This window comes from Microtus pennsylvanicus, chromosome 11 (genome assembly GCF_037038515.1).
Source record: "Microtus pennsylvanicus isolate mMicPen1 chromosome 11, mMicPen1.hap1, whole genome shotgun sequence".
NCBI lineage: Eukaryota > Metazoa > Chordata > Mammalia > Rodentia > Cricetidae > Microtus > Microtus pennsylvanicus.
In genome coordinates this window covers 31,646,487-31,718,270 of record NC_134589.1, presented here as the reverse complement: position 1 = coordinate 31,718,270, position 71,784 = coordinate 31,646,487, and the positions used below count along the sequence as shown (strand labels likewise).

Here is a 71,784-nt window from a genome sequence, read left to right as displayed (position 1 = left end):
TGTGGCCACGTCTTAAGAAACATAACCAGAGGAAGACTTCCATGTCCTGCACAGAGTGTGTGCTAGTATTCAGACATCTGTACTGGCCTGACCTCGGGGAATACATCCTCAGCTGTAGCCACTAGGAGCAACTCCTGTGTATGTTCACTATGTTCCCTTTTGAAAGGGCCCTGCCCACCTCCCAGTGCGCTCTCTCTCTCTCTCTCTTTCTCTCTCTCTCTCTCTCTCTCTCTCTCTCTCTTTCTCTCCTCTCCTCTTCTCTTTTCTTCTGCTACTCATGTCCCCAGAGGCAATCTCCCCTCTCCCCTTTTCTCATTCACTTTCCCCCAATTTAAAAAAAAACCCTCCACCTGAGCTCTGTCGCATGGCATCCTTCTCTCTCAACTTTTTCCAAATTACAACAGTATTGCTGTGTTGCATTAATTTACAATAACATTTAAAGACTTTGTTTTAATGATTGATTTTTTATTAAAAATTTTAATTTATTTTACATACCAACCACAGTTTTCCCTCCTTCCTCCCTTTCCATTCCCCCCCTCCCTCTTGCCCCCCATCCACTCCTCCTCTTTCTCCATTCAGAAAGGGTAAAGCCTCCCATGGGAGTCAAAGAAGTGTGCCCTATCAAGTTGAGGCAGGACGAAGCACTTCCCCCTGCATGATGACTGAATTTTTAAATATGAAATCTTATCTACAAGTGAACTATGGACTTTGGGGGCTCTTTGGCAGAACACATTGCATATTACTGTGGTATAATGAAGACAATGCTTAATTTGCATTGGCCTGGCTGAAATTCAAATTCAGTTCTACCATGCTCTGGCTATAGAATAACTTTGGGGAGTGACATCTCTTCTAAAGCTACATTTCTTTGTACAACAAGGGAGAAGTAGTGCTCTTACCTCAAAATTCTTGAGAGCTATAAAATGATATGTATTAATACACTCACTCTTGGTGCACTCCATTTTGCCTCTGTGAAGTTCATTCCCCGTGAAGGCTGACACTAGCATCTTCACTAACCACTTGTTCGCTAGTTTAGGCAACTGTGTTGGGCATGTGCTATGTTTCAACACTAAACAAGCAAATTTACCAATGAGGTCTAGAAATCATATGCCTGAGCATCAGACAATGGCCAAAAACTACAGTGGAGAATTGGGAAATCAGCTCCAGGAAGACAATGATAAGCTTCAACTGGTGAAGAGTGGAAAGAGGATTTGAAATACATGGAGAAAAGAGAGAGGGACCAAAGAGGGTAATCTCACAGCGTTACACACCAGAGCAAGGTTGGAATCTGAAGGGCCTAGAGATGGGTGAGATGATGTGAAAGGGGATCTTAGACGTCCCAGACATGCTTCCTTCCCAGAGTCAAAACATAGAATAGAAGCATGGGAAGACATCAAACCTAGGATATTGGAGAGCAAGAGTAAGAGATGGGTTTATGTTTTTTAGATTTGTTACATTGGGCATTTGGAGACAGAAGCATCCACATCCTTGAAATAAAGCCACTGAGAAATTAAGAACAAAGATCCAGCAAGAAGACATAGATAGATATGCCTTCAAATGTCATTTGTTTTAAATGAAGATGTTAGTAACATTAGCATGAAGAAGACTAGTTGAATTGTAACCAATCTATTTGAGTGATTAATCTTAGACAGGGATGAGAATCGCACTGTATTGGTGCCAAAAGATGCCTTTGAGGTCATCTGATACTCTCATGTCATAAAGCAAAAGACTGAGTTCCAGGAGAATGACCCTTAGTCATTCATCTATTCCAACATCTATGCATCACCCATGCTAAGTGCCTGCTGGTTGTCGGCAGGAAGAGGAAAATGGAAGGTTCTGGATTGCACAGTTCTTATCATCTAGTAGAAAACAGCACAAAAGGTTTGATGGTATGGCATGACAGAATAGGACTTCATGAGTAGAAGCTGGCAGAAGGAATTCAAGGAGACTTGGGAAGAAGCTGCAGCACTGAATTGGTTTCCGAAGGATTCATAGCAGCTGTTTACCTGTAATCTTAGCCCTTGGGAGAAGGTAGGAGGCTCAGGAGCTGAAAGTCACCCTCGGCTGCATATTAAGTTTGAGGGGAGCCTGGACTCATGAGACCTTTATTCAGACCTCTTTTTGCACAAACAAAAAATAAAAGGATGCTCAATGTTTTTTTGCAAAAATACAAACAGGGAGATAGCACCATAGGAAGTAAAATCAGGGCACTCGGATAATACTAACACACTGAAGACAGGAACTGGACATGGAGCATTGCTGGCTTATAGCGATGGCATCCCACCTGGATAGATATGCATAGCACTTCTCTGATGTCAATCCCATACCCAAGGAAAAAGGAGCCTTAGGGACAGTGAGGAGATTCACATCTGTGACACTACACTTACTAAACATCAATATCCAGAAATACAAAACAGGTTTGAGTTTCTAAGATGTTTACCTTTCAGTGAGTAGAGGTAAAGTTTGGGCACCATCATGGACACTTGGGGCTGAGGTAGAGGTTAGCCTGGACTTGCATAGCAAGACCTTGTTTCAATAAAATGGAACAAAAAGAACAAGTGAAGAGAAGAGCATTAATTCCTTTCTTAAGATTTTAAGGGGAAGAACTATAATTTATATAGAAGGTAGGTAAGTGGGAGAAAGTGGTAAAATGAGGCTGTGTTCATCAAAAAGATGCAAAATGGTTAAGTTCATAATTTATTTAATGCAAATAATAAATGGGGATGTAAATGTGATTACCCCCCAATTTAAGGATAAGAAAATTAAGATTTGATCATACTCTGTGGCTTTTCTGGAAACCCAAAATCCATAGGCTCCAGGATCAGAGTCAAAACCCTGGTTCCAATGTCTCTTCAAGAAAGTCATAGTTTCTCATAGAAACCCTGGAAAGAGACTGGGAAGTTCTTAGAAAGCAAAGGGAGCAATACCAAGTGTTTCAATGAGGAGGGTAGGGCACTTATTTCCGTTCATGAAGACTAAATAAAATAGAGTTTGTGGAGGAGAGAGAAATTCCAGCCAATATTTTCTTATGATAAATTTAAAATGTATGGAAAGTTAAAAGGACTGCATAGTGAGCACCCAGATACCCCGTGACCTAGATTCTACAGTCAAATTTTGCTGTAGCTGCTGATGAAGTCTGACACTTTTTTGTGTTGTTGTTGTTTTATTTTTCAAGAAAGGGAGACGTGAGATTCCCCTCTGTACGCTGTGATTACCAATGATTAATAAAGAAACTGCTTTATACCTATGTCAGGGCTGAACAGAGGTAGGTGGGGAAAACTAAACTGAATACTGGGGGGAAGAAGGCGGAGTCAGAGAGACGCCATGTAGCTGCCACCAGGAACAGACATCCTGGAATCTTGCCAGTAAGCCACAGCCACATGGCAATACACAGATTAATAGAAATGGGTTAAATTAAGGTGTAAGAGTTAGCCAATAAGAAGCTAGAACTAATGGGCCAAGCAGTGATTTAATTAATACAGTTTTTGTGTGTCTCCCACTACAACAGGGTTTCTCTGTAGCTTTGGAACCTTAGAACTAGCTCTTGTAGACCAGGCTGGCCTTGAACTCACAGAGATCTGCCTGCCTCTGCCTCCCGAGTGCTGGGATTAAAGGTGTGTGCCACCACCACCCAGCAAGTCTGACACATTTTACAATTTTTGTATGATCACTAGTAATTACAACTAAGTCTATATAGATAATGATTAAAATTCAAGTACTATATCATTAGCTATAAGAGGTCAAGGATAATCTTGTGTGTGTCTACGTAGCCAATGACCAGTTTAGGTACTGAGACAGTTGGCTCCTTAGACATCTTTGGTGAACACGTGACTGATAAGCCCAGTAAGGACAACTTGATTCAGCTAATGGAGCTAATTTGCTTTTTGACATATTAGTAATAGAAGAGAAACCTTGTGGTGGGTGGAAGGAACCAGAGTCTGTGAGGACCTCGAGTCTCAGAAGGTTGTGGGAGGGGGAAGGACAAGAGTAGCTGAAGGTGGTCTTACCTGGAAATCCTGACGAACACCATAAAAGAGTGTGAGGGCTCAACACCTACCTGGTAAAAGTCCACTGTGATTTAGCGTAAAATCTTCTGTTCCAGCCAACACTCTCTTACATAAGTAGAGGCTATGAGAGCTTGGGGCTTAGCAGTTTATAGATTTAAATTTGTAGAAATTTGTGGAGAGAGAGTTGGTTATTATAAGATAATAGTATGCATGATTAATTTAAAAACATAAAAGTCCCAATTTGCATTAACAGGAAAAATAGATTACAAAAATGATAATTGTGTTGTACTGTGAGTTCTCTGAAAGCTGGAGAAATTATTTTAATATAATATATTATGTATATAATAGTATTTAGGATATATAAATTATAAATATGTCTATATATTATAGATATATAGAAAGAGACTGAATAAACAGGGGATTCTGGAAGAAAGGCTGGAGTTTCAACTGATGAGGGCCTAGAAAATTATTGTAAGGGGCTGGAGAGCTTTATCCATGGAAGCCATGTAAAGATGGAAGGAGAGAACCAGCTTCACCAAGCTGCAGTATGGCTTCCACAGACACAGCTTGGCACGGTCATGCCTCTGTCATAGATATCATGTGCAAACAAACACACATAATTAAAGAAACTTACCTTAAGGTCATTAGAGGAATGGGAAGCGTCTAGACTAAGGAGAGTGTGGTAATGATCTTCAACTAAAGGGACGGTAGGAAAGAAAGTAGAAATAATGGTCCTAAATTGGTAGTTAGGCTGACTTATAGCTATATGGGCATTTAATATATGAATATGCACTCTCAATTTGCATATTCAAATATCAAATATTACTATATACATAAATGCATGTTTAACAAATGGGAACTTAGACACAACACTTAGGGCACCACTGTGACTCGTTAATGGATAGAAAACGGGTGAGATAAAGTTGCTGGGACATTGGTGACAAGCACAGGTGAAAATGACAGGAGAAACAAGGATCATGGTTGCTCAAAACTGGACATAAACGCCTCTTACAACTCTGGTGAGAGGAGATGGTAGACAGTCCAACTAATGGCCTCACTTTATACACATGCAAATACATACACACATATCCACATATACTTCCACACACACAGACATCTGTCGTGAGGTGAGGACAGGGAATGTGGGACTTTGGTGACATGTAGAGCTGATGATGCTGTGAGTCTTGCCACTCCCATCAGATGAGGCATGAGTGCACCTCCACTGCACCCCATACATGGCTCACTGGGGCCCTCTGGCGGGTCATCTCACAGGGGCAAAGCAAAGCGCCATTCAGAAGGATCTGCTAAGTCACTCAGGACCTTGTTGGTAGAGTCGGTTCCTGCCAGACCACACAACCGACATCTCAGCTCCTAGGTGGCTATTGGCCAGAAGCCACCCTCCATTCCTTGTTGGCCTCACCGCAGGCCAGCACACAAATGGCCTCTGTATCATCAGATAAAGAAAGAAATGACAGAGGAAGAGCGTGGACAGGAGCGGGAGAGCCAGTGTTCAAGGACTGATTGGAGCTGATCCACCCATTACTCTTGTGCTGTTCTCCTCTTGAGAAGCAAGTCCGCAGATCCAGCCCACACACGGAGAAGGGCACTACACGAGTGGGTGACTGCCAGGAGGACAGCCTACCAGAGCCAAGAGAAAACGCTGCCTGCCCTGGGCACTGCACCAGAGCTGGGGAAGGGCAACCCGCAGGGTTGGAGTGATTGATGAGAAGATCATGATGTGTTTGGAGAACAGAGAGAAAGCTAGAGAAATGCAAAAAAAAAAAAAAAAAAAAAAACCGATGGGGAGGCATAGTTTTAAGATTGGGGCTATAATCTTAGGTAACATGGCACTTTTAGGGCAGGTATTTCAGAGATGATGAACACAATCCCTTGAGTTGAATGAAGCTGAAAAAGGAAAACTCATCTTTTAAAAAAGACTGTGTACATGTGTGAAGGGGTGTGGGGGCATGGGTGTGTGTGCTTGCGGGTGTGGGTGTGCACGCACACAGGTGTCTGCAAAGACCAAAAGAGGATATTGGATACCCCTGGAACTGGAGTTACAGGTAATTGTGAGCATCCAGTAGGTGCTGGGAACTGAACTCAGATCCTCTACAAGAGCTACAAATACTTTAAATTTCTGAGCGATATCTCCAGCTCCAAACTCATATCTCCTTTATGAAATCATGGAGGTGGTTCATACGCTGTTTGCTTACTTGGTTTTATTTTCATGGCATTCTAGGAGGAAGCTGGGAAACCATTGCCAATTGTCCTCCACAGCATTTCTCCCCCTGAATCTTAAACTCCCTAAGCTCGTGGTCTATAAGGAGATGATTTCAAGTCATGCAATTGGAGGGGCGGAGGTCCTGTATGCTGCTGTTTAGGAAGGGAGTGTTAATTGTTTGTTTTTGAGACAGGGACTCAGTCTCATGGGGCCTCTTGAACTTCTGATCCTCTGTCTCAACTCTCTGAGTGCTGGGATTATACGCATGCACCACCACACTGAGTTTATGGTTCTGGGCAGGAACTCAAAGCTTCTTGTAGACTCAGCAAGCTCACCACCTACCAAGCTACACCCCCAGATCTACTTAATCTTATTGTCGCTGTTCACTGCTGTCAGCTGAGCCATCCCACTTCAATATCAAACAAGGTCAGGGCAAACAACAAGTAGGGATGGGCAGCTGTGTGGTTGATTCTGATCCTAGCTGTGTGTGGTGTGGCCGGCGGGGAAGGTCTCCCATAGCCTGTATCCTTTCAGAAAGTCAGAGAAAGGCTTGTTGACTTCCTGAGGGAGAAGGAACACGCTTAAATTGCTGATTCCTTCTCCCTGTTATCTGGGTCAGTTAATCCCAGCATACAGCTGCCAGCTAAGCTCCTCCCTGGCCAAGCTGTTCTGCTTTGAAATTCTCCCCCAGGCCACCTCGCCCAATGATGTCAGACCGGGGAGAGCCGCGCCAGCCCCCACCCCCACCCCCACACGAGATGATGTACGAGGGGAAATGCACACTGTCTTTGCTCAGGAAACATCTGTTTGGTCCAGCAGTCCTCAGGCAGGTCACGCCGCTTTATAAGTTAATGGAACAGAATCAGATGGGAAGGTGGGGAGAGCTTCGGAGATGATCCAACCTCCCCATCCAGAGTCACAAAGGCAAATGCAACGTGAGGAAATGGCCTCCCGAGCAGACGCTCTCCAGGGACCCGGCACTGTTGCGCCCTGTAGTCACATTTCCTAGCTTGTAATGGAAAGCGAATGCTGTTTACAAGAGCTTAAAGTAGCTGAAATGGGAGCGTGAGCCAAGCTGTGTCGTGGAGGGTAAGCTCTTCTTGGAGGCTTTCAGCGGGCCTGTAATCATTCGATACCTGGCCTGAAATATAGACTCCTAACGAATGTTATTCAGGCTCCCTCGGAAAATGAAACACCACATTCATCGGGAGGCAGAATCCGTGACCACTGAAACACAGGTCTGGGCCCTCCAAAGCTGCTTGACACTGGATGGCTTGTAGGGAGCTTTCAGTACCATTTTCTTATTACTTGGATTCCAGCAACTGTTGCTCAGCCAACGAGCTGCTCGAGAGGAACTGAATACAACAGATCCGATAAGATGGGCGCTGAGATGTGCCGTCCTCCTCACCTTCTTCCGGCTGGGGCCAGGAAAGAGTGCTTCTCTTCGCATTCAGGTTACTGCAAGTAGCAAGGCTTTCTCTTTCTTTCTTTCTTTCTTTTTTTTTAAATTTATTTATTTATTAAGGATTTCTGCCTCCTCCCCACAACCGCCTCCCATTTCCCTCCCCCTCCCCCGATCAAGTCCCTCTCCCTCATCTGCTTGAAGAGCAATCAGGGTTCCCTGACCTGTGGGAAGCCCAAGGACCGCCCACCTCTATCCAAGGTGAATCCAAAGACAAACACATAGGCATCCTCATGAATATTAACCTTCATCAGGCGATGAAAGGAGACAGAGACAGAGACCCACATTGGAGCACCGGACAGAAATCTCAAGGTCCAAATCAGGAGCAGAAGGAGACGAAGCACGAGCAAGGAACTCAGGACCGCGAGGGGTGCACCCACACACTGAGACAATGGGGATGTTCTATCGGGAACTCACCAAGGCCAGCTGGCCTGGGTCTGAAAAAGCATGGGATAAATCCGGACTCGCTGAACATAGCGGACAATGAGGAATGCTGAGAACTCAAGAACAATCGCAGTGGGTTTTTGATCCTACTGCACGTACTGCCTTTGGGGGAGCCTAGGCAGTTTGGATGCTCACCTTTCTCTTTCTTCTATGTGTTCTATGCCTCCCTTCTCTCAGGTCAACCATTCTTGCTGGTATAGATCTCCTAAAGGCGATGAATTCGAATGAAAAGGCACATAACAGTGATGAGGAATGGAAGAGAAAAAGCCTTGAAACACTAAATGACTCATAGTAAAAGTTTAAAAATTCTGAAAATTATGCCTGACCTGGTGGCACCGCACCTCAAATCCTAACTATTTGGTGTCGATGCAGATGAGGTAGAAGCGGGGACCACAATGATAGTTTGCCATGCTTGATCTTCTACTCCCAACTTTGACTCATCATTTCTCAGACGCAATGAAGTGGGGGACAAGTGAGGCCTCACCGTTGAGGAGAGGTACTGCATTCTTGGCAGTGGCCAGCACTTGGTCCCATGCCCACACCTTCACTGTCTTCTGCTAGAACTCCTTCCTTAGGGATGCTGTGGGATAAGCAGCAGTGAGTGGCAAGCTTGCCTTAACTTTCCTTTTATAGCGCGATGAGCCTATGCCTCCCCATCATTGCGCAGATGTTCTGTGTCTCTGTAGACTATGAGTTTCCCAATTGAAGAAGCCATTCCATCATGGATGCTACCTGACCACGCTCTGTCACTGGGCTATTGCTTACCAGAAGAAATGGTGCGCCTGACTGGTCCCCATTTCTTACAGTAAGTGATGGGGGCTGGTCACGTGCACCAATGCATGCACTCACAGAGACACGTTGTAGACTTCCCCCTGTTGGCTGCTGTGTCTGAACACAGTTAGTGGTGCTATTCCGGGAGGCTATGAAACATTTAGGAGGTGGAGCCTTCTTGGAGGAAGCATGTGACTCAAGGTGAGCTTCAAAGTCTTATAGGCTGTCCCCTACCCTCTTCCCTCTGCCTCCTGTGTGCAGATGAAACACGATCACCCTGCTTCCTGGCTGCCCTACCTTCCCTGTTGTCATGATGGACTGTGCCCTTCGGAAACTGCAAGTTAACTGATAATTTATGTAAAGCCCTCCATATGAGACCCAGTCAAGCAATATAGTTCTGTTTTCTCAAAGAAAAAAAAATATTCCTTCCAACAGTGACAGAGTATTTTGAGGAAGGAGCTACTTGCTTTTTAGTATCTCGCACTTTTTCCTTCCCACTTCTGGACTGTGCAATGGTTTTGCTCTGACTGGCTGCGTGGCATGATAGCATACAGCATGGGCGGGAGAGTCAAGACGTACACGGATGCCTGCCTTTGCCTTCTTTTATTTTTCCAGGTGAACAGCAGAGCTATGCTCTGCTGAAAAGATCCATCACAGCATGGACCAGTCTGCGCACAGAGTAAGAAGGCTTTGAGAACCTTGGGGGATCTCCTACGGTCACATGGAAGGAATCCCACGGTTACAGTTGTCAAGGGGCCATGGGGAAGATGGGAGGTATTAGGAATGAATAAAAATTTTCAGGTCACTCCTCCAGCTACAATCCTTCAGATCTCCACGGTGGCTTGGATATCAAATCCTGATTCCTTGTGTGACTCTCAGGCTCTCCCCTGGCGTGCATGTTACTTCAGGGATGTGGAGCCCCAGCTCCCAGCCATACTAGTCCTGTGGATTCCTCTTCATCTAGAATGGTTTTTCTTTCTCTACCTTCTCTCAGACAATTCCAAGATAGTTTCCTTTGTCCCTCCACCACACCTAGTGTCCTGTGTGAAAGCAGCCTCTCTATCCCCATTCTTCAGCAGCTTGTTCACTGTGTCTTCCTCAGCCCACCACAGGCTCCTTGAGGGCAGAGGACAGGTCCCCAGTCCAACTCATTCATTCCAGGAACTATCCTGCCTGCAGTCGGCCCTGATGACACCAGCGTTTGGAGAAAGACCTACACAGTGACTCAATGTCTCCATGCTCTTGCAGATAGCTCTTGGAACTGACTGGGTGGTGGCTTCCTGATTTGCCTCTTCTGAATCCTCATGGGAAACAAGAGGTGCTAAGGGCAGGCATTGTGGATGTGGGTCCTGAGGGAGAAAAACCTCAACCAGAAAGCGAGGCTGGGGCTCTCGCTGTGAAACATTTGGGAGGGAAATGACCCCTCCAGGATGTCAATGCCAAGGTGATCTTTCAGTTTGGATTGTTATAGAGTGGGGACGATTTGCCTGTGGAAAGAATTTAGCAACACAGTAGCATACCTTTTGTCATTGGCTTCTCTGTGGAATCCTGGGTAAGCTGGGATGCACCTCGTCCAGACTATCATTTCCAAACATCACATATGGCTGAGCAGCAAAACCACCCCAGGGCAGGACTAAGGCACTTTCGGGGAAGGACCAGTGGGAACCTAGGGAATCTAGAATCTCCCCAAACACTGATTAGGAGAGTCAATTGAACGGAATCAATGGAGATGAACCCTTCTGTCAAGATAGTCTTCTGAATTTACATCATTTGTTCAACCTGTCCCTAAATCATTTGTTCACCAGTTTCCATTTGAATACCTCTGGAGTTCTTTCCTGAGGCCAGTAACCAGTGGACACTAACTATTTCTATCCAAACAATTACTGGGCGAGGTAGGCATGTGAAAAACAAGCCCAGCAATGTAGAGGAATGGGGACATGTTTACCACTCTAAAACCCTGACTGTCACACTCAGCCTCCACGGAAAGACAGACGGTGAACTAACTACCAACCACTCCCATGAAGACCAATCGCACTTCCTTCTTTCACTACAGTGGAAGAGGTTCAGAGTTTCCCCACACGTCATGTTGTAATTTTATGTCCTATAGGATTGCCCTCTACTCCAACTAAGCCAAAAGCCATTTGTAACTACATGAATTGATTCAAATTCAAAGATTATTTCTTATCTTGTGAGTGCAGGTGCCCGTGGAAGTTGGAGGCACTGGCTCTCCTGGAGTTTGTGAGCCACTGAATGTGGGTGCTAGCTACCAGCCTCGGGTACTCTGCAAGAGTAGTATTTGTCCTTAACCACTGAGCCATTGTTCCCACCCCAAATTCACCATTTATGGAAGCGCCTTTCCTAAAATTTGGTATTATGACAGGAGGTGCAGAGATGCATGGCTGTAATCCCAGGGCCTGGGAAACTGAGGCAGGAGGATTTTGAGTTTGATGTGCGGTCTGCAAAGAGACTCTGTCCAAAAAAAAAAGACAAACAATACAATCATTTGGTATTCTTAGCATCCAAAAATAAAATGGTTTCATAAAGCTGGAGAGACAGCTCAGCAGTTAAAGCATTGCTGTTCTTCCAGAGGATCTGGATTTGATGCCCAGCACCCACATGACAACTCACAACCATCTGTAACTCCAGTCCCAAGACATCAATGGCCTCTTCTGGCTTCTATGAGCACTGGATACTTAAGTGATGCACAGACAAGCATGCAAAGAAAACAGTAATATACATTTTAAAAACTCTTCAAGAAAAGAAATGCTGCCAGGGGATGGTGGTGTACACCTTTAATCCAGAACTCAGGAGGCAGATCTCTATAAGTTAGAAATGGCTTAAGTGACACCATTTCATGTCAATCCTCTGTTCAAAAACTGTGACCTAATAGTCATGCTTATATTTTAAAGGCTCGTTGTCAGGGATCAACTTAGACTGACAAGACAATTAGATGTCCCATTCCTAAAATTAAATACCAGTCACTTATTAATAATGACATTGCAATGGCCATTTTATAAAGCATTCACTTACTCGAATAGCCTTATATCCAGGATCAATAGGCATATGTCATAGAGTTTAAATTACAGGAAAATGCTATTCATTGAGAAAGAGTCTGCCTTCACCAGATTCTTTCCTTCCTTCCTTCCTTCCTTCCTTCCTTCCTTCCTTCCTTCCTTCCTTCCTTCCTTCCTTCTTCTTTCCTTCATGTTTGTAGTGAACCTATATATTGCTTTTGCTAGCAACCCTACCATCAGATTTAGATAAACTGAAAAGTAGAGTTGAATTTTAAACTTAACTGAAGCACCTGAACTGGTTCCTCCCAGAAGTCAAATATATGTGGTCTTGAATGTAAGTGAGCTATAAATTCTCTCTTCCTAAAGATTTTAATTTAATGGGTGTTTTGCCAGCCCATGTGCATGGTGTGCCTGCAGTGCCTGTGGACACCAGAAGAGGGAGTCAGAGCCCCTAGAACGTAAGTTGCAGATGTTGCGCTCCCTTGTGTGTGGTGGGAACCTAAACCTGATCCAGGGTCCTCTGAAAGGGCAGCAGGTATTGTAAATAGCTGAGTCAATCTCTCCAGCCTCAAATTTTCATTCTTTCTCTTTTGAAGTCTATGAGCTGAGCCAGGTGTCAGTGCAAACAAAAGAGTCCTAACTAATTCATTCTTCCCAAAAGAAAGAGGTAAGAAGGAAACAGCACACATGAGAAGCATAAGTCACCGTGGGTTTATTCTTAGGACACGCCTTCCTTCCCAGCGAGGACCGCCACCTTAACAACCCCCTCTCTTCTGGCTTTGCATCCTGAGTTTCCGTATCTGTTCATTGAGGTTTGCACGGAGCGGAGCGATGGGACCTTTTCCCTGAGATCACCAAGACTGTGTCTTGGCCACAGAATATATTTTCCTACAAGAATTCGGAATAAAACTAGGGCTCCGAGAGTCCTTGTTCTGAAGAGGTAGAATTCCAAAGTAAAGGCAAAGGGCACACAAAATCACTACTTAAGTTTTGCCTGGCTGTAAACTAGTCTTGTCCCTTCAACATCTCTAAACGTTCCAGAGGGGAAGATCACCTACCACTTAGGAGGACACAATCCTAGTGCTGTGCCCAGGCTAGCTTTGAACTTGAAGCCTGGGGCTCGCAGGAAATGCACAGCTAGAGAGGTATAGGCAGCATTTTCCTAGTGGCTTTTAGGAAAGGAAAAATCCAGAAGTGGGCAGTTAGGGAAATGAGGTCATGTCAGCATGTGCTCAGTCAGGCCTGGGACGCTCATGATGGCCTGATATCACAGCAGCCACCGACAGCACAAGTAGAAACACCTGTCTGTTATCTCAAATCTAGGCCTATCCAAGTCAACAAAGCATAAAGAGAACGGACATCACTGTGTCTCCAATGTTGGGACATGGAAGGTCAAACATAGACCAAAGGTCACCTCCAGCAGCCACTCTTGGGTTTCAAGACAGAGTATTGAAGAGAGCCTGCTTGCCAGGAAGGGTCACTCTTAGGTTTTGCCATCCTTCCTCCTCTCATTCATTCCCCTGAGATGGTACAACAAAATGCTCCTCGTCCCTGCTGAGGATTTCCCTAACTAAAGATACCCACGCAGAGGCCTCCCGCTAAACAGCAGAAGAAGGTAGTCGGCCCTGCAAAGGACTAGTGGGGAAGAAGGCGGCAAAGGAGCCAGGCAGCAGGCAAGCATGCTTGGGGATACATGTAGACCTCTAAAGACGGAAAGAGCGGAGGGAAGGCGGAGCATCCGTTGAAGCACATCCAGAGATGGATGCTGGGGTCCCATTCTTCTTCTTAGGTTTTCTTGGGGTAATTCTGACAAGCTTTCACCATGTCTTTCAAAAAGTTTGGAACTCCATTCTGCAAAGAAAAAAATATATGTTTCTATGTATTCTCTGGAATGCAGCAACAGATAACAGTGATAGCTTTAGGGGTAATAAAAGAAAATGAGGCCCCTAATCCAATTTCTACATGATACATTCAGAAAATGACACAAGGCAAGACCCAGACAGACTGGTGCTTCAAAGACAGGGCCTTTAGTTTGACTTTTGCTCACAAAAGCTACAGAGCCCTTCTTGAAATATTTATTAAAAAGAAAGGAAAAGGGACTAGTGAGATGGCTCAGGGCCTAAAAGCACATACTTTTCCTGTAAGGGATGTGAGTTCAGTTCCCAGTATCCATGTCATTGGCTCACAGTCACCCATAACTCCATCCTCAGGGGCTCCAATACCTCTTCTGAACTCTGCAGGCACCTGCAGGTACCTACGCAGGCACATCCACCCCCCCCCCCCCCCCGCCATAAATAAAAAAGAAAAGAAAAACAAAACCAAACTAAAACAAAACAAAAGACGGGATCTGGGATGAGGTTGCTGGATTCTTCCTTAACGAAGGGCTTGCCTTACTGAATTAGGAAGTGGTGCTTGGGGTTAGAGGGTGGGATTCCCAGCTGTTTAGTGTCAAGCGCTGTGCAAGACTTTCCATAACTGTCTCACTGCCTACTCCATGCAGTAGGCAATATTCATCCTCTTTTTTTTAAGATTTAAAAAAAAAAGGGAAGAAAGACAAGGCTTCCCTAGCAAAGCCCGGATTCAGAATCACATCTGATGCCTAGAGGCGTTCTTTCTTTCCCTTGAGTCTCCTCAGTGCACTCCAGGACCTGTGCAGAGCCTGCTGAACAGTAACTGTGATGCAGGAATAGGAGTGGCAATCTCCAGTGATCTGGGCCACTAGCACACTTCTCTGGCCTTTGAAAAGAAAAGGAGCAAGGACAACAGAACTCGGGACTTCCTTTGCACTGTCTCTAAGCAAAGTCTTACCCTCCTTAAGCAGTACCGAAAGCACCATCGTCCCGACAAGGAGCAGACTTTTGTCTGGAAGTTCCAGAGAGTGATCTTGGAGGGTCTGGGGCCACCAGCAGGGAAGGGCTGGCATTCCAGTCTAACAGATTCTTTGTCCTTTGTCATGGCCTCCAACCTAGGTGTTGCCTACTGCAACTCTAGCCAAGTCACTCAACCAAGCTCTTCATAAAAGAGTCTCATTACCCTGGGACAATGTGTCTCTTCAACACAACCCACAGGCTAAGTCAACATTTGTCAAATGTACATACCCTGCCCCTCACCCCCTTCCCCCCCCATCCCCGCCTGCCTCCTGGGATCTCACCTTGGCTGCCCAGTTAATGAGCCAGGACGGAATTTGGCCACCCGGGTTATCAAAGTAGTACATGAAAACTAAAAGGGGAAAAGAACAGACAATTCAGAAGGGCTGGGGGTGAGGACTGGGAAAAACGCAGTAGCGAAGCCCTGCTGACCTTCTCTCTTCAGATTCGGGCCCAGAGAGCACAGCGGAAGGGAGCACATGATCCCAGTGAACTGCTCCGACCCGCCTTGTGCCTACTGACCAAGAAGCATTGTTGAAAATACAGCCAGGGGGACAACTGGCTGCGACTGCTTAGATGCCCGACAAACGCTGGACACTTGGATGCCATCTCTTATTTCATTATCCAAACAGCCCCCAAGGAGCTGACAATTAACCCAGCTCCTGCGTGAGGAAACACAGACTCAGGACAGACCTAACAAGCACCAGAGTTTACAGCTCAGATATTTGCCTGACACAGGCCACACTCATGGCAGTACGGTGGAAGGTGGATAGATGCCCATGCTTTCCTTTTGGGAGACTGGAACTCAATGTTCTGGAGTCTCTGGCCTTATGCTGAGCACAGCCATATCTTCCAATGAACACCTGCCGATCCACTGGCCCTCTCCAGGCCCAGGCCCTACAGCTACAGGACAAACCTGAAGTAACTCTTTTGAAACCCTAGGGTCTCCTCTCAGTGTTCTGATTTCACCTGGTCAATAAAGAAGGCATGAGTGGCATGTAGGACTGGAGAGCTGGCTCACCACTTGACAGCTCTTCTTCCTCTCACAGAGGATCCTGGGTCAATTTCCAGCACCCACATGATGGCTTACAATCATGTGTCAGTCCCGGGGGATCTGATGCCTTCTTCTGACCTCCACGGATGCTAGGCATGAAACACGCTCAGGCAAAACACTCATACGTGTGAAATAATAAGCCAAATAAATCTAAATAAATAAACAAATAAAAAAATGCATGCACTGGGTCAGATTGAAACACCCGTGTCAAGCCCTAGCCAATTGGGGTGTGAATTAAGACTCTCCCCAGGTGCTGACCTCCAGTCTACTTTGTTCCCAGGCCATGGTTACCCCCAATAAACAAGCTTTTGTACCTAACCTGTCTCCTACCTGCCCATCCTTCAAGTGGTCCTGGCTAGCTGCTCACCCGCACCCCACACTTTACCTCTGCTCCCCTTCTTGCCATCGCTCTCAATCGCCAGGCTCTGCTTGTACTGCTTCACTCGGATCACCCCAGACTTCTCCGGAAACTGAGGCGTCGAGATGCTCTGGGCCAGGATCACGTAGATCTTCCTCCCGTCCACATCCAGGTCTCGCCGCTGGCGGGTGTAGACGTACTGCATAGCCAGTCAAGGCACAGCACCAGTATGGGGAAAGCAGCCCACGGTGGCGGCGATGGAAAGCCACTCTGTGCCTTGCGCCCAGCATCTGCTTCCTTCTCCTGAGACCTCGCTCACTGCCTCCTTCCTCTGCAAAGCTGAACTTTACATCCATCCATAGTTCTCACTGCGAGAGCACTATCACCTACCTGTGGGTGATCCCTTGAGCTCTCCGTTATGCAAAGATCACATTCCTCCTTTCTCTAAGAAGGCACAAAGAGAGCATTGTTCACGTAACTGTAATCATGGGGAAGCTAACCAAATGCTCCCAGACTCCGTTTATCCATCTAGGAAAAGGAAGCGCTATTGGTCCTCAGGCAGGAACGTTGGGAGCATTAGAGAAATCCAAGCACAGAAATAGCACTGGATAGAAATCGTATCAATCCTGGCTTTGTCCTCATCCACTGCTGTAATCACAGACCTCTAGGCATTGAAGGTGCCCGTGTCACAGCTAAAACCATGGGAAGTCACATGGTTACCTCAAGTTTTAGTAGGCAGATGTTGTGTTTGGGTAACACTGGTTCACCGAGAACAGCCAAGTTTCTTCACCTCTAGGAGCATGCACAGAACACTCCCAAGGTCGACAGCACCCTTCTATAACACAATGGTATCTTTAAACTCCGGTGCGTGTGCATCCTGTCTTTATTTTTAAGGTAGCGTACGGAATGGAGTCTTCATCCACACATATCATCCTTTTCCACCCCCACTGCCCTCAGATAGCGTGTTGTCAGGAACTTGTAATACTCGTCACAGAAACCAGTAATCAATATGCTAAGAAAAACTCCTACTGTTTAGTCGACTGCTTTACTTTATTACAAAGAAATGGAAAGGAAAGGCACCCAGTGTCAAAAAACAGTAGTCAAGAGAACCACGCTGGAGAGAGAAAGCTAGAAACAGAGAGAGTGAGGGGGTGCGGCCTCTCTCAACCAATCTGCCATCCCACTTTTGTGGGCCCCGCCTCCTCCTCGAAGGGTCTGGACCAACACTCTCCATAAACTGTTCCTCCTGGATCCAATTCCAGGGCTCATCAATTTCCATCTTTGGACATTTTCTTTAGAAAGGGTTAGGTACCTTCCAGGGACCCTATGTGTGGTTACCATTCTATGGAAATCACACTCTGACGTCTCTAAAAGTCACACAAGCAGCTGCAACATTAGCAGCAGATGCTTCCACAAGAATCCAAGACAGCGTTGTCCACAGCAGCCTTGACATTAGTGGACCCCAGTGTGAGGTTGGTGCCTGGGAACCACAGGATCCTGAGACAGCCGAAGAACAAAGTGCTGAGCAGAAAGGATACATCTCTGTTGGACAACGGGAAAGGGTATTTCACCTCCCAGTAGGCCACCGTCTGTCTATCACACTCCTTTTCGTAGAGCTCTGAAGGAGGGCACAGGAAGTCAGTGCATCTGGAAAATTCTGTGGCTCACTGTGTGCTAAGACTCTAACTCACCAGACGTAGAACTGGTTTTAGTTTTGTTTTAGAAACAAAAGTATATTTACTATCACTGAAAGCTTGCTGCTCAGGCATGCTCTAGAGGACTGAGGAACATGGAAAACCTAAATAAGCCCGACGCTTGTCCGTTGTACCAACAGCATGCTGGGATAGAATGCAAAGAACTGGGTATCAAGGAATAATCAGTGGCTTTAAAGCAGGTAAACCACCAGATGTCAGTAGAGCACCAGGAGTTTTGCTTTTGAACCCCCCAACACACACCCACACCCACACCCACACACACACACTCACTCACTCACACACACAATCAAGGTTTGCTTCCCTACAGTTAGCCAGAGACCAAGGAAGTCACGGGGTCTTGTATGTTTAGGTTCACGGCATTTGGGAAAGAAAGGGCTGATAGACGGCTGTGTCCTTAAACAGCCAGAAAGTGGCTGAACCCTGGGTTTCTTGTTTCTTTCCTTTCTCTACAACAGCCACGGCTTCAGTAACTAAATTCCTTAATGCCTGTGCTCTTGTGTCAGGATGTGCAGACTGCAGCTCTTGGAGGAGATAGCAAAGGGACTGGAGAGCACACATAGGCAGAGGGTTGTGTGGTGGGCTCTCATCTAACCGTCCAGAGAAGGATCAAGGCATCCTTGCAGGAGATGCATGGTGATCGAGGGGACAATTAGCATTTAAAAGACTATTGGTTGAGGAGCTTTGTGGCCCCTCAGCGTCATAGGACACTGAAGACAGTCAAGAAGGGAAAAGATGAGTAGTCTGTTGCCTCTACCTGTTCAGTATTCTCTCTCTCTCTCTCTCTCTCTCTCTCTCTCTCTCTCTCTCTCTCTCTCTCTCACACACACACACACACACACACACCACACACACCTGCCTGCCCATTTCTACTATGAGGTTTAAGTAGGTAAACTGTCGATCTCAGGGCTAGGCAAAGGAGCAAGCCACAACCAGGATGATCAGGTGACCAGGGCTTCAGTTTATTTCCACAGTAACTTTAGGCTCAGTGAGAGTCACACGGCTCTCGGGTACTCCTAAAACCCAGGGGCAGAGAAGCAAGGAGTTTCAGATGGTTCTAGCAAAGCTAACAGTAAGCCACTGTACCAGAAACCACAGTGCGAAGAGCTGATGGAATGAAACTGAAAAGGCTCTGCAGCTACTTTTCGGTTTAAAGTTGGGTGTGTGAGCTGACACGCGCAAAGGGGATTGTGGACTGTTGGCTTCCTCACACTGTTCTCTTCCAGCTGGAACCCACATGAGCATCTATGATAAAGTCCCTATCACATGACAGCATATGGCTGCTGGGGAGAGGGAGACAGTGGCAGTCTGCTCGCTCTGAGAGACAAGTGCCCTGATGTCCCCTAATGACGAAAGCCCTAAGAAAACATGAAGGTGCCGGATAGCACGATGAGCATTCACAGACTAAGCGGTCACTCTGAGATAAACTGTGGAGACCGAGTCCTGGGACTCCGGCTGACTTTGTTAAGAAGATGTGACTCTCTTCCCTAGAGTTCCGTGCATGGTCAGAGTCTGAGCCTGTATTGTCTGGAGGACACTTTCACAAGGAACAGAAATCTGCCTGAGCAGTAGGTCATCACAGGGGAACAGTCTAGAGACAAAGAAACACCCTGATGGGACTGTTGAAGGGCTCAAAGTGGCATTCCTAGAACCTAGAAACTCCTGGATCTTTCCCCGCCATGAACAATATATTCTTCTATTTAAAATACGGAGCTGGGCTGCTTCTTTGGTACCTGCAGAAGTCTTGACTTAAGACTCCACTTGCCCTTGGCTGACTACAAGTTTCTTCCCCAGAGTCTGAGATAGCAGAGGACACTCCCCTTCTAAGATGCAGGAGGTTCCCTGTTTAATGCCTTCCAACTCTATGTAGGCTGTGGATTCTCTCCCTGCCACAGGTCATGAAGCCTTCTCAGCATGGATGGGCGGGCCATCTCCATCCAACACCACCAACTGCCGGTGGCTTCTGAGCAGGCTGCTTTGTGCATTCCCACCCTAGTGTCCCCGAGTCACTCGGGCTCCCACTCCCTCACCTCCTCACACGTGTGTACCCTCGCTTATTTAGAGGTCTTTGATCCATCTTCCAAAAGGAAGTCTGGATACCCATCTTCCAAAAAGGCTTTCACAGCAACCAAAAGGCTTTCACAGCAACCAATGTACATGAGTTAACACAGCTCAGGAAGCAGAGCAAAGCAGCCATGAGGACAAAAGGGAGACCAACTCTCAAACAGGGACAATGTAAGTACCGGAAATGGCGAGATAGGTTTCAGTCTTGAGTATACAAGACTAAATTAGCCAAGCGTACATTAACTTTCTAGGGATTATTTTTTAAGCAACCCATGACTCACCTTTCACGTACTGGTCCCACTTTTTCCTGTAGTCTAAGTCCATGTAAACATCTGCAAGTAGAGCTGGTGGACAACCTTCCAGAACACCGAACACTTTATACTCATAGAGTCCAGTCGGCTATGGAAACAGAAGGGGGGCAATCTGTTGATACCAGAGCTGATAGCTCACGTGCATGAAAAACAACTGGGGTTGGGGTTCAACCATTGACCTCCTCTGGGGTTGTAGGGACCACAGAATAGATGCAGGCAGGACCCCCGATCTCATGTAGATACTGGTGGAGTGGGTAGTGGGAAGCATTGGCCAGATGATCTAAGTAGCAAATAAGATGAGTTACCTAATAAATTGTTTTTTTTTTCTGGGGGGGTCTATGTCAACAGGTAAACAGGAACTACCCCCCAAGACTTCTCAGAATATTATATTATAAATGTCAGAAGAACCAGTAATTGGGAGATTAAGAAAGACATGTTTAAAGAGAGAAGTCTGGACCCTGTGTGGTAGGAGCTGCAGGTAGACAGACTGTAGAGTCAAGACACCAAAGAACCTGGAAAAACATAGTGAAGCTTTGATTGTCATCACTCTGGAGAACTAAAGATCTTTGTGGACTGAGGCATGGCCAAATATGAATGACTAGGGATAGATTAGGAATGACTAGACCTAATTAAGTTTTAAAAGATTGGTAGGTCATCTTGGTAGAGAACAGGGCCATAGGCAAACAGAGATGGCCTTAACACTCAGTGCACTAATCCACGTAATAGATTGCAACTAAAATCGGGGAGATAATAGAAATAGTGGGGATGCCACAAAGGTAGAGCCAATAGGAATTGTTGCCAATAGGAATAAGGAGAAGGAAGCAGATCACCAAGGAGAATTCCACCAGCCATTGCCGGACATGGTAGGTGAGGGAGTGGCCCTAGCTGCTACCCACCACCCATGCCCATCCTGTGTCCTCCGTGTCTCCTTGTATCTCTCCTGTGCCTCGATTATCTCCTCCTACTTCCTCTCTTTGCCCAGAAATTCCACCTACACCTCCTGCCTAGCTGTTGATTGTTCAACTCTTTATTAAACCAATCACAACACAATGTCTTCACACAGTATATAAATATCCCACAATAATAGAGGTCCTATTTCTATATATGCTCACCCAAAACAGGGTTCTTACATGTTAAGGTAATGATCATGGAGTTTTCCATGATTTGCTATAGATATCTACAAAAATTAAGACAACACTGTGTTCTTAGAATAGGTCCTTTCTGTTCCTGAATGCAATTACATCCCTCCATGACCCTGATTCTATCTGTATCACAGAAGAGGACCAGAAAGTAAAAGAGAAAAAAATAGAATGACCTACAGTTCGCATGGACACAGAAGAAAGAACTATTGTGGTGACTTCCTTTAGTCCCTCCTATCACAGCAGGACAAAGAATGGCCAGCACTCCAGAGGAACAAGACTGTTGATGTCCCCTTCCTAATCTCTCAGTCCCACATTCTCTTGCTGAGCTCCACAACCTCGCCCAAGTTCCTGCATCAAAGTGCTTTCTTGTTCACGGTTTCTAAATGGATATAGCAAACATACTCCTTTCCATTTCATCCTTTGAAAGATAAAGTGAATTTTAATCATTATGAAAACAATCCACATTTGTTGTAGAAAGTCTGGAGACATTATAAAGAACTATTTAATGAGAGACATGCACCTCATCATTTATAAGTATCTGCCAATAATATTTGATGGTATTTCTTTAAAGGGAACAGATATTTGTCTAAGTGAGCAAATGGATTATAAAATGGTACTAACGGGTGGTATTCTTACCTCAGACTTATAAGTATATTGAGACTACGGAAAGTTCACATGAAACAATTCTTCACCAAATGCATTACTGCTTCAGAATATTTTATAGAAGTAAGTATTTCCAAAAAAATCATAAAACACGCAGTTCAAAATCCCAGTTCATTTTTCCACTAGGGACATTTTCTCAGAGATGAGTGCTAGGATGCGAGCATTGACATTCAAAGGTTGTCTGCACTCTTTTTAAATATTTATAAAGCTTATGCAGCAGAGTGTACTCTCGGAAGCAGTGAAGAAACAGCTCCCTGGGATTAAGTATCACTATCTTACAATTTCATGTAGAAAAACACAATGCTTAGCTTTACTTAAACAGAATTTATATTAACAATATATGGGGCCTTTTAAAATTAGATTCACAAATCATTTGAATTTTTTTTTGGTTATTTTCCCAAGCTTACAAACACTGTGATAAATAGTTCCATATATGCTTATGCGAGACATGCTTGGCTTCTCCTGAAGCCTCCCACAACTACCTCTAAAAAAAATGGCTCACAGTCCTCATTTATGGCAAAATATCCTGGGTGTGTAACGCTCCATTTCCACGACCATTTCTTACACTTCAGATACTGAAAGGTTATGTGGGTGGAAGTGAGTTAACCAATATCACGCATGGAATACAATAGCCAGAAGGAACAAGGTCTTGTTGATATGGTATACATCCATGTTCTTCCTTGCTGCTTGAGCTCTCCTGAGAATGTGAATGGCTGGTAACTTTTCTAGTCTCCTGTGAAGGAGAGCTTCCAAACAATGTTCTCTCCTTGCTTCCAATGGGGACATGATATTTGGATCTGTTCGATCTCTTCTGAGACCGAAAAGCAAACAATTAAGAAACAGCAGAGAAGAAAGATTCATAGCCACTGGCATGATGAATCAGCTAAACTGATATCCATGCTGCAGATCTATGTTACTAGCTACATAAGAGCACAAAATACCTTTATTGAGGAATCCTTATCTAGTGTTTTATTACTTGCCCCCAAAAGCAATTCTTGATGGAGGAGGGTCATCTGTCTTATGTATTATTTTCATTGGTTAATAAAGAAACTGCCTAGGCCCTTTGATAGGGCAGGATTTAAATAGGCCAAGTAGACTGAACAGAATGCTGGGAGAAAGAAGGCAGTGAGGCAGACACTATAGCTCTCTTCTCCAAGATGGACGCAGGTTAAGATTCTTCCCAGTAAGCCACCACCTCGTGGTGCTACACAGATTATTAGAAATGGGTTAATCAAGATGTGAGATTTAGCCAGTAAGAGGCTAGAGCTAATGGGCCGAGCAGTGTTTAAAATAATACAGCTTCCATGTAATTATTTCAGGTAAAGCTAGCCAGTGGCCAGGAGCCCTCCTGGGCGGCGGGAAGCAGCCCACCGCTCCATCTACAAATTCTAGCTGATTCAAGTGGTTATTACTGACATTATAGATTTTATTTGAAACTTGTGATACTAGGAAATGGTGAAAGCTTTAAAAAAATGACCATGTAGGGATGAGGACCCCCAGAACCTATGTAAAAATTCTAGGGAGGTAGAGACACAAGGCCCATGGAATTTGCTGACCAGGCAGTCCAGCCAGTCAGTGAGCTTCAAATTCAATGGAAGACCCTTTCTCAAAACAAGGTGCAATCCTGGAGAGGTGGCTCAGCAATTAAGAGCACATGCTGTTTTTCAGCGGACCTGGATTAAGCCCCAGCACCCACGTCAGCAGCACTCCAGTTCCAGGGGATCCAGAATCCTCTTCTGGCTCCATGTGCATAGACATGCACTGTAGTACATGTGAACTCAGATAAGCACACATAAATAGGTAAGTAGGTAGGTAGGCAAACAGATAGATGATAGATGGTAGATAGATAATTGATAGATGATAGACATATGATGATGATGATGAAGGTGGATAGGTAGATAGATAGATGATAGATAGATAGATAGATAGATAGATAGATAGATAGATAGATAGATAGATAGATAATTGATAGATGGTAGACATATGATGATGATGAAGGTGGATAGATAGATAATAGATAGATAGATAGATAGATAGATAGATAGATAGATAGATAGATAGATAGATGATGGATAGATAGATAGATAGATAGATAGATAGATAGATAGATAGATAGATGACAGACAGACATGTGGGCACATGCATACCCACAAAAGAAAACTTTAAAATCCCAACTCCCCAGCCTTTTTAGTTGTAATGCACTTACTACAAAGGAAATACAAAACAACAACAAAAATCACTCCCCCATATGACAGAAAAGACTCTCAAACACACAGGCCTGAGCAGACCCTCCAAATTCCCTTTCTTTGCTTCATAAATGATTAGCTGAGCTGCCTGCCCTCATTGATCAATCAAAACAAAACATTTAATCAAACTGAATAAACTTTTCTCCTTGTTTCAAGGCCCTGACCTCTGACCCATCCTAACTTGAGCTAGCTACACTCACTCTCGTGAAGAGACTTGGCTCAGGGTAAAGGACTTTCTGCTCTCTTGTCCAACTGTGCCACCCTTTCATCCCACTTCCCACACACGGCTCTTCCTAACCCTGTTTATGACTGTTTACAAAAGTCATTTGCCGGCCTGGCGGTAGTGGTGCACGCCTTTAATCCCAGCATTCGGGAGGCAGAGGCAGGCGGATCTCTGTGAGTTCGAGACCAGCCTGGTCTACAGAGCTAGTTCCAGGATAGGCTCCAAAGCCACAGAGAAACCCTGTCTCGAAAAAACCAAAAAAAAAAAAAGCAAAAGTCATTTGCCTAACTTTCACAATGCTGAAGACATTAGGGTCAAAGAACTCTCCCCATTGAAACAGCCACCTCACTCCCTGAAGGTCTCTTTCACTAAGTCTATATTGATTCTTCACTTCAAATTACTCTAAAACAGAGTGGCAGAATAGTGTTAACACTTGTGAACATTGGAAAGACCATGGGATTATGTATCAATCCACTAAAACACTATAGAAATCCAAAGCATTGTTAAAAAACACTATCAAGGAAAAAGAAAAAGGACCATGTGGGTTCTTTGAGAGGAGTGGAGTTTCTTTTGACTCCTGGTGAATGTCTTAGCTACTTTTCTATTGCTGAGAAGAGATGCTATGACCAAGGCAACTTATAGACAAGTTTATTGGGGGCTTCCTTACAGTTTCAAGGGTGACTCCATGACCACCATGGTGGGGAGCACAGCATCAGGCAGACAGACATGGTGCCAGGGTGGTAGCTGAGAAGTTACATCCTTGTCTGAAAAGAGACAGAGAGAGACAGAGAGACAGAGAGAACGGGAATGCTGTGGGCCTTTGACATCTTAAAGCCTGCTCCCAGTGACACATTTGTTAGAGTGACCTCTTTAACAAGACCATCCCTCCTAATCCTTCCCAAGCAGCTAAACCAAGTGGGGATCAAGCATCTGAACACATGAGCCTCTGGGAGGCTTTAAACCACCACAGTGAGCTTAATAACTTGAGACTGAGGATCACTGGTTCCAATGCCATGCTGAACCCATGGCTTCTGCTGATAAAGAATAAGGAATTGTGACAACGAGCAGAGATAATGTAGATTTATGATAGAAAAGTGAGAAAGAACTCCGGAGAGCTGGAGCACCTCCAAGGGAGGATTGTTGACTTGCTGCCCTGATGACGGCCCTGATCAGTGAATCTCACATCAAGAAGTGGATGGAAACTGAGGTAAATTTTACTGAGACTGAGCAGTTTTGAGAACATCACAAACAACAGGGACTCATATGTCTTATGCATGTTCCCTTTATCTATTTGAAGAAATCACCCTACATTGCTTGTCCAATCAGGTGAGTGACCTAACAATCCCCAGTGGGCCTTGCCCTTCTGCCTAAGAAGAGCGAATTACGGTTTCAAAGGGCTGCTACAGAGGACGTTAAACTGATGGTTAATGTTTAATTTTACAGAGACACAAAGAACTACACATGCCCTTACACTAAGCTACTCATAAAAAAAAAACTGACAAACTGGCAGGGATTTAGACTCTCATCTCTGAGCAGTGATCAGCCACAGGCTATGTCTTAACTTCATCCCTCAGTATGTGTTTCCCTTGGGCATCAGTGGTAACCACAACAGCCACATGGTTTGTGTGGAGAAGTTTTTCTAGCCTTTAGACATGCTATGATCTTTTCAATAATATTAGGAATTGTTTTGTGAGTCCTAGTTCAGTTTCCCAATAATTTTATGGTTGTGATCGTATGGACTCATCTACATCGTCTTTGAGGTAGACAGAGAAATAGCTGTGATCTCCATTTTTTTAAATATGAGGAGGAAATGAAACTCAGAGATATCGAATTACTTGTACTACGTCTAATCATTAGCATCAGGTCAAACAGAGGGAGATTGTGAGTCTTTTGACATAAGTTCCCTCTGCCCCAAAAGCATCTCATTTAGCTCCATGCTCTCTACATGTCTTAGCCAAACCACAGGCCAATGATTCAGGTCAAGAAGGCCCATCACATAAGATTAGGCAGGGACCACAAACCAATGATGTGAAAGACACCAGAGACTTGCTGGGAGTCAGCTGATGACACAAGCTTGCATAACCTGTCCCTTCTGCTGTGCTAGCTTCAGAGTGGATTTTTATTGGAAGGTCTTCCCGAGTCCCTAAGCCTGGTGCATTTGCCCAACAGTGCTTCGGGCGGCCAAAGTGTTGTTTTAGATGCTGTTTCTGGAAAAGTCAGACTCGGACCAGAAGAAAAGCAGGGCAGCAGTAAGGATAATGTTCTCAATGTTAACGGACTAGATGCGGCTAAGTTTTCCACTGTGGTCCTTAATAATTGTTTCCTGAACTCAGTAGCCAGAAAGGACAGCACAGTGATGACCACATGGGCTTGGAGCCACAAGCTAAACTGGGCTGAACCTAAGTTCTCCACCTGTAAACGGGTCAAAGAAGCACTTCATAGAATGAATCCGAGGGTCACATCAGGTGACCCAGCAGAAGTCAATGAGGGGCACACAGATATCTGATCTCCTCTTTCCAGGTTAGGAGTGAAGACTGAGAACCACAGATATCGACTGACACCTCCAGGTCACCAGTCACTGAGCTTAGGGACAATATCAGCATCTCCACCTTACAAACGAAGAATCAGAGGCTTCAGAGGGAGGCCACGTGGCTAGGAAACTGCTGCTGCTGTGACTAGGTCCTAGGACGTGAGTTTGGCTCTGGTAGGTTATCTAAACACCACGCTGTCTTTTCTAGAAAAAGCCACACAATTTACTTTCACTTGCACTGCTAAGGTCATCGGTGAGCTCATTTGACCTCAGCAGAGGAACTGCCGTGTATTTACATGAGAGAAACGGAAAGTGTCCAAACGCTGTTTACGGCTGACCTTCGCACCTCCCACATAGAAGTAATTACTTGTGGATATCACCTGGCCGCACCACATCCCCACATCCCTCTGACCTGAACGAGACAGAGGCACTACCCACACGTGGCCCTCATTTGTGGAGCTCCTCTCCTTTTCATCACTAACTCTAAGGCAGCCCAAGCGCCACTCTTTGCTCGTCCCCTGTGAATGCTCCCTCTGTTGTGCAGTGACGTGTCCTCTCACAGAAGAGCACATGTCTCTTCCTCAAGGGGACAAGGTGTCTTTGTGTAGCTGTGGATGCTGACCAACTCCAGCTATTCTATGGGACTTAATAAATTCAGAAAGCATAAAAAGCAAGCATTTTCCTGAAAATGAAGTCAGGGGTCACGGATGAAGCTGCTATGGCTACAGACCATGAAGAACACAGTTGGCTAAATCTACGAAATATTTAAGTTCTAAGAAACTGCAATGGGTTTAAAACCTAAGGGATGTAGATAGCTAGCTAAAATAATTATTGCGAACAGTCTCTGAGCCCTTACTGAACACCAGGTAATGAACTGACCACTTGCATGGCTTGTCCTATTTAGTTCACATAATGATAATATGAGATATGAACTATTAGCCCATTTTTCAGACAAGAAAATTGAGGCTTAAAAATGTTCAGAGGGATGTCAAAAATGGTAAATTTATAGACAAAAACTTCCGTTCAGAGTTACCCCCAATATTTCTCTGGGTTCAGCTGGGTATTGGTATAGTCTTATGACCACGGACCCAGTAAGTTCAAGTATTTCTCTCTGAATCATCAACCGGTCTCAAGGTTCTACAGCCAAATAAAAAAAAATCACCATATTTGAAGCCCCTGGCAGAGAGGTGTTGAGAGACAGGGCAGAACACAAAGCTTGGAAACAGAAATGGGGCACCCTTCTCAACCTCATCCCCACAAATCTAAACCTTGGGATCAGCCTTATCACACTGCTCACACACTCACTCTGAGAGTGAAGAAAGGCTGTCACCTGTCTCTACACACTTGGGGGAGGGGAAAGAGGAGAAAAGTGGCCTCTGTATCCCGCGGGATACAGGTGCCGAGGTTGTAGACAGACTGGCCCTGCTTGTTTGTGAGCTACAGTTCAGGGAGTTTCCTGAGCCTGAAAAATGTCCTCTCCATCACACTGGTAGGAGGAGCAGGCAAATCAGGCCTCTCATGCTTCCGGAAAAAAAGTTTGTGGCTCAAGTTGGATTAGACCCAGCTAGGGAACAGTAGAGGAAGCTTGTAGCCTGCAGAGACCCTTGTCAGCTAAGGTCGCCTGTGCTTCTCTCCTCAGTTCACAGCACAGCCTGGATCAAGGCATTTTCACTGTCCTCTGGGGCAGGCCTGGAAGACTTCGTGATGTCAGCAGCACCAGGAAGAGCTACCACTGGGAATGGTGGTGACTGTTGGCTCCTCACCTAGCTGAGACACAGCCAAGGACTAGTACACACCAGGATGGAGGGATATCCTACAATGTCATCAGACAGAGCCTTTCGATCCAGCATCTGCCTAAACCACACTTGTGATCACTGTGTGCCAGACTCTGTCTATAGACCATATTGTTGACTATTGCCATGGTAACACAGTCCAGTGCTGCTGCAAGACATGACTATGGACCACTGAGAAAGACCACTGGGTCACTAACCCAACCATCAGGGACAGCCCATCTTCTAACAGACATTGGCTTTCCCTTGATGAACCAACTTGTTCCCTCCACACACCCCTTTCCATATGGGTAAAAAGGCAATGATCAACAGTGTCTATCCCAGGCTTGAAGTTAGAAATGAGCAAGCCAATGTATGGTGCCTGGATTATAAGAAAATATGTAGCAACTGTTAGCTGTTCCAGTGGCTGGTGGTAATTCTGTGACTAAGGGTAACATTGTAGCAACTGTTAGCTGTTACAATGCCTAGTGGTAATTCTGTGACTAAGGGTAACATTGTAGCAACTGTTATCTATTACAATGACTGGTAGCAATTCTGTGACTAAGGGTAACATGGAAACGCTAACAGGATAAGATTATAATCTTTCTTTCAGGTCTGGAATGTATGGGATACAGGACAGTGAAGAGACAGAAGCCAAGAAACCAGTTAAAAAGATGAAGCAATATGAGGTGAGAGGTGCTGAGAACCCAGCCTGGAAAAGGAGAGAAGGCAGAGGGAAATAGATCTGCTGCCTGATACACAACTTGGCAAATGCCTCCATAGGTGGCTGGCAGGGAAGGTCTAAGGATCAGGGAGACGGCAGAGTGCCTAAAGCGTCCACTTTCACATGAGGGTTGCTAAAGTCTCGTTAGGATGTTAATTTTGTCTGTTCTTCACCGCACGTCTCTCGCTCATCTTGTAACCAGTTGTCCTGCTCTACGACAGGCCAAGTTTGGTGAGTAAATGACCCCCATCCTTAGCAGAAGATGACTACAGTAAGGAGCACACACCTATGGGTACCTGTGAGCACAGTTAGCGAAAGACAAAAGGGCAGCTAGAAGTTATCTGTGTGCACTGAAGTTTAAGGGAGACAAAACGTCATGGCCAGGCTGATAATTATCATCAGTAAATTACTGTCCCGGGCACGGCAGAGGCACACAGTGAAATTTTCTATTGTTAACCTCACGAAGGATTCCCGGCCCCAGAGGCCCGTGAAAGTACATTGATGCAAGCTGTACAGTGACCTCGAGAAGAAAGTACAGATGACCTTAGCTGACAGAACTTTACCTTTACCGCTCAGAAGCTTCCTCTACCTTCACATATTATACCACAAACTTCTTTTATTTACCAGGTTGTGGACCCTCCAATTGCACCTTTGTAGTGACTTTCCCTGGGCCTCTGGGGAGTTATTTCATCCCTCTGGGTCCATTTCTGCGCTAACACTCTGATCTTGTGCCAGGGAACTTTGGTTGACTATAGCAGATCAGTAAGGACAAGCCTCTGGTTTCTCTCATCTGGGGGCTACTTGGTTCTAGAAGCTTCCAATAAAATGCCACAAGGTGCTCAGCAACCAACCCCACTCCTCCTACAGTGTCCACTGCTCTTTCTGCCTGAAGCTTCACAAGCAAGTTATTAAATACTACTCAAAACTGGAACTCAGAGAAGACAGCCCCTAAAATGCTGAGATTACTATTGTCACCTCTTGGCCACTGTGAACACCCCAGTCTCTGAGTCTTGTCTCTTTCCCACGTGTCTCAGAATATGGACCTTCCCTACCCCATACAGTACTGGTACCCATCTGGCAGAAGGAAACCCCGTCCTCCACAGGCGTGAGCATGGTCTAGGAATCAGTTGACTAATGTTTTAACTCTATCGTTTACTCTTAACGAACTACTTCCTGAGTTGGGCCAGAGTCCCAAATTACTCATTTCCTACTGTCTATCAACTGATTGCTGCCAAATTTGTCTCTCTTGTGAATGTAGACAGTCGCACACTCCCAAATGCCCACAGGCACACCATTCCAGCTCGATATCTGAACCATGTATTGAATGCATTATACCCTCTCATAATGAAAGTCGGGACCCTAAACCAGGTACCTTTGGCACATCGCCCCGTCTCCAACCACGGACCATTACATACAATTCCCTGCTCCAGGGTCGTTTGATGTTTTTGCAAACGCGACAGAGTAAAACATAAAATATAACAATCCACAAAATCCAGCAACAAGGCTGAGCTCGGATAACCTCCCAATCACATAGAATCTGCACAGGGCAAAGTAACTCAGAGGTGCCTGGTCACTCCCGCACAGCACAGCTGCCAGCTCTGTGGGGAGTCCTGACCGGGGTGGCTACTCAGGGCCCTGATCTCCTCCAGCAGGCGGGTCAGCCGCTACCTGGTCGAGCAGCCGGTAGATGGTGATGCCCGAGGCCTCCACCAGCAGCTGCCAGTCGGCCCCGGCCAGCGCTGGCTGCTGAAGCTCCGCGCAGGCCTCCCGGAACTGCTCGTCCGAGAAGTAGCCGGCGGCCCCTGCCATCCTTCCGCAGCCTGGGATACAGCGCCCCGAGCGCAGGTCACCCACTGGCCCTTAGAGAGCTCGGGGGCAGTGCCACAAGGTGGCCCCAACCTGATTGGCAGGGAAGAGAAAAGGCGGGACTTGGCAGGGGAGGCAGGGCGTGGGTGTGGCAGGGAGCGGAGATGGGGGGGGAGACGAGGAGCAGAGGCTGGAGGGGGTGTGCCTAGGCCTCAAAATGGGCGGGGCTAAGCAAAGGGTGAGAAGAATGGAAAAGAAAAACTATAATCACCGCCACAAGCTTCAAACCTGTGTGGGACTGGCTGCTATCTGCCTATCTGAAGATGGAGGGAGAAAGGACACTAGCCCACTTGAACAGTAGCTCTGGCAGGCTTTGCGCCCCACCCTACCCCCGCACACCCCCACCTCCCCACCCCCGCTTCCGCTTCCCTTGTCCTTGCTAAAAACTGTTAGATTACATTCCTAAAGCTAGCCACGAAGGTGTTCCTTTATATGTTCACTCCTTCCTCCTGAGGCTGACTACCAAAGACCAGCATGCCCAATTAAAATTAAACACCGCATCCTAACAAGGTGTTTCCCCCTTTACCTTTATAAACCGAAATTTACCATGGGACACATCTGTCTCCTCTCTCTATCCAGAGGCAGCCTTTTGTCCCTCTGGGACAAATACCCCATCCCCTTTCCTTGTCTCCTTCCCCTCTCTCTCATCCTCTATCTCCTTTTCTGCTCACCACATCCTTGCCCATTCTCACACGGTCCTCCCCTTTTCCTTCTCTTAAAAGTCACACCTGCAAGGTCATTTGCTGCTGCTTTCTGCCTGAGCCAGAAAGCAGCCACTTGAACTTTTCTTCCCCGCCTAATAAAGGGTTTCTCTGGGAAGACAGGTGCTTATGTTTGGTCTGTGGTTAAGCCAGGGCCTGGGAGAGAGACCCCACTGTACGGGACACCACTTCAGAAGGTCTCTTTGGAAGGCTTGTGGGAAGAGGGGCAGAATAAAAAAGCTGAAATCGCAGGAGTCAGATGCTCAGACTCCATTTCAATAAAATTATACTTCTTTCTGTTATACATTTTTGAAAGACTATTTGAGAATCAATCCCTTGGATTCATCAGAAAGCCAAGGGAGTTAAGTACATGGTACAAAAATAGTTAAGAAATTGAAACATCATGGCAAGAGTTTGCTACCCCAATGGATCTGAGAGATGTGGTATCCGGATCTCTGTAGCTTGCATAAGTTAGGTCTTTGTGCAACTCAAAGATCATTTGTTCATTCAAGTCTCATGGTATTACTGAATCTCTCATGAGAAAACTGTACCTGCCTTTGTAGGTAGTGTAAAGGTCAGTGCAACAGCTACATGGTTGCCAATACGGTCTAGGAAACCTCGTTGCCTAATCTATAAAATGGGTCAAAGACTGTGCTACCTTTCATAGTTGAGGGCCATAGAATATGCTTCCCAGGACCTAGCAAAGTAACGTTTAATGTTTACATCCTCTTGTCTGACAGCAATAAACTGAAATGCAATTCTTTCTATAACTCGAAAAAAGAAGTTGATAGAAAAACTCTTGAAAGCCAGTTTACAAAACTTACAAAAGCCAGTTTATCCAGGATCCCATTTGCCACAACATGGATAAATCACTACTTTATTCAATTCAGTGTGGGTTTTCTTGTTCAGGGCCGAAGGAAAGTAAGATATTCCTAAACTAAACACACAAAAGATTGCTTCAAGACAAATGATCTTACTGTTTTAATAGTGGCTTGTCAAACTTTCTCAGTATTGGAAACACTATATTTGACTTAAACCAAAATCTATTACTGAAAGAAGCAAACCCATCACCCTCAAAAATGAAAAAGAAAAGAGTACCATACATGAGACACCAAATTCAAACTGCACTTAGCATTTACTATATGTGTTTTAGTACGCTGCCTTGCACACACACCACATACACACACACATTTATTTTATTATAGTAAGTACAGACATAATAATTTTAGCAAATAGTTTTCTTTCATGCAGTCCAAAGATCTAGAATGACTTAGAAAAGGATCTAAATAAGTCTGCTCTTGATGATTTACACAAATAAACCAACGTGTCTCCTTCATGAGGAAGGGCCATTTTTTTAGAAAATAGGAGGGCAAGGGCTCACAATGAAGACCAGGCCTTGAACTCACAGAGACATCTCTGCCTTTGCCTCCTGTGTGCTAGAGAGAAGATGCTTTTTAGATGATCTGACGACACAGTGACCCAAGCTCCTGGTCTCAGAGATACAAATGCTAGATAAGACAGACCAAACGTAATTCTCTACATTCTAGATTTTAGACCGAAGAGACAACATGAAAGCCGCAGAGAGATACAAGCACTGGAATGTCTCTGTATGGATGGCTCCACCCTATCCCTTGCTCACCCCATCCCTATTCCCCATCCTTGCACGTTTGTGGAAAAACTCTTGCTTAGAAGAGGCTACGGAGCATGACCAGAAGAAGGAACCCTTTCTGGCTCCCTTTTGAAACCTGTATGCATATAGAAAATATGCCTTAGGTCATGTTGTAAAACCCAGGGGCCTGTTCTGCGCTAGTATTAAGCCACTGGGAGTGCTGTCATCCCCTGCTTACCAAAGAATAGCTGCCCAGCAGTTTAGTGTGATGAAGGTGAAATGCTGGCTCACTGCTGGGTTAGCATGGGTTTTAATCTCTCTCCATTCGAGGCTGTAGGAAGAACAGGCAGTTGCTTCCCTGGGAATGAGGACTTCCTCAGGGAAGGACAGGGAAAGTTCCCAAAGGATTCAGGCTTTATAAGGGGACACTGTCCAACTTCCCCACCTTCTGTGGCTACCACAGCATTTTCAGTTCAAGCACAAGCATTAACACTTCAGACTGTGGCCCTTGGACTTTCCATCTGCTGGGGTTGTAAAATATGCAAATACTTCTGCCTTTGGTGCCTGCATTCAGAATCCATGGGAACCACGGAAAATAAATAGGCACAAAATTTGACTCAGGACCATTGAACATCTGGGCTGTTGCCAGAATCAGAATGTAAGACACTTTCACAACCAGGCCACATGGAGTTACCACAGAGAGCATAACACCCACAGAAGATGGGTATACAAAACAGATTAAGAGTCACCCAAACCTTAGGCTGGATGTTGGTCAGTGGTTGAACACCTGCATACCATGCACGAGGCTTCAGATTTGATCTGCAACACCAGGAAAAAAAAAAAACAGAGGAAACAGCTCTCCATATGAAAGAATTAGAAGATGAACGATTAGAACAAAAGAGTTTCTAATCTTTTGATGAGAGTCAAAGAACCCCCAAACTAGTCCAATTTGAAAGTAATTAGTTAATACGTTTATAACAAACCAAAGACTGTCTGGGCTCTAGAACACTAAGAAAAAGGCAATTAATTTGAAAACGTAGGATTTCTACCAATGGAAAATGCAGTTACTGGAAGGAAAACATAAGCATCGTCAAATGATTGGCTTGCTCCGGTGTATGTGACCACGAGAACAGCATGGGGCGATAAAGAAACTGAAAGCGTGAATGAATGACTAAGATGCACGTAAGTGGAGGCCAGAAAATGGGAGCCCATTTCCACATCGACCAACGGTCAGAGAGTTGGAACTTACCTCTACTCCTTCAAGGTTATTGTGCTTCTACCTCAAGCAAAGGTCCCGTCGTCGGACCAGAGAGTTCTGCTCGCCCAAGGACATTGTCAACAGGTGTGCTTAATAGCCAGCCCTTGGAAGTCAAGGAATAGAGAAACCTCAAACAAAATCTAAGGGTCCAACTAAGTTCCAGTTTCCTTAAGAGATAACTTTGGATTCCGCCCAGAGAGTGGTTTGCCTACAGAATGTTTTGTTTTAGGGTGTGAGCTCGACTTGTTTTTTTTTTTCTAGCAACAGAATGTTTAACTATGGATGTAGCCTGTGACCTTCAGTTGGTCTGTTCATTTCCTTGTATCATATTAATGCCATTTTTTCATCTTACTCCTACCTTTTGGGGTCGGGGTATTTAAAGCAATTGGAAATTAAATGTAGGCAAATTTCAGTACTCATTGGAATTCCCTCCTGATATTATTCTATGCTTCTCCATTTTATTATTTTCATTCGCATCTTCATATTTTTTACTAATGTTTTCTGAATCCCCCACACCTCTACCCTGGCAAGAGGTATTCTTGTCGAGGCTGGTCCCTGACACACGTAACTACATAGAAATGTCAAGTATTACTGACTGGGGTCCCAAAGAAGAGGATGCATAAGGTGGGAAGTGGGATGGATAGGTCGGGGAGGAAACAAAAACCGAGACTGGGGGGAAGGCACAGGAAAAAAAAATGGAGCTAAACCTTTCAACAACCTGTACAATAGCACAAGGTAAGGCCTGAGCTTTCTTCAAGACAGAGGTAGATAAGAGATAGTGATTAATTCTGGTGGTGTTTAACTGTGCACATAAAAAAAAGGAAATGAACTCCGAATGTCAATAAGAAAAGAAATGAGCCAGGCGGTGGTGGCACATACCTTTAATCCCAGCACTCGAGAGGCGAATCTTTGTGCGTTTGAGGTCAGTCTGGTCTACAGAGTGAGTTCCAGGACAGCTAGGACTGTTCCACAGAGAAACCCTGTCTCAAAAGAACAAAAACAAAATGAACAATGCAAAAAAATGTGGTATTTAAATAGCATAGAAAGATGTTCAGCATCATTGCATCTTTGCGTATAAGTTAAGCCAGAATGAGGTATCATTATATATCTATTAGAATGGCTATCAGCAAACAGTTGACCGGTACTAGGAGGGTGGCTCCATGGGCAAAGGTGTAGCTGCAAAGTCTGGTGACCTGAACTCAAGCCCCAAAATACACTCGATGGAAGGAGTAAGTCAAATCCCACAAACTGTCATGTGAAGCACAATTAATAAAAACCCAAAGACAGAAATTGGAATTCAACCTGAAAATCAGAAAAGCAAAACAGCCTGCCATTGGCTCTTACCTCTACCTTAGTCTGAAATGGCGATCCTGCCTCCAGGAATCCTCAGGATGAGACTGTCTTTGAGAGTTTCCTCCCGTTTTATATTCCTCTCTAGGGATGGGATTAAAGGCATGCACCAGTACTGCCCAGCTTCTATGGAGAACTAGTGTGGCTACTGGGATTAAAGGTGTGTGTCACGATTGCCTGGTCTGACGGGCTGATCAGTGTGGCTGTTTTACCCTGAACTTCAGGCGAGCTTTATTTATTAAAATACAAGTGAAATACCACTGCAGTCACCTGACCCCTATGCATGTATTAATGGCATGTATATATACAGATACACACACAAATAAATAAATGGACAAATAGATAAATGAACAAAAAATAATGAAATGAAAAAATAGAGAACCTGATTGAAGCAAGTGTTGGCAATGCTGTGGAGGAGCTAGAACTCTCTCTCTCTCTCTCTCTCTCTCTCTCTCTCTCTGTGTGTGTGTGTGTGTGTGTGTGTGTGTGTGTGTGTGTGTGTGTGTCTGTCTGTCTGGAATCCTCTCTGCTGGTAGAAATAGAAATGGTCTAAACACTTTGGGAAACTCTTGAAAGTTTTTTTTTACAAAGTTAAACACATAACTACTATGAAACCTAATCTTTCCATAACTAGTAATCTCTCAATAAGAATTAAAGTATTATTTACACCATGAACTACACACACACCTTCATAGCAATGTTTCCATAGGAAGAAAATTAAAAATAAAGAAGATGTTCTTCAGTGAGTCATAAGATAGACCATATATCTAACAGTGAAGCACTAGCTTAAATGATGAATGTTTGGGACTGGGAATATATCTCAGCTGTAAAGTATCTACCTAAAATGTGTGATGACCCAGGTTCAATTTCCAACATGGCGCTCTCTCTCTCTCTCTCTCTCTCTCTCTCTCTCTCTCTCTCTCTCTCTCTCTGTGTGTGTGTGTGTGTGTGTGTGTGTTTGTGTGTGTGTGTGTAGAAAGAGAGAGACTGTGTGTGTGTGTGTGTGTGTGTGTGTAGAGAGAGAGAGACTGTGTGTGTGTGTGTGTGTGTGTGTAGCTAACTCTATTCATTAAAATCATGTAGTACCCTAAAAGACTTGCCCCTTCTCCAGTTACCTGTACCAAAGAGCACACTCAGAGACCCAGACCTTGGCTTCCATATACTATCTCTGCTAACTACTTGGAACACCAACTAATTATAGGTTTGAACGGGGAGCTTATAAACATGGGGACAATGTGTGCCTGAAACTAAGGAGACATTCAAAGAATTCTGGAATCATGTCTAAAAAGATACAGGAGCTGTAGGAATATCCATGGGCAAAAATTCTTGGAAATGTGACATCAAGGCAGAAAAAGAATTAAAAAGAAATCTTGGAGTTGAGGAGATGGCTGCATGTTAAATTGCTTGTCCACTAGTATAAGGACTGGAATTCTATACCCAGCATTCATCCAACTAAATGGTCATGGTGGGACACACTGAGATCCCAACACCGAGAAGGCAGAGATAGATGGCTACCTACTCTAACCATCAGGCCCCAGGTCCCAGTGAGAAACTCTGTCTTAACCAATAAGGTGGGGCCAGCAAGATCACTCTGCAGATAGAAGTTCTGAGGACCTGAGTTCAATCCTCAGAATCCACACTAAAAGGAGAAAACTAACTGACATATATCCACATGTGGGTCACAACATATACACACAAATTATACAAACACACACATATATATATATATATACACAAAACTAATAATAAATAGTAATTTTTAAAAGATGGAAGGCTTCTAAGGAGCAACATCTGAGGTTGACCTCTAACCTACATATTTATATTGACACATACATATTCACACATACTTAACATGCAAACACACCTCCACTAACATCTGTGCCAATACAAGGACACATCATACAGATTATGTTTATGTTTGGGGGGGCATGTGAGGAGAAGAAAATTGAATGGCGGCAATGAAAAGAAATCTCTATCTCTGGATATGAATGCCAAACAACTGAAATAGGAGAGAAATAGTTAGAAAATTCCTTTTCCTCACCCTCAATGTTTTTTTAGATTCAGGATCTCCCGCAGATGCTAAACTGTAACATGAAAGGTTGTGTTGATTGTATCAGTCACCTCAAAGTACCACCCACAGATTTTTAATACACACACACAGGAATGTGTAACTCTTCGGAGAGATGTGGTCATTAGCACCTGATCAGAGAGCAATCGGTCCCTACATAATAGAACAATTAGCATCACAGTTCCCTGAGATGACAGTGAGAAGTGGACCACATCATCTAAACAGTTTTGTCAAATGTTTAACCTGTAACCAATAGAAGGACACGAATCAGATAGATTAAGAAGAAAATCTGTCAAGATACTCTAATTTTAAAAAAAATCAATGGATCGAAACTGCTCCAAAACTCAAGAGAAATAACAACTATACATGATACATCAACTCTAGTTTGATGATAGAATTGCAAGACACTATTGGTATTTCCGGAGTAATATAGAATATTTGAATATGAAGCTTTCAGATGATATTATAGAATTGTTCTTAATTTTTTTTTCAAGATGGGGTTTCTCTGAGCTTTGGAGCCTGTCCTGGAACTAGCTCTTGTAGACCAGGCTGGCCTCGAACTCACAGAGATCTGCCTGCTTCTGCCTCCCGAGTGCTGGGATTAAAGGTCTGTGCCACCACCATCCCTCAAATTGTTTTTCCTTTTTTAAAGCATAGAAATGAAGTTGTCATTGAGAGAATGTGACTTTCATTTTTGGGACATGTGGGCTAAATTTCTCAAGAGATAATTACCATGCTTCCCCATAATTTGCCTTCAAATGTTTCATGTGAAAAGGAAATAAACATAGAAAAATATAAAGAGCAAATGAATTTACAGCAAGGGCATCCAGATCTCTATTGGTCTGTCCCTTGAACATTTCGATACATTTGAAAGTATTCTAAAACAAATATTAGGGGAAAATCCAGCAACATGTTTTCCCGGGTGTTAGAGTTCCTTTCCCTGATTCCAGAACAAAACGCCCTGACCAAAGCAGGATAAGGGAGAGGAGAGGGTTATTTGGGTCACATTCCACAGGGTATCCATCCAGGCAGGGTAGTCATAGCAGCAAGAGCTTCAGAACATTGTCACACCACAGTCTAGAATGGAGCATTGAACTAAGGCTCACTTGCTAGTTTGCCTGGATTTCAGGCACTGCAGGCAAAGGAGGCCTCGCTGCTGTGGATGTTAAACTGAGAAGCAGAGAACCTGCTGGATACTGTGTTGTGCCTGTAGATTTTTGCGTGTTGATTAATGACATCCTCTTTCTTGTAGATCTGCATCAAATAATAGCCCATGTCATCTCCCAGCTCTTTGGCCCTTCTCATGTCCTCTCTCAGATCACACAGTTTGAGACTTCTGATCTTTGGATAGGCAGGGTCTATGCCCCTGCTTAGCAGACAAGTAGTTATAGAAAACAGATCATCAGCCACCATCTAAGGTTAAGGAATCAAAGTCAGCAAGGGGGAAACGAAGGCAGGATAGAAAGACAAAGAAAATCATGAAGACATGGGAAAAGAAAAGATCTCCTTACCCTTAATGTGGCTGGAGTCATGAATTCTAGCACCGGCCTGGTGAGATGGCTCAGTGGATAGAAGCACGTGAAGACAGGCATTAAAATCGGAGTTCATTCCCCCGTTCCTACAAAGTGGCAGGAGAGATTGGACCCTCACATGTGTGTCAGCCCTATACCCACATGCCTGCACTCAATCATACCTGCACATGCACACACACATAAAAGAAATTAAATTAAAGGATTACATCACAATGAATAAAATGTGCCATGAAGTTTGCCTATGTAGAAACAAGATCCCTCTTAGGTGGAGATATTTAAATTAAGAAGGTTAAACTAGTAATGAACCATACATAAAGTCTGAACAGATATGACCTTCAAGTGAGACCTTCAGACTTCTCTGGGTGTAAACCTGAGCGTTTCTGGGAGTCTCCTAAATACAACTATGAACTTGTTTTACAAAGAAAACATCCTTATGGAATTCTGGTGACTCAGGGCTTTCCCCTAAGTCATACAGCTTTTGGTGCACCCCAGAAACCACCCCGTGAGCTCACTTGATGTCCTCCGCTACCTTTTGCTATGACACTTCAGAAGTGACCCAAATCCAGCACGAGACTGTTATGAAGACATTTAAGCTTGATTCTCTTTTGAGAAGCCCACACCCAATATTTGGGGGCTCCTTGCCCTGCATGCTTCTCCTTCTAGTAATCCCCATGTTTAAACCTTCATTAAATCCTAATAAACCTTAGCTCGGCTTCATTAAAACAAATGATGAATACATGAATAAATATACCTGCGTTTACTACAGCTTTTGGGAAATTTTCTTTACTAGATAAACCATGTCTACCCAGTCCCTATACCGTCCCAACAACAAACCAAAGTCCAGTGCATGGAAATTTGCCCTGGGGGCTCAGTGATCTCACTAGGCATACTTACAGAGCTCGGTGAAAGGTTACAGGCAGCAGCCCAGGTAAAGCTAAGGCAGCCTCAGGAGCTCTACACCCGGCTTCCAGTGGCATTGTAGATGAAGACCCTTCAGTTAACCTTCTCAGACTACATTGGCTAGTCCCTTCTGCAACCACCTGTCCCGTGTGCAATTAGGACGGACTTGCATGCGAATGGCTGAGAGGAGGGACTGGACACTGAATTGAGGGTCCGAGGACACACTCCGCTCCTTCCCCTTCTCTGAGAAAATGCAAGTCCACAGTCTCCATCTGGATGGATTCTTGCACGGAAGTACAGCTGATCTCACAAAGATGGTGGAAGGTTTGCTCTTAAAACTGAGTTCTACAGAAACATGGTATTAGCCAGCAGTCAATTTCTCATATCAAATTTCTTCCTACTTAGATACCCAAAAAGGATTTTATTTCCTCTGCCCTGACACTTGATTAATAACTGTATTCATTGGTTAAGATATTCGATACATTAGAGATAGCATCCTGATCTATTTAAACTATAAAGCCAGTGAGATTTGGGCAGAAGAGAGGATGTTCAGGGCATGTCACACCAAATTCTAAAATTGAGAAGAATGGTCTAGAGATGAAACACTTTTAAAAGACAAAAGATTAAAAAAAAAAACAAATTCACCAGTGGAAACCATTTCCATCAATCTGCTAAGAGGTGGCTGAATGACTTGGTACCACAGAGAAAAGAGCTGAGGAAAGATCATCATCCTCACTTTCTGCCGGGATGGTTTTCATCACATAGCGCTGATTCGGTAAACGGATCCCCAAACAGAGCTGTGGTAGGGAGATCTAGGACCCCATCACTTTAAGAATTAGAAAACCATATTGAAATTTTTAACTGGCTTACTCAGTAGTGATATGAAAATCATACCTGTCCCAAGGGGTCACTGAGTGGATGAAATAGAAAACACACCTCAAAAGACCTCTGTGAAGCAAAAGTCAACACATCAGAGATTCCTTTTTTATTATTTTATATGTACAAGTGTAGTGATATTAAATTTGTATTTTAATAAATAAAGCTTGCCTGAAGTTCAGAGAGTAAAACAGCCACACTGGTCAGCCTGACAGACCAGGCAGTGGTGGCACACACCTCTAATCCCATTAGCCACACTAGTTTGTCACAGAAACCAGGCAGTAGCGGTGCAAGCCTTTAATCCCAGCCCTAGGAGGGATCTAAGACAAGAAGAGAAAACTCTCAAAGACAGTCTCATTCTGAGGATTCCTGGAGGCAGGATCACCATTTTGAACTGAGGCAGAGGTAAGAGACAGTGGCTGGCTGTTTTGTTTTTCTGACCTTCAGGTTGAACCCCAATTTCTGTCTCTAGGATTTTATTAATCGTGCTACACACACGTGTTTTCTCTGTATATATGTGTATTAATACATGCAGTGCCCAAGGTGGCCAGAAGAGGGCTTTGGATCCCCTACAACTAGATTTACAGATGCTGTGAGTAACCACATATTAAATCCAAGTCTTTTGAAAGATCAACAAATAATCCTGACCCCAAATCATTTCCTCCATCACAAACAGCTCTATTCTGGTTGATTCGCCTTGTACAACTGTGTTGAGGTCAATTATTGTCCATAAGTCTGTATCGTAAAGGTTAGATCTCCAACGTATGGTCCACAGAGTGCTTGTAGAATCTTTTGATGGTAGGGCCTCATGGAAGGAAGTTAGATGCTAGACAGCATGCGCTAGAGGAGATATCGGGAGCCTGGACCCTTTCTCTTCCTCTTTGTTGCTCAGCTTTCATGAGGTCAACAGGCTTCCCCGTGTGCTTCCACTATGAAGTACTGTCCAAAGCCGTGAGTCCAAGTACCCCTGAACTGAAACCTCAGGGGCTCAAAGGAAGTCTTTTCTCCATTACAAGATACCTTGGAAAACTGTTCTGCTACATCAGAAAGGCAAATGAGTCGGTTAGAATGCTTAGATCTTGAAATACAAAGTTTTGCACAAGGGTTAGAGTAGGACCTCTAAATGACTCACAAGTTACATCACGACAGAACAACAGAGAGGCACAAGAGAGTCAACGTGGGGCTCCAGAGAGAGCTTTCTCTGCAGATATGACCATGAAGATCTGAGTTCTGTTCCCAGTGCCATGTGAAAATGCTAACCTGGTGGCATGTACATCTAATTTCAGTGCTGGGGAGGTAGAAACTGAAGGGTCCCTGAGGGCCACTGGCTCGCCAGTCTGACATAATTGGTAACCTCAAGGTCAATGAGAGACTCCATCCTAGACAAGGCATACAGTGTTCCTGAGGGTGGTACTTGAAATTGTTTTCTGACTCTTACACGCATGTGCACGTGGGTCCACATACACACGGATGCACACATACATCACATATCTTAAAAAGCCTGCTCTGGCTGGTCTCCAAGGCATACACAGTGACCTCTATTAACTAGCCAGGTACGGTTTAACCATGCCAAGGACTCTTTCCGAACCAGAAAGTATGGTCAATCCTTGTGTTTAATTCCCATGATGCCAGGCTGAAATCAGGGCTGTTAGAACCTTTGGGTGATGTAAGGAGAAAATTAAGGTTTTGAGAGGGCCGCCATGCGGCAACAGGGAGTCTGTGCTATTCCACTTTAGAGTCCTCTCGTATGCTTAGATCACCCACAATGGATGCAGAATCTTCTCATCAGAATGCCTCTCCAAAGGCCTCTATGCTCCCTAACTGTACCCGAGCCACCCCCGCAAGAAAAGCACAAGCTTTCAAACTGAAAAATGATTCTTTCTCTCCTCTTTAACACACTTGTTTTTGTTCATTTTGATATTTATTTGCTAATAAACAAGTAGATGCCTTAATTAAAGAATTAACTGAAGCAGTATCTGATAGCTCCTTCTATTTACATTTAATTTCTTGAAGGTTATAACAGCTGCCATAGAACAAAAAGCTGTAGTCTGTACAGATTTCTGTCCTCAGCCAAGTGCCCGTGTGAGAAGAGGAATATGAGCGGCGGGCTGCTTCCCACCATCCGGCTAGCTTTATACCTGAAAAAGTTACACGGAAACTGTATTCATTTAAACACTGCTTGGCCCATTAGTTCTAACCTCTTATTGGCTAGCTCTTACATATTGATCTAACCCATTTCTAATCATCTGTGTAGCCCACAAAATGGCTTACCAGGGAAGATCTTAACCTGCATCTGTCTGGAGTGGAAGAATCATGGCGACTCTCTGACTCAGCTTCTTTCTCCCAGCATTCTGTTCTGTTTACTCCGCCCACCTAAGGGTTGGCCTATCAAATGGGCCTAGGCAGTTTCTTTATTAATTAACCAATGAAAGCAACAGATTAGAAAGAAATGACTCCCACATCAAGGACCCAGCAGGTAAATATTATCCAGACTACAGCTTTCACTTTGCAGGTAAGAAAACTGAGATGCCAGGATTCGGGAGATCGTGGTTGTTTAATTACTTTAATCATTGAACGTAGGTGACAGGAGAAAGCACTTCACAGTCTTGCCTATTAATACAAGTACTGTACATGGAACAATGAACTTGACAGTTGAAGAAGCCGGGCTTATCTGAATCCTGGAAGAGATTCAGAGAATAAAGTCATCATCCACCTGCCTTCCAGGAAGGGGATTCCAGAGACAGACTAGCTGTATTGTATTACCGTGTCCCTTCCGCTTCCTAATCACCGTGTGGGGTCTGAGTCCAGTACCAGGACTTCTCAACCCAAGTGTAGAGTTTCACTCGGGCTAATTCCAAGCAAAATCACACACAGGTTAATCAGCATGAATACTGGCCTTTCCCAGTGCGCTTGAAGTTCTCCCTATAATAAAACAGTTTCAAATTTGGGGCATAGCCTGGCTGTCTTCCTTTGAGAATGTAGGCCACGCTCTGGGTAAATTTAGCAGTCCATCTCAAAGAACGACTTCATTCGGGTTCCCTCTAATTGCTGTCTTGCTAGGGCTGTGTGTCCATGAGGGCAAATGAAATTTATCTGAATGTTTGGGTACCTTCAATGACTCTCTTGTCTTTCCTTCAAAGCTACCATTGATGTGCCAACAGTCTCTACTCTTCCTACTTCCTCAGCAGCCTGAACTCACTCGTGGTTTTCTGTCTGTTCTGCTCATGCTAAGGAAAGGCCACCTTCACAGTTCCTCTTGACTTTTGATTCTGATCATCTCCCTGCTGGATCCATTCCTCACTCAGAGACTAAAGCAGCTAGCTTAAGATGCTAAGCATATCATATCATTCCTCCCTTACAACTTGCTATAGTTTCCTTTCTGTTGATGTAATAAAATAACCCAACAAAACAACTTTAAGGGGAAATGTGGTTTGTTTGGCTTACAATTCCAGGCCAGAGTCCATCCTCATGGGGAAGACAGGCGGGAACTGGAAGCCACTGGTCATAGTCACAGTCAGTAGCAGAGAGAGAATGAGTGTGTGCATCCCCGAGCTTTGCTTGCCTCCTCCATTCCAGGACCCTAAGTCTAGGGAATGGTGCCACCTATGGTGGGCTGAGTCTTCCTTATATCAATTAACATAACCAAAACAACCCCCCACCCCCACCCCCCCCACCCCCCCCACCCCCCCACCCCCCCCCGCAGACATTCCCGCGGGTGGTTCCTGTTCTAGATAATACCTCAGTGAGACTTTCCCCAAGTGATTCTAGGTTGTAACAAGTTGAAAACCCTATCACACAGCCCTTTAAGGCCTTCTCATTGGCATCAAGGAGTTCAAGTGCTTTATCCTCTGCCTGCAGACTGTTGCCTACCTGCACCTCCATCCTCACTCTCTTCCAAGTTCTCCTGCATTACCTTTAGATTCTGAGCTACGTCCAGTGTTTCTCCACTTCCTGAATGCCATCCATGCTATTTTCTATTCCACATCCCCTTTCTTCAAACTCTTCACATACCCTGAGCCTTCAAGTGTCGCAGTGGGTTGTTCTGCCATGGATTCTCCTGCCACAGCGACTCTCCCCATTTGATTTCTGGTCATTCTTCTTCTTCTTTTTCAAATGGGCTACTATACTATATTATAGTATACTATATAAATAGATAGTAACAGTAGAGACTTTTCTTTTTCTTTCTTGAAGAGAAAGTAGTGCTTCTTGTGATAGACCTAGCACTGCGCCCCAGCTGATCCTGGAGGAAAACCATGAAAGGTGAATGAATGTTGATCTCATTCTAGAATTGGTTGAGCATCTGTCTTCTCCATTAAATGATAATAAGCTTTGCTGGGGATAAAGCTTAGGGGAGCAGTTCTTACCTAGTATGGGTAAGGTTGAGTCCAATCTTCATTATGAAGAAAATTATAGACCTCTTTCACTCCCCTCCTACTCCAGCTGACCCCGGTCATTTCCCAGAAAGTTACCCTTATACTTTCATATCTGTGTGTGTGTGTGTGTGTATGTGTGCATGTGTGTGTGTGCATGTGTGTTTGTGCATGTGTGTATGTGTGTGTGCATGTGTGTGTGCATGTGTTTGTGTGTGTGCATGTGTGTGCATGTGTTTGTGTGTGTGTGCATGTGTGTGCATGTGTGTGTGTGTGCATGTGTGTGCATGTGTGCGCGCGTGCGTGTGCATGTGTGTGCATGCACACGCATGTGAATGGAAGCATTTGGTAAGGTGACTTACAGAAGCTTAGATAAGAGGGTATTGACAGGAGAGCTTGGGCAGCTTCCTAGTGGCCTCATGAGCCCCTCCTAGCATCACAGACATTAACTGTCAACGAATCTCCACAATGGAATACTGGTGGGTCCGATCTCATGCAGGCTTTGTCTAAGTACAATCACTGAGTGCGCAAGTGCAATTGCATATCGTTGGAAGGCAGTGTGGCCCAGAGTTCCGCCCCTTTCTGCTCTCCTGTTCTTTCCTCCCTCTCTTCTGCAGCATTCCCTAAACCTCTGACTAAAGTGCTTCTACTCTGTACTGACCACTTTCTTTCCTGCGCTCACCCTTTTATTAACTTTCTATTATTAGGCTCCACCAAAGAGCTTATGAAGGGGAAAGGGTTCTGCTAAGAACAAGTCTGGGAGTCAGTGTGCCAGGACTTCTGGAAGAGTGTTAGTAGTGACATCACAGCAACTTCGTTTTGTTTTCTTAAACGAACGTTTATTGACCACTTGATGTGTGTCTGTGAGTGCATTTGTTCCTCGAAAGTGCATTCTCTCACTGTAGCACTGACTTACGTGTCTCTATTTCTAATTTTCAATTATTTTTGATACATTAAGTAATTATTAATTTAGTGTAGTCCACACTATGCACACATGCATACGGAGTCAAGAGGTTGGTATTGGATATTTTCATGGATCGCTTTATAACTTGTTTTTTGGAACAGGCTTTCACCGAGCCTGGAGCTCCAGGACTCAGTAAGATGAGCTGGCCAGCAAGCTCCAGCAGCTCTGTCTCTGTCTCCCCAGCAGAGGGCTACAAGCACTTGTCATTATGCCCAGTTTTTTATGTAGGTGCTGAGATTCAAGCTCAGGCATTCATGTTTACAATGGCAGGCACTTCATTTTAAGCTAAAAAAAAGAAGAATATACTGCAGTATAGGACAAGTAAGAAAATAAAGTTCAGTGCTTTTGTTTTTAGAAAGTAACAGCATCATTCAGTCTGCCTTTGATCGAATATAGAAACTGCAAAGAGAACAATCAAGAGTTGCTTAACTTCTGAAGCCTAGTTGTTTCTGGGTTGGGTGGGATGGTGGGTGGGGGCACAAGGAGTATCAAGGCCAGGTTTGCCTGCTAGCAGGAGTCCTTGGTAAGATGAACTCAATCTGAAGCAAATTCTGGTACAGAGGGTGTGGAAATCTATAGATCAGTCAGTCACAGCTGCGGAATAACAGGCCACAATGATGGGATAACAGGCCACAGTACTGGGATAGCACACCACTGTGACAAGACACACGCAGGGCCGAGATAACACACCACTGTGACAAGACACACGCAGGGCTGAGATAACACACCACTGTGACAAGACACACGCAGGGCCGAGATAACACACCACTGTGACAAGACACACGCAGGGCCGAGATAACACACCACTATGACAAGACACACGCAGGGCCGAGATAACACACCACTGTGACAAGACACACGCAGGGCCGAGATAACACACCACTGTGACAAGACACACGCAGGGCCGAGATAACACACCACTGTGACAAGACACACACAGGGCCGAGATAACACACCACTGTGACAAGACACACGCAGGGCCGAGATAACACACCACTGTGACAAGACACACGCAGGGCCGAGATAACACACCACTGTGACAAGACACACGCAGGGCCGAGATAACACACCACTGTGACAAGACACACACAGGGCCGAGATAACACACCACTGTGACAAGACACACGCAGGGCCGAGATAACACACCACTGTGACAAGACACACGCAGGGCCGAGATAACACACCACTGTGATGAGATAGCACACCACTGTGATGAGACACCCAGAGTGCAAACGCAAGTTATAAAACAGTCAAACGGATCTAGAAAACAACAGAGAGGGCGAGAGAAAAGTCCTCCCGTAGACAATACATAACCGGAGAGCGGGTTCTACTACACACCTTACAGGTGGCAACCTCCTTTCCAACAACTAAATGAGAGTCCCTGCCAACTCTGGGGATTTTGAGCTTTCTCAGATGTAAAATTTGCTCATTTCCTATCACTGATATTAGGATTCGGGAATCAAGGAAACAGCCATCCCAGCACAGGGTGGAAGAGAATTAGAAGAAAAATCAGAGAACAGGATGGTCAGCTCACTCAGACCACAGAAATCAGACAGGCCTGGGGTAGAGGACGCCCCTTCAGCCAAGCTCAGACTTTCTTAGGCGGGCTGAGACAGGAATGGGCACCCATCCTTTAGGACAGCAGCAGTGTATTATATATCTGTGTGCTCATGGCTGTCAGACGATTGTCAGCCTCATTGTATAATGGGGCTTTGGTATTTTTAATAATGTTTACTTTATTTGCAATCTTCTACATTAAAGAACCACTCTGGATGCTGGTAAAGAGAATCACATTGCTCGGTGGACCTGGTGTTAGTTCCCCAGGCTTTAGGTCAGCAAACAAAAGCACACATCAGTGTCCCAGACGATGCACTGCCTTCACCAAGGCTGTGCCTGCAACTGCCCCTTCCACACGCTTGCCCGCTGTCATCCTATATGGAAACAAGGCTGCCGTGATTGCCCTCTTTTCCAAACGAGTGACAGGCACAGAGACACTGTCATCCACACTCGTCTTTCAAGGATCAATTAAGATCTGATTGTTTCTTTTCAAAAGTCTTTTCCTTTAATTTTTATTTTATGTGTATGGACATGTGTGTCTGTGTCTCACATACTTACAGTGCCTTTAGTGGCCAGAGAAGAACAAAGAGGACATTGGACCCCTCTAGGACCGAGGTTATAGATAGTTGTGATCCATCAAGTAGGTGCTGTGCTCTTGAGTAGTTCCCAGTCAGATTAGAACAGATAAATAAACACGTAATTTCTACCCTGTTTAGTGAGGGCTGTAGCATGTGTAAGCACCAAGCAAGGGGCTCAATTCAGGAAAGCTTTGCTCTTTGGGATGATTTAGCCAAGTCTGAAGACAGATGGCTGTCACACTAGAGGGGCTGTGACTCAGCAGCACTCAGGAACAGCTAGGTTGTTGTTTGTTATTCTGGAAAAGCTTAGAAGCAGCACCTAATCAAGAGAGCCAAAGAGAGACACACAAACAACATCTCGAGTGACTGAGAAGAGGAACACAAAATACCGTGTTGAGATTTGTGATGTGAACCAACCTGGGTCTGAGACTGAGAGGCCAGTTCATGGTGCCCGGTCAGGGAAGAAGGGTCTCCTTCATTAATAAAATGGAAGAAGAGTGAGTGGGTTTTCAATGAGGGAGTGGTGTAGACAAGTACATTTACCTGTTTAATTTGGTATATATTAATGTGAAAAAAGCTGCTAATTTAATATGAATAAGGAAAAACATGTTCCTGTCTTCTTCACACACGCACATACACATACACACACACACACACACACACACACACACACACACACACACACACTCCAAATATCCTAAAGTAGTAACACAGGAAACCATGATTATCTATCATAAAGAGATCTAATGCATTGAACAGAGCCACACAACAGCACTGTGTCTCTTTTCTGGATTCTGTGGGTGTGGAGGGGCGAAGCAGTAAGGAAATGTACACTCCCTGTGGCCAGAGCACACCCTCTTGGCAGCCTATCGGGAGCCCAGTTGCTTCGACAAAGCCTGTGGAGCTCCTCTGTCCAAGAGTCTTGTTGGTACAGGGAGGACAGCTTCCTGTTCCCAGAGAGCTTCACCCTTGGGCTTTCCTACCCCTCCTTCCTAGAGTTGGCTACTCCTGTGTCCTGTCACATAAAACTGTGAACTGAGGTCTCAGACTTACGTCATGTCAGTCACAGCAGGGTGAGGCTCTGTAAGTGAGCATTCTGGCCCCTGAGGCCTGACTTTTGAATTGATTTTTGCAGCCTGTTATGTGATTTGACAGTCCACACACACCGTGTTGTGACAACAGTTAGAAACTGGAGCACAAACGTTGTGAACCTCAAAATTTCTCACAGAGCAAAGAGAACGTTTGTACTGTAGACAGTCCCTGAAGCAGCCTGCTGCGTGGAAACAGAGCAAAGAGAACGTTTGTACTGTAGACAGTCCCTGAAGCAGCCTGCTGCGTGGAAACAGCTGGATAGTCTCACAGCATAAGGTCAATGGCTTCACAGACAGGCGGTGCACTAGAGGTTTGTTTGTTTGTTGTTGTTGTTTGTTTTTTTTTTTTAAAAATGAAGTTTCCTACAGCTGTTAATCTGGTGGATTGGGTGGCGGCAGTACTGACTTTCTCCCTAAATTTTCTGCCCTCAGCTTTGATAGGCTAAGTTCACCTATCAAGAAAGAGAGGGGGGGAAAGAAAGAAAGAAAGAAAGAAAGAAAGAAAGAAAGAAAGAAAGAAAGAAAGAAAGAAAGAAAGAAAAGAAGGAGAGAGGGAGGGAGGCAGGGAGGGAGGGAGAGAGAGAAAGAAAGAAAGAAAGAAAGAAAGAAAGAAAGAAAGAAGGAAGGAAGGAGAGAGGGAGGGTGGGAGAGAAAGAAAGAAAGAAAGAAAGAAAGAAAGAAAGAAAGAAAGAAAGAAAGAGAAAGAGAGAGAGAGAGAGAGAGAGAGAGAGAGAGAGGGGAACAGTAGTAATAAATTTACATAGGTTCTCACTGATGGAACTTTCACAGTTTGATCCCCTGCTCACTGCCACAGAGAGGACAGAAGATGTAAATCCAAGTTGCCTGATTGTCACTTCATGGCTATTTTCATTGCACAACAAACGTGGAGAGTTAGAAATGTTAATTTTATCATGGAAGTGATTCAAAACCTTATGCGGTGACCCTGGGATGGGGGTGATTCAGTTCTCCCAGGGCTGTAAGCGAAGTTTTCCATACTAAAATGAACTTAGAAAGTAGATAATCAGGAGTAATTCAGGGGAGAGAGGTGCTCCCAGGAACAACGACACAGTGCAATTGGACATCCTTTAGAGGTACCAATGGAAGAATTACTGAGTGCAAGTGGCCAGTCAGAGTTTGGAGTCATCTTGAGTTTCCCACTCTGAGTCATGGTAGAAGAAACATCTTGTTCTCCTTCTGGGGCTTTGCATTCTCTTGGGATCATTTTTTTTTTTTTACCAAGTTCCACGCTTCTTTTTCTTACAAAGGCAATAATGTCTTTCCTGTATAGTTTACTTAAGTAAACAAGAAAGAAACAATGGAAGGCTGTCTCCACGAAACAAGACTTCACCACTATTATTTTATCTAAAGAAAGAAGCCGATGATCGGTGCCCCCTGCTTTGCTCCATAAGATAATTTCATAAGCGGTTTTATTTTGAACTCAGATCAGCTCGGCAAACTGCTCTGTTTCCTACTTCCCGCCCACATCATGGACATCAAAGACTTCTTAAGTGGATTAAAATGCATTTGGGAGGTTTTGCAGGCCGGTTCTGTGCTCAGTCGTCAGTATACTCCGGCAGAGGCCCCGTGGGAAGGTGATGGCATGTTTTTCCTGGCAAAATGATTATTGCAAAGGCCAAGCAATTATTCTCTGTGAGAAGACAGGCTTCAGGGGCCACAGAAAGCACATGTGTCTTCTGAATAGGAGAATGGTATTCCAGAGTGCGAGGAAGAGAAGCTCAGGGCAATCAAGTGGTGGTTTTAGTCCAGCGCACCCCCATTTCCAATGAGTGTCTAACAAGACCCTAAACATCTTCATTTGTAAGACAGAGTGTATTTTTATACCACCCACCATCTCTGATTATTTGTATTAAATAAAATGATAAATCTATGAAAACAATATAGGTGGTGAAAGCAAATGCATATCCCCTACCTGCGTTGTGGCCCCATCCATTTCTGCTGACAGTCCCACTGAACTGCTAAGCATCTGGGGTTTACAATCTTAGAAACCCCTCTCCTGGTAGCCAGTCCCACATAAAACCCACTGCCAAGCTGGCCTGATCTTAGCTGTCTTCCTAACTCCTGCTTGTCCACACTTCCCAGTAGCAGGGTTCCAGGGTCACAAATTCTTCTTGCCTGCTGTCCCAGCCTGTTCTCCCCTTCCCCGTACGACTTTCCACAGAACATTCCAACACTCTAGTTTAGGCCACAGTTTATAATACAGAGCGGACTGTGGTGTCCCATTCAAAACAAACTACAAATGCATCATTTGGTCACGAATGTGACCATGAATCATTTCCAGTCTCACACTGGCTGTTTTCTGCCGGACCCATACAAGCTACTTACCTATTTATCTCTTGCAGGGGATGCAGACTTACCAAATTCGTGTTTGTGCAATCCAGGTGATTCCATCTACCCAGAATTACATTTTCTCCTTATAGTGTTTTTTTTGGGGGGGGGGGGGGTTTCGAGACAGGGTTTCTCTGTGGCTTTGGAGCCTGTCCTGGAACTAGCTCTGTAGACCAGGCTGGTCTTGAACTCACAGAGATCCGCCTGCCTCTGCCTCCCGAGTGCTGGGATTCAAGGCGTGCGCCACCACCGCCCGGCTCTCCTTATAGTGCTTTATGTTTGTCTGGCATGAAGCTATCAGCCCCGTTCTTGTCCCCGACTCACACACCTAGTCCAGGATCTGTGGGTTCTCTCTGGAGCATGCGCTGCAGCTTACTATGCACGCTAAGGCAGATTGCCTGCCCTGGTGTTCACTTGCCCTTCCTGTTGAGACGAGACCTCATTTTTACCACTACTTCAGCATCTCCTCAGCCACAGTGCTTACTAAGGTCCTGGCCTTCAAAAGGAGCACAGCGAATATGGAGGAACTTACATTGAAGAGAAAGGAAAGGTCTGGGGACCCCCTGAAATGTTCCAACTGCTGTAACTTCTGCTCTACACTCTCTGGGTATCAACCCTGTCAGTCTTGCTTCAAACACGCCCAAAGCTGTCTCAGTGCTTAGAGTCAAAGGGGACAACACATACAATCCAACCATTACATTTATTTTCAGAGAACGAAGGGTAACCTGATGCGGTAGACATCCCTTTTTAGGGTCCTTTCCTAAGAGAAAACACAATGACAGTACATCACCCTGCAATCCCCTCAAAGTGAGACTGAACCCCAATGAAAACTAAGCGTATAATATCTTAAACAAGCACAAACAACGGGCAGTAGGTTCCTTGTGGAACAAGGTAGAAGCCCCAAGAGTTACACCTTGCTTCTGCCGCTTTTCCTAGGAGTATAGGTTCACAAAAGTACTGCACACTGCAGAGTCTCCGAGTCTTCCACAATAAAACACAAACACCAGTCCCTGGGCAGTGGTCTGTCTGGCACGTGGTAGCTGCTTCTACAGAACATGCTTCTAAGACAACAGTTCCCAAAACGTGGGTCACAAACCCCAGAAGATGACCTGAAAACACAGATATTCACATTAGGATTCATAACTGTAGCAAAATCACAGTTAGGGAGTGGCAACAAGAATAATTTTATGATTGGAGGTCCCCATGACATGAGGAACCGTGATAAAGAGTGGCAGCCTTAGGGCAGCTGAGAACCACTGACCTAAGAGATCCATGCTCTCCTTTCTCTCCTTCCTCTCCACAAGGACATCTTAGGAGACTCCAGTGCCTGGAAACTGACCCAAACATAATGAAATTGGTTTGCATCTAAAGCAAACTCCTTGCTCCTCATTCCTATTAGGTCTTTCTACTTAAAGAAAATCGCAGGGCGTGTGTTTGGGAGGAGTTATAGCAAGACACATTATCAAAATAAAAACCATAAAAAACACAGATCACTTTCCAAAATGTCCCTGATGTCCGAGTAAAACTGCAGACACACCCTTATTAAGAAGAAAGAAAGAAAGAAAGAAAGAAAGAAAGAAAGAAAGAAAGAAAGAAAGAAAAAAAGCTGGAGAAAAGTTGGCCAGCTTCCCAAATCTCACTGAACTTAACTGGCCTAGGTGATGACAGAGATCTTCATGTGCTGATTGGACAGAGAGGAGCCAGAGGAATTGGCATCTTCTGGGATGCTGGACACCAGCCAGCCAGCTCAAGCGAAATGAAAGTGGGAAAGCAATCAAACGCACATGAGGGCCGCTCTTCTCCAAATGTAAAGCGTGTGTATTCCCAGAGGAGAAAACGCCAGAGCTTCCGCAGCAGCGTGCCAAAGCTCCAGCCTGGTGTCTACTGACCGGAAATGCACCAGTGACCTTTTTGTCTTAGTACTGACCATCCTTCTTGCTTCATCCCTATCCCTACTGCTGCTCCCTTTCCAGCTAAGCTACTGTGCCTTATGACCAAGAAAGATGGGATGTTAGCAAGGGGGCATTCTCTCTGCCATGGAGGCCTCATACTGTTGTGGGTGATGCTTTCCCTGGCTTCAGTTATTTTGAGATGTGACTGTTTAGTGTGTTATCAGTTCACGCCATTTGGGCATCCTCAGATGAGGAGCATTGGTGACCCAGCTTACCTGGCTTCAGGGGACGGACCGCCCAGGCACCACAGTCTTTATCTCTTTCCACTCTCATCACTTGAATACGCTGATGAGAGAGATGCAGAGGATCCCACTCTACCTTCCCTTACCTCTCCAAAGGCCTGCTTTCACCCACCGCCAAACCCTCCACCCACCCCTGCCCTCCACCCAACCCCTCCATCTACCCCAACCCCTCCACCTACCCACCCCTCCATCTACCCCAACCCCTTCACCAACCCACCCCTCCATCTACCCCACCCCTCCATCTACCCCAACCCCTTCACCTACCCACCCCTCCATCTACCCCACCCCTCCATCTACCCCACCCCTCCATCTACCCCACCCCTCCATCTACCTCAACCCCTTCACCTATCCACCCCTCCATCTACCCCACCCCTTCACCCATTTCCAACCCCTCCACCTACCCCACCCCTTCATCCACCCCCAACCCCTCCATCCACCCTACCCCTCCACCCATTTCCAACCCCTCCACCTACCCCACCCCTTCATCCACACCCAACCCCTCCACCCACCCCACCCCACCCCTCCACCCATCCCCAACTCCTCCTCCACTTACCCTCAACCCCTCCACCCACCCACACCCCTCCACCGCTAATATAGAAGACCACAAAGGAGTTCTTTTCTGCAGCTTCATGACATTACAAAGGAGTGCTATCAAAAAGAGAATTTTGGTTAGAGAAAAACTTGAAAATGAATGTTGGCATAAGATTTAAAACAAGAAAAAACAAAGCAGAAGAGGTTCTTAGTGGCCTTTTAAATAATTGGTTTATTATGGATTCACGCCTGCAATTACAATGGATGATGTGGCACGAAGGAAAACATAGAGTAAAATACAGCAGCAAATTGTCTCCGGTCCCTTAATGGTCTGTAAGCCTCGCTGAGTACTTTGTGCACGATCCCTAGCCTGGTGATTTGCATCCCGCTGTCGGCCTTGCTTGTTGGTTGCCTCTAGCAGCTGTCTCAGTCGGAGTCTGGCTGAGAAAGGTAAGGCTCGATTTCCTCGCTCTTTGAAAGATCTGGGAGAGAACTGTAGAAAGCCTGCCGGGGTTCGCCAAGGAAGGACTAGTATCATTAGTGCATTGGAAGCCTTCAGAAAAGTTTTCCAAACTTAAGAGTCCTCCCAAGCCCTGCGCTCTGAAAAGAACCGGAGAGATTTCCTCTCGCTTTTGCACGTAGAGGGCTCACAGAAAAAAAGGCTGGATGCATTGTGTTGAAATTTTGCACGTGGGGCCAGGTGTCCCCGACGCGATTCCCCAGGGTGCTTAATACCAAAAACATTTGGCACGCGTCACCGTGGATTCCTTTTGAATTTCTGGTGGAGAGGTAAAAGTTAATTAATTAAGGCTGCCTGTGTCCCTGGTTGCCTTGGTGGCTGTCTTTTCTGGCACAATTTCTGGCTAATTCCTAAGCTTTCTATTTCTTTGAATTCACCAGTGCAAATCAGGAGTTGTCTGAGTTTGGAGACTGGTGTCTTCATCCCAAGACAGATGCCCACAGGCTGTGGTGGGGGAGTGGTACTGACCGCTCACCTGAAGCCATAGGAAGGCTGAAGCTTCAATATTAGAAGTAGCAACGAACTTGTGGGCTTGCACTTTGGGGACCCAGCTCTGTCCACTGTCTCTCCTTAAGGGTTCAGCCCAGGGCTCGCCATGGGAAAGGATGCCTGTCTCCTCTCTCTAGGTTCATTTCTTTACCTTTGGCTTAGGAAGCAAAGAAGAACAGTCTAGAGGCGGGCAGAATGGTGTTCAGAGCTTCCTTGGGGTTTCTGGGGATAGGTTCGATTTACAGAAAATGTCCTGCGCTAGAAATTAGGGAGGACTGGCCCCAAACATGGGAATTCTCAGGTGAAAAGACATTCTCTCTGAGAACTTCCGCTTGACATAACCCAGGCCCCAGGCCACCATCTTCTGAAATGCCCTGGTTCCAAATATGCCCAACCTCAGCACCCAGTGATGTCCCTAGTTAGACATGAGACTTCATTTCTCTAGAGCTCATTGAAAGCAGTCAGGATGGTAGCAGTCTAGGCTTCCTAGGGACCTGCAGGGACCTGCTATGTCCATTATGCCGGAGCCCTCAACCTCAGCCAGCTCTCAGGGACTTCTCAGTGTGATCCTGAGAAGAGAGGACTTCTGGTCTCTGGGTTCGCAGACTGGGCTGGAAAGGTGAGAAGGTAAGGAAGTAGGGTGTCTAAGAGGATCCAGGCCAGAGGTCAAGAGGGCTGAGCATCTAATAGATGGGAAAACACAGTTATTCCAGTATTGACGTGAATGTGTAAACACTACCAGATTTGGAAAGACTTAGATTTAGGAAATTATGAGCAGATAACATTTAGAAATATAGGAACAGGCTTATCATAGCCCCCTAGTATTGTCGCTGCTTTTTTCCACCTCAGGCTTTATGCTTTTCAAATACTTTAGAATTTCAAGTAGCTAGTCTGTAAGAAACATAATCATATCGGCCCATTGATGCAGACGGGACATAGCCTTGAGCTTGGTGTTTAATAGAACCGTGTGTCAGGTAGGTGTGTGTTTGAATATTGCTGATTAAAATAGGCCAAGGAGCAGCAGGCTTGCCCTAGGCAGGAAGATAGTTGGGGACCTGCTTCTTTGGAATCTACATTTAACAAGCTCTGTGTTTGAGTTTGTACCCATTCATAACTGAGGTCCAGTGGACCAGGCAATGAAGGTCTGTGACTCGAGCTACTGATGAAACTGAGGCAGGGGGGATTTAAAGTTCAAGGCAAAGGGTCGACTGGGAAATTAACTTAAAGATAGAATACTTGCCTAGTATATATGAGGCCCTGGACTCAGTCCCCTGTATGAGAAATAAAACGTGACCGGGGTCCAGAACAAGAATTTGTTTCTTTATGAACTTGGTCCCATTTCTTTACTTCTTTAAGCCTCCATAGCTTCGTGTACAAGTGAATGGGAATGAACTAATGTGCCAGCCCTTAATATTATGCCACACCCATAGTAGGCACTCTGTCAATGGCAGCATTGTTGATGATGGCAGTAGCGGCGATTTCAGGTTTGTCAAAGCTGTTCAACTCCCAGCACAAGTAGCAAGCAATCCTGCTTCCATCAGGATAGCCAGGGGTTCCCAGCTTAAGCGGAAACCCAGTACATGTGAGTCCACTCTCTACCTTAGAGATAGCCAGGCTTTCCCAGTTTAACCAGAAATAGTATTCCCCACTCTTGCCTGTAAGTGAGGCAACATCAGACAAGGGGTGTGCCTTTAACTTTCTATTGGCCATCCTGTACATACATAAGTGAAAATCCTGGGAGAGCTAGGAGCTTGGGTCTCCGCTGGCCTTGAGGCTGGCTTTAGTGGCTTGAGAACGCCACAGCTGTTCCTGCCTCCCGAGAACGTTTGTCCCCCCCAGTTCTGTCCCTCAGCTAGGTCTGCAATGCTGACTCTAGGATTCTCTTGGATCCTCTTAGGAAAATGCCTGATGGGCAGGCAGAGGAAGATCTGGAGTTTGGCTGGGGAAAAAATGAGTAATTCAAAGCAGCCCCGCTTAGTAAACGCTACAGAGAGAAATAAAAGTCGACGCTGGCTCCTGTCTCTGGGGACTCTGAAGTGATGATCCTGAATTACCATGTCACTGAACAGAGCCGGGGAGAGCCAAAACTCAAAATCTGCTGGCAAGGAAAAGAAGGAAGGGAAAAAAAAGTGGCAGGGAGGGGCAAAGCAGAGGAGGAGGGAGTAAGATGAGAGGGGGAGGGAAGGACAGGCGTCACTTAAGAGCAAGGGTGGCGCAGAAGAAGAGCTCCAGCATTCCAAGCCAAATCTAAGGTTAAGAATTCTTATGTCTTTTCTGTCTCCCCAGACAATCCCTGACTTGTCCTTTTACCGGTGCCCAGTGGGTGACAGGCTCTTTCCCAGAAGCCGAAGGAAGATACTCTGACCCGGTCCTTCTCTCCCAAGTCAAGTGGCTTCCGTGGCAATGGACTGCCTTTCCCTGAGGTATGTGTGGTTAAGCGGGGGACAGATGTTGGTTTTTAAATTATGATCTCCGTGGAGAGGGAGATCCCTGGACAAGAGTAGTTCGTTTGATGATTAAATTATACGCAAATGACATCAGGTAGAGCTCTCTAACTTCGCTCCTTGGTGAGTGATATTTTGACCTCCCAGGAGTGGGAAGAACGAAGAAGGTCTGATTCGGTATTGTGCGCATTTTGAATCACTGCTCAATACACTCAAAGGATTAGTGTCATCAGAAGGGCCTCAAGTGTCCGGCAAATCTGTAGTCCTTGCGACTGTTCAGCCTTTCAATGTGTAAGTCAGTGACTCGGCATGTCTGAACTTCAACAAGACCTTCTCCCTGCTTCCTCAGACCAGGCTTTCAACAAGATGCTTTTGGATCTCAGGTGTTATACTAAAGCCTTCAAATTCAAAACTAGGAAGGGGCAAGTTTTATACAGAAGGACATTGATGAAAGCTGAACTGGTTAATTTTTTGTGACTATTTATGCTTATTTATGTAAGCATCTTAGAAAATACAGAATATCTGAATTCCTTGTTCTTTTTCATAGAAAATTTGAAAATGACAGCTAGTTACTCTAAGAACTGATTAACAGTTATTTTTTTATTTATAGTTAATTTTGTCTTAAGCATTGTACAAGCAAAAAAATTATATCCCATAAAGTGGTCAGAATTTCTTTTTCTTATTTTTTCCCCATTTAAATGGATAGGGGACAGTACCACATTCCAGTTATAAAGTCCTGAAGTGGTTGGAACCCAACCGTTGTTTGTAAACTGAACATCTGTCTGGGTGCTGAGTGGTGGAGGCTGAGAGTTGGGGTGGGGGTGGAAAGGTCCCGAGCACACACTTCGTATGCCCCTTGTGTAAGGAGCCGTCTGTTGATAGAGAAGCGTCCACTTGCTGTTTATCACGACGACGTTGATTCCCTGAGCCATGAATGGGTGACAGCTTGGAAAGAATGCGTGTCACGCCTGGCGAAACTGGCAGAGTCCACGTAGCTGTGAGTAGTGGAACTGTTCAGAGCGCATTCCCCTCCTGAATGAGCCATCTTTGGATGAGGATCCAAACTTTTCCGAGCTTAGAGAAAATAAAGGAACTAGGCAAAGAAGGACGCTTCTAAAGGGTATTTGTAGACCACCAAGGAATATGGAATACTGCAAAGGGCTTCCTGCTCTTCGTCTCTCTCCTTTTTTGTGCATAGTTGTTTTCCTTTTACTCAATGTAAAAGAATGTTCTAAGCGGGGAATGCAAGTAAGCGAGGCTTGTGCTCCTGTGTGTCCTGGGACAGGAGATACCTCTGCACCTCTCTGCTTCCGTTTGCATCTGGTGTTGGTGACCTAGCTGATGTCCCCTGCCTTCTTTTTCACAGCATCCACCCTGGCAAGGCTTTCTAAATCTAGTCTGTGAAGCCAGGTAGGATACCTACATCCCCAGAAAAATGACTGAAGAACCTGTAAAAGAGAACCTGGGATCCCCAAAGTCGCCTGCACCCGTGAAAATGGAGAAAAACCCTAAGAGTGAAGTTGTGATCACCACAGTCCCCTTGGTCACTGAGGTTCAGCTGATGGCCGCCACAGGGGGTGCGGAGCTCTCCTGCTACCGCTGCATCATCCCCTTTGCTGTGGTGGTCTTCATCGCGGGGATCGTCGTCACCGCCGTGGCTTACAGCTTCAATTCTCACGGTTCCATCATCTCCATCTTCGGCCTGGTCCTTCTATCCTCCGGACTTATTTTATTAGTCTCTAGTGCCTTGTGCTGGAAGGTGAGACAAAGGAATAAGAAAGTCAAGAGACGGGAGAGTCAGACGGCTCTTGTGGTAAATCAGAGAAGCTTGTTCGCGTAAGACAGAGAGCAAATGGGAAATTTCACTCTAAAGTTCAGTTCCAACTGTTGAGTTTGTTTATACGGAACCAGCCCAGGAGGGAATGGGTTCCGTTTTGGAATGGACTACCAAAATCAAAATGAGGCAAAGAGAGGACTAAAAATGAGGGGTCAAGACGGTTCCCTTTGTAGGGAATAATATCTTTAATGACAAACTTAATCCTAAGGGCTATTGCTAAGACAAAAGAACCAGCTTTCTTTTTGCCTTAAGCGTTTGGGGAGTATGGGATATGCACACATTTGATTCGCTCTAGAGAGTACCCAAGGGATGATGGACAAATAACAAAAACCCTGGTGAACCAGTTCCATAAAAGAAATAGCCCACACTCTGGAAAGAGGGATTATAAAAATGTTTTACTACAGGCCTACATTGACTTGGCATTCCCATTTCCCTAAAAAAATTCTGTTATATATCTCTTTTCCAATAAGTTGGTTCTCTGGCCTCTCTTTTAAAAAGATTTTCATTTTGAATAAATCATCACTAGTGGTACTTTATCTTGAAGAACAGACTAATATTTTTTATATTTTAACAATGGACAATTTTAGATGATTGTAATGATACAGAAGAAACCAGAAAGGTAGGAGATAACACGAATGGCATGGGGGGAGGTAAATTAATACCGGAATAATCCAATATAGCACCTTTGATGGTTTTTATACAAAAGTTTAATGTGCATTTCACTCAAAATAATAAATACTTATGGCTGCTGAAACTTCTTAAGTGGTTGTTTCTGCTATCCTTCTTCTTTTAAGACTGATTTTAGTTGAATGATGCACACCCACGTGAGTCTGCTGGGGTTCGTGCACATGGGTGGAGGTGCTATTGGAGTCCAGAGGAGGGCATCTGATCTCCAGGAGCTTCAGGTACAGGTGGTTGTGAACCGCTTCACATGCGTGCTGGGAACAGAACTTGGCTCCTCTACAAGAACCCCCTGTACCATCTCTCTAGCCCTTGTCCTTACTATTTTTGTTGCTATTCCATCTTTCCCATCTCCCTTCAGCTTGTTTGCCAAGTATCAGCTGTGTGTTTCTCAACTGAAGCTGCCACTTCTTCTGGAAGATTGCTGTTTTTGTCTTGTGATGCAATACGCCCAGGAACATTGAACACGTTCTGGGGGGTTTCTAAAGCTGCCATTAGGAAATCAGGGCCTGGGTCAGGAATTTAACAATGTTCTCTTAAATGTGCATTATACTTTTTGTTAATTTAATCATGAATTAATGCAGATTTGTGTAGTAATAATACTACACAATTAAGGTTAGAGTTGAATTTTTTCTGTGGTTCTGAGCTATCCAATATCCTTCCCATTACTCCAGCAAGACTTACTCCTCATTATTGCAGCTTAAAGCCCACTCAGTCTGATTGAGAAGACAATTAAACATGAGGCATTAGAGTTTGTAGAGTCTGATGGGGACCCAGCACGTCACAGTCCTTGGAAGGGATTCTACTGAGGGACTTCATTAAGTCTGCCAGGAACCCTCTGACACTGGCTGCTCCCCAGCCTTTGCTTGCTTTTGTATCTGGAAACATCTTAAGGATTCTCACGACCCCATTGCAAGTGAATGAACAGGGCTCATTGCGGGGCCGTCACTGCTGTGATGTGATATGCTTTGTTGTTGTTGTTGTTGTTGCTTTTATTTTAAAACAAAGACAGTCAAAGATTCAACATTGCTTTATAAATCAGTTTCCCAGGGAAAGTTCAAGCTTCTCCAGGCTGGCCTAGAGACAACTCCTCTTTCACTCCCAATCCAATAACCCTCCCTATGAGTCAGCCCGACTAGGCTCCACCACCCTGCCTTAGGCTCCGGTTTTCCTACCTCCGTGTCTGTCCAGACTCTTTCTCTCTGCTATAATGATAATACCGTTATTCCCCATCCTTCTCCCCATCTCAGGCTGCCCAAACCCTGCTTCTCATCAGCTATCTGCTCCAAAGCCGCCTCCTCCCGGAACCCTCGTACTATGTGAATGCAATTGCTCCTTCATCAGCCATTATTCTCATCGTTTGTGGTACTTTCCAGTTTCTAAGCGTGTGGGTGATATACTCATGTGTCCCTTCCAAACCTTTGTCGTATCGTTAGGAATGATCTGCTTGCTGTTTTCAGTGGGCCGGCTACTTGTACAGGGAAGAAACTCAACATAGACTCAAATGAGGTGTTAAATAAACTCAAGAAGGGAAAGGTGGATGGTTTATCCAGAATTACATCCTATTCTTATATCTTGAGAGGAAAATATTTTGATTTTCAACTTCCCCAAGAGTAAGTTACCCTGCATCCCCAGGTCCATGGTAAAGGCAGAAATGGTCCACTGCTCTTTAGCCTCCAGCCCTTCGAAATGATCGAAAAGCAAATGCATGAATTATTTCTGGCCAGCAGGGGGCCTCATACTGCTACCAGAGTCCCCAAAGAAATCCTATGGGAAGGTTTTAACTACATGACTAAATGGAATAATATCTACAGATAGCAATGTGGTTCTGAACTGGAGACGATTCCCCAAGTGGCCCATTTCCATCCACTTCCGTAACTATTTTTGTACAATGAAGGTTCTCCTAGCATGGGGAGACCTTGCCTTCTGGAGAGCCGCCAGGCCTCGTAAAGGGTATGCATCCCTGTGAAGCTGTGGGGCACTGAGGTAGTGCTAATACATGGTGAATCACAACTCCAATAAGGGAAATAAACAAGCCTTGAATTATATTCCCAACTGCAACATGCCTTGCTTGAATAGTGTCTGTCTTTACAAATAGTTCTCACATACACAGGCAAACGGGTGCTAAGTGTACCCACGTACATAATGCAAGTCGGAATGGAAGTATGTCTGTATGCAGGGTCTCGTTCTGTAGCCCAGGCTAGCCTCAAATGTATGGCAATCCTTGCAATCCTCCTGTCTCAGCCTCGGGAGTACTGGAATTACAGGAGGAGAGGAAGGGAAAAATGAAAAGATACAGAAGTGGGAGAGAAAGAAAGAGAAGAGGGAGAATAATCAATGAGTAGGTGAGCAGATAGAAAAACCTTCTGCACTGTTTCTCTACTACCGACTTATCTGCCTTTCAAGCCAAATTCATCCATATCACTTTGCAGAAGACGACAGTAGAAATCTGCAAAGAAGCAATGGGTGCATATTCTCATTCTTGTATTATGAATTCCAAGGGCCCGAATCCCATCTTTACAGTGTTCGTGAGGAATTATCATTACTCCTTACCCTCATTAGTTCCCCTGTGTTAACCAGACCCAACCCTCACAACTGCTGCAGTCAATAGGCCATACCTCACCCTGCTGTGAGACTAGGTGACCACTCTGCTTGGCAAACTTAGCCAATTGAAGTGACTTGTTTAACCAGGAGCTCACAGAACAATATTGCAGTTAATACAGTGTTCCTTTCCTTTTGAGATTTTCTAGCAAAAGTGCCATAGACTGAAGGGCTTATAACCCCAGAAATGGATTTGTTACGGTTTTTGAGCCTCTAGAATCTGAGCACAAGTTAGGGACAGAGTATCTGCTTTCTTAGGTCCATAGACAAGTTTCTCACCATGCACTCTCAGAGGAAATGACCAAAGAAATCCTGGAGGGCCACTATCTCATCCAAGAGGATCGATCTCCAGGACCCATCTTCCAAAGGCCCACACCTCCAAATGCTGTCATGCTGGGGATTTGACTTTCACATATAAATTTGGGGAGTATACAAAGCTCATGTATAGCTCCTGGCTTCATGATTCTCCATAGCCAAAATAAGTCCCCAAATGTCCCCTTAAGAAAGGGAGGTGTCAGTTGCTATGAAGACACACCATGACCACAACAATTTTTATAAAAGAAAGCATTTAGTTGGGACTGGCTTGCAGTTTCAGAGGGTTAGTCCATTGTGTTGGGAAGCATGGTGGCAGACATGGTGGAGAAGAACCTGGGAGTTTCTACATCCAGATCCCCAAGTGGCAGGAAGAGAGAGACTCTGGGCTTGAAACATACTTTTTGAAACCTCAAAGTCCAGTGACATCCTTCATCCAACAAGGTCACATTTCCTAATGCTTCCGAAGAGTGCCACTCCCTGCTGACCAAGTACTAAAATCTCTGAGCCTATGGGGACCATTTTAATTCAAACCATCAGAGAAGGCAATACAAGTGTTTATATATCCACTAATATTGTTACTAAGTTACCATAGATATGTGCAAAGGTGTAGAGCCCAGTGCATTTCCACGAGCCAATCCTGTGGAACTGTGCTATGGTGAGGATATAAAATATTGCCCACAGGCCCACGCTGTCCCTAGCTGGTGGCTGTGTTTCGGGAGGCTGTGAACCCTGTAAGACATAGGACAGAGTTGGCAGATGAAAGTCTCACCGGAAGTAGGCCATGGAGGTTATAGCCCACCCCTGCTCCTGGCCTGTCCTCTGCTTCCTGCTTCGCCAAGATGGAAGGACCCTGTCTCACAATCCACCGCCATGAACTCTGATCCACCCCCTGCCGTGCTGAACTAAAAATATGAGTCAAAATAAACCCTACTTCCCTTAGTTGCTTCTCCCATGGATTAGGCCACCATGATGGAAAACTAACGCATATGCCCTAACATGCAGATAAAGAAATACTGTTTAAATATTGTCGGCCCTGGAAGTTCCTTTGTGGCCACTTCTGGGCACTGTGTCTCCAAGGAGAACCAGTATTCTGAGAGCTAACAAAGCAGTGTTACCTGTTGGTAGGCTTGTTTTAAAGATATTTTTCATTTTATGTGTACATGTGGGGCCTGAGTATATGTACATGTATGTGTATGCATAGACATGTATGTACATGTAGGAATCATTGAATCCCCTGGAAATGGAGTTTCAGGGGTTTTCAGCTGCAATGTGGGTGCTGGGAACCAAACCCAGATCCTCTGCAAGGGCAGCCAGTGCTCTGAACTGCTGACCGGCCTCTGATTTTTGGTTCTTGTTTCTTTAAAAACAAACAAACAAAATAACATGAATAAATGGAATAATGAGTGCATTTTTGTGACTAGTCTTTTTCCAATAATGTATTTGTGAAATGTGCCTCATTTTGTTATATATAGTAATATAGGGATCATTTCTACCTCGGTGTAGAATTTCATCATCCAAAGACACTATCATACCTTGGTCCTTTGTGGTGTGGGTAGGTATTCAAGGAGTTTCTAGTTTCTAAGCGTTAGGAATAGGGCTTTTGGTAGCTAGCCTCCAATATGGCCCCAGTGGTCCTTGAGTTTTGGTATTTACATGCTTTCGTGGCTCTTCACCTATACTAGTGCCAGGACTGGTCGATGTGCAAATAAAACAAGGCTGAAGTAATGGTATGCCACTTCCAAGATAGCGTTCTACAATACATTGAGGCTTTTCTTTGGGTATCTGTGTCTCTCCGGCTTGCTCACTCTCATGCTCTTACTTGCTTTGAGGAAAGCTGTTAAAATATCCAGGCACCGGGAGTGAGACCATGTATGGAAGAACCAAAGTCTGTATCGTTTGTGTTGCTGTAATTAAACATCCTCACAAGAAAAGCAACACAGGGAGGGGAATGGGGGGTTATTTGGCTTATAATCACAGGTCACAATCCGTCATGTTAGATAAACCATGTTAAGAACTCCAGCAGCGAGTCACACCACAGTCACGGCCCAGAGCAAACAGAGAGCAGACACATCCTTGCTTGCTTGCTCTTATCTTGCTTTCTCCTTTATTATACTCAGGGTCCCTGCCTAGGGGATAGTTCTGCCCTTAAAGGACTGAGTCTCCCTACGTTTATTAACAATCGATACTGTTGCCCCACAGGCAAACCTGAGCGAGATCATTTCTCATTAAAACTCCCTAGGTGTTCTGTGCTGTATCCATATCCAGTCGACAGATAAAACCAGATAGCATAGTTCCCAACCAACAACTAGAGTTGAGTGAGCTTGGAGCAAATTTTCCCTGCCCAAATGTCTTCTAATAACTGTGTTCTTGTTGACAGCTCAAGCAAAGCCTCATTAGAGACCCCACTAGACAGAACCACTCCGGCAGAGCTGCGCTGTGACATTCATGAGACATGGGCACTTTTGTTCTTGTCTTCTTCCTACATAAAAAAAAAAGTATCTCATTGCAAGAATGAATGTCAACTGACAAACAATGTAGGCCCTACTCACTACTCCCAAGGAATAAAATGGCCTTGCGTCAGCCAAGGCACTTACTCCTAGCAACTGAAAGATAATAAACACTTAGTTTTTTATGTCTAAGTCTGGGAGGTAATTTTCTATACACAGACAGAAAAAATGGTGTACTGTTATGAGCTTTCCCCTGCATGACTTTTGTAGTACATGTGCATGTATTTCTGTTGGCTATGGACCTATTAATGGATCCCTGGGCTCATGGGTGGGTGCGTGTTCAGTTTCAATACCAGATGTATCACTTTACAGTTGTTGGGAAACTGTTGAATCAGTTACTCTGCCATCAACACTGGAGACTGATTGTATGCACAACTTCATTGATGGTTTCTATCTATTTTTTCATCTCAATCACTCCATCTTTTGGAGTATCTATTTGGGAAAGAGGACATGGCACTGAAAATTGATCTGCACTAGGGAAGAGAAGGCTTAAGATCAGACAAGAGGTAAGAGAATGAACGGGATTTAGATTGGACTTGGACGGAACAAATCACCAAGAGATATGGTCTTTAGAAGTTCTCTGGAAACCAACAAAACAGATTAGAGCCTCAGAGTTTAGTTCACGATCCGAAGAGCTGCCTCATCAAGCTTGCTCTAACACCCCAAACTTCATGATCTGAACTTCCATGGAGTATCTCATTTGGTCTTGACAACAGCCCCGTGAAGTCGACCTTACTATGATTTCATTTTACAGATCAGGAGATTGAGTCATGGATTAAGCCAACTAAAGAGCAGCACACCACCAGTATAGAAGAGAGCAAGGGGCTAGAGAGATAGCTCAGTTGGCAATGTGTTTGCTTTGCAAGCATGAAGGTCTGAGCTCAATTTCCCATCCCATATTTATGTCAAAAAGTCAAGTGTGGTAGCATGTACTTGTTTTTTTTATTATTATTAAAAATTTCCACCTACTTCCCTCCTTCCATTTCTCTCCCTCTCCCCCACTCCCCCTCTCCCTCCCTCTCCAGTCCAAAGAGCAGTCAGGGTTCCCTGCCCTGTGGGAAGTCCAAGGTCCTCCCTCCTCCGTCCAGGTCTAGGAAGGTGAGCATTCAAACAGACTAGGCTCCCACAAAGCCAGTACATGCAGAAGAATCAAAACCCAGTGCCATTGTCCTTGGCTTCTCAGTCAGCCCTCATTGTCAGCCACATTCAGAGAGTCTGGTTTGATCACATGCTCCATCAGTCCCAGTCCAGCTGGCCTTGGTGAGCTCCTATTCCATCAGCCCTACCATCTCAGTGGGTGGGCACACCCCTCGCGGTCCTGACTTCCTTGCTCATGTTCTCCCTCCTTCTGCTCCTTGAGAGGGTAAAGGCAAGAACATCCTTGGGGCTCACTATTAGACCAACCTAATGTACTGGGTGAGCTCCAGGTCAGTGAGAGACTATGTCTGAAAACAGAAATGAGACAGACAACAGCTGAGGAATAACACCCAAGGCTATCCTCTGGCCTCCAGGTTCATTAACATGGGCTTAAAAACACACACTTGCATATGCATGGATGCCTAAACACACCCATGCTCACACACACATACAGAATAGAGCCTGGATCCTAAGTGTGGAACTCAGCCATCGATCCGCTTGTTCTCTGGGATACAAGTAAACTTTGAATGCCTCACTCTGGAATAAACGCCCTCCGTAGAATCTGAGCAGTGCAGGGTCAGGTCGGCAGCAGTTCTGAGAAACTTGGATTAAAACATCAGTGGAAACAATTACTGAATCACTTACATCTGCAGCCAAGTCCTCTGAAGAGGACCTCCACATCTTTTCAGTATTTTATAAACACCAAGACACCTTCTCCAGCTAGCAAACATAGAATCTAAAATGATGCTTTTATTCTCAACCTCCTAGAGTTTCCTATGCAGCGTATTCAGAGTTCCGAATGTGAACCCACCTCAGGCTGCCAAGGAAGGCAGGGTGGGGTGTGGTGGTTAATTTTGAACAATATCTTGATTGGATTGAGAGATCGTTATCGAGGCACACCTCTGGGCGAACCAATCAGCAGAAAGATGGATTTGCAGCCCGAATAAGATGGGAAGCGATTGAGGAAGACACTGGACATTGACCTCCGGCCTTTGTATATACCTGCCCATACACATGAGCATGCTCACACACACATACACACAATTCCAGGAAACACCAGAATAGGACACCACTTCGCTTCGAAGCTGCTGACTCAGGGCAGCAACCTGGCACCGCGTTTGTTTCCAGTCATGCACTGACCCGTTGACTTGTTTGTCCAGCGTCAGCAGATCATGAACAACCTGCCAAACACATCTAGGTACTAGAAATTCAAATAGTAACCTGGTAATTGATGCTGTGCATTGTAATTGATCTGCAACGGGGCTGGCAAAGGTAGATCAAACATAAATCTTCTAGGAAAGCGACAAGTTCCTATACTGCCAGTTTCCCAATCTGGATATTAACCATCCATGTTTTGATTCCGGGACTCAGGCATCAAGACAGAATAAGAACAAAGAATCCATGGTTATTTGAAAGTACCTAGATGAATCTTAATCTTCCAAGTAATGGGAGTGCAAGCCAGTCCCTGGTCTGTTTCTTCATCATTTTCAACTTAATCCAAAATTTTTTATGGCCCATGACCGTTTTTGGTATCATTGCTTTAGTTGTGGTTCAACATAGACAAATGAATTTGTCATTAGTAATTGAGAGTGATCCTTATGTAACCACTGAGGAGGCAATCATCTTCTAGATGCACACTTGGCCTAGGACCCTTACAGATTACCAGGCTCTGGGACCATTGGGGCGCATGGAGTTAAGAAAGCCTTTGTGCTGCTTTAACATGGAATGAGTCAGCCTGTGATCTCTCACTCCTTCTTCTCGACTTCCCCACCATTTGCTTTGGAGATTGTAGGCTACACCCAAAAGAAAGAGAATCCGATGTTTGCTCACCTCGGCTTCCCATCCAGGGAAGCCAGCAGGTGATTGCTCTTGTTAGAAGTGCAAATGCAGAGGGGATTGCTACCTATTTTCCTTGCCATAAATCCTTAGTGAGGGCTCAGACATCGCCATCCACGAATAAATGGTGATCCTATTGCTTTATGAACCAAGAAGAAAAAGGTGTAGGCGTAGAGCAAAACAACACTGTAAGCTTGGAGGAGGCGTGAATGTGGTCTTCAGTAGTTCGAGTGCCTGACCCATGCATGGAGCACACTGACTTGGGCCGTAGCCTGACTCAGAGGGAGTCGAGACGTTTGATAGGGTTCGTGTTGCTACACTCCTCTGCGAGCAGGCTCAATAATAACAGCTCTTGCATCAGAGGAAGGCTACCCACACATTTTAGCACTTCCACAGTTCTAACTTAATCGTGGCAGGAAGCTTTTCCGCTGCTGGGAGAACGAGTTGCGTCACTGGAGACATCTGACTCCGGGATCTAGTGTCAATCACTTTGCCTAAGGTCTCGACAAATGCTAGGGTGTCTCCTTACAGCAGAAAGGCTTTGCCCAACTGACAATTAAGAGGAAACACACAGTTCCATAAATAATTGAGAAGGCGGATTAAAGAAATACCTTTTCCAGAGCAGAATGAGAGGAATGCCTGACAGTTCTCAGCCAGGCTTTTGTCTCCGCTTCACCACCCAACGGGGCTGCGCCCAGTCAAAGGCTCTTTACACTTAGCTTGGCTTCCCCAGTTCTTTAAAGGTCTCTGTAGACACACAAAGTTTCTCACCCACAGAATAAGAGAAGATTTGGGAAAAGATGACCTTCCCAAGAGCAGCGTTTAAGGGACACTTGTCAGGGCTCTGCATTGCACAGAGTAACTCCCCACTGAGCAGAATTGTATTTAATACTTTTTTGTTTGCTCATGACAAGCTGTGGATCGAATGGCAAGGCCCTCTGCTCAGCGGACTTGAGGAAAACTCTCAGACAGCCTGAAGGCCCACAGGTAAAACATCTGTGACGAACAATTTTTGTCTCACCTTTTCACCCAGGATCTGAAACAGGGATTTTGAGTGTGTCTTCCTCCTGGAGAACAATAATAACAAACTGGAAGGTCTCCAGAATGAGGACCAACTGGTTTACTATGTCAGTCATGGGAGTCCAAGAGGTCATTGATGCTGCCCCAGGAAAATGTTTACCAGGACAAAGCTCTTGGTTCCTTCAGTCAATAATCTCTCCCAAATAGATGCATTTCCAATGGGGAGGGGAGGAATGCAGAAGTGGAAAGGTAAAGAATGGCCAAACACAAATTTTAATAGACAAGCCGCCACCCTGGCTTCTATTTGGAGCACGGTGGTGATACTTGAAGCACCCAGTGAAAATAAAACCCTTGAACTTGGAACCACAGCTACGACAGCATATTTTTAAATGGTTACGGAGGGAGTCTGAGCATTCAGTAGGGCAGTGGCCAAGATTCTCGGGCTGCTCCATGGATGGCACTTGAGAGCCACCCAGCAGGTAGACAACACCTGCCCAGTGAGCTGGGTCAAGAAAAGTCAAGAGGAGGAGTGGATTATAAAGAAGATGGTCACAGGTGCTTCTTGAGGGATTATCCCAGTCTCAAAGACAAACATGAACTTCACTAGAAAGCAGACTTTCAGAAAAAAACAAAACACATAGTTTTCTTCTCTTAAAGAATTAAGTAATTAAGGAAACTTCCCAAACAGAAACTGGAACAGGAGATTGCAGAGGCAGCATCATGAAGCCTGTGAGATCTATCCCTGATTGTGCAGCAGAGCTTAGGGCCATTGCGGGTGTAACTTCACCCTACCAGCAACTCACTCGCCACTAGAAAATGTGGGTGTAAATCCCAGGTAACATGCCATAGGTGATTTTAAGGGGACCTTCTATGAGATTTATGCCTTCGGCATAAGTTAGAGGAATTAGAGATTGCATAAAGAGGCTCAATAGCATCTGTCAATTAATTAAATAATTGATGGAAAGTTTGAACACACATTGCCTGCGTTTCCATACTAAGTGGAAAGCAGTTTCTTACTGAATCTGTA

General features: G+C 45.0%; 2 protein-coding genes across 5 annotated transcripts; one reads left to right on the top strand and one right to left on the bottom strand.

The window, feature by feature from the left end:
* Nucleotides 1–12,607: 12,607 nt before the first annotated feature.
* Nucleotides 12,608–31,487, bottom strand: Pctp (phosphatidylcholine transfer protein). Of its 2 annotated transcripts, XM_075991133.1 has the most exons (6): nucleotides 31,248–31,487; nucleotides 20,253–20,370; nucleotides 17,734–17,813; nucleotides 16,223–16,394; nucleotides 15,068–15,135; nucleotides 12,608–13,767 (listed from the first exon to the last, which is right to left on the bottom strand). In XM_075991133.1, exons 1-6 carry the CDS (start codon nucleotides 31,386–31,388, stop codon nucleotides 13,702–13,704), a joined length of 645 nt encoding a protein of 214 aa, XP_075847248.1. In that variant the 5' UTR covers nucleotides 31,389–31,487; the 3' UTR covers nucleotides 12,608–13,701. The 2 variants fall into 2 exon arrangements, with proteins under 2 accessions (XP_075847248.1, XP_075847249.1); XM_075991134.1 differs by lacking the exon at nucleotides 15,068–15,135 and having other exon boundaries at nucleotides 13,359–13,767; nucleotides 31,248–31,461.
* Nucleotides 31,488–55,760: 24,273 nt separating this feature from the next.
* Tmem100 (transmembrane protein 100) lies at nucleotides 55,761–61,418 on the top strand. Of its 3 annotated transcripts, none has more exons than XR_012912312.1 (3): nucleotides 55,761–55,820; nucleotides 58,666–58,802; nucleotides 60,190–61,418. XR_012912312.1 is itself a non-coding variant. In XM_075991132.1 (2 exons), exon 2 carries the CDS (start codon nucleotides 60,259–60,261, stop codon nucleotides 60,661–60,663), a length of 405 nt encoding a protein of 134 aa, XP_075847247.1. In that variant the 5' UTR covers nucleotides 58,672–58,802; nucleotides 60,190–60,258; the 3' UTR covers nucleotides 60,664–60,813. The 3 variants fall into 3 exon arrangements, 1 of the variants encoding a protein (XP_075847247.1); XR_012912313.1 differs by having other exon boundaries at nucleotides 55,799–56,998; XM_075991132.1 differs by lacking the exon at nucleotides 55,761–55,820 and having other exon boundaries at nucleotides 58,672–58,802; nucleotides 60,190–60,813.
* The last annotated feature ends 10,366 nt before the right edge of the window (nucleotides 61,419–71,784 follow it).

Coding starts and splice junctions, on each gene's coding strand:
- Pctp (XM_075991134.1), bottom strand. CDS start 31,388: ATGGCAGGGGCCGCCGGCTACTTCTCGGACGAGCAGTTCCGGGAGGCC. Junction 20,371..31,247: donor TCTACCGGCTGCTCGACCAG/GTAGCGGCTGAC, acceptor CTGTTTCCATAG/CCGACTGGACTCTATGAGTA. Junction 13,768..16,222: donor TGGCAAGAAGGGGAGCAGAG/GTAAAGTGTGGG, acceptor TTTTCTTTGCAG/AATGGAGTTCCAAACTTTTT.
- Tmem100 (XM_075991132.1), top strand. CDS start 60,259: ATGACTGAAGAACCTGTAAAAGAGAACCTGGGATCCCCAAAGTCGCCT.